Here is a 72,089-nt window from a genome sequence, read left to right as displayed (position 1 = left end):
AGAGTGATCGTGTGGATCAGAATACTCTAGGAAGTCTTAGAGGTTATCTAAGCAGGTTGTAACTAGAGTGATCGTGTGGATCAGAATACTCTAGAAAGTCTTAGAGGGTATCTAAGCAGTTGTTCCTGGAGTGATCAGTGTGTGATCAGAAGACTCTGGAAGACTTAGTTGCTGACTAAGTGGAGAACCATTGTAATCCGTGCGATTAGTGGATTAAATCCTCAGTTGAGGTAAATCATCTCTGCGGGGGTGGACTGGAGTAGTTTAGTTAACAACGAACCAGGATAAAAATAACTGTGCAATTTATTTTTATCGGTCAAGTTTTTAAAGCTACACTTATTCAAACCCCCCCTTTCTAAGTGTTTTTCTATCCTTCAAACCTAACTCATAAAAGAGCTCATCTATAGTAGGGATAGGGAATCGGTCTCGGATTGTTATGGCATTTAAAGCGCGATAGTCAACACAAAACCGCCATGGGCCATCTTTTTTCCGAACTAGGAGTACCATGAGGAGAAAGGACTAGTGCTAGGTTTGATGATACCTTCTGATAGCATTTCGTGGATTAGGGTAGTCATGGCTTCTTTTTGGGAGTGAGGGTAGCGGTAAGGTTTCACATTGATTGGGGTAGTGTTGGGATTTAGAGGGATGTGATGATCATGTGGTCGAGTAGGGGGAAGGCCATGAGGCGGTTGGAAAACTATTGGGTAAGATTTGATAAGAGCATCAATCTCTGGTGGGGTGGGTTTGGGTTTGATCAAGTTTGGTTGGGCTGGGCTGTTTAGACTTGGGTCGTTCGTAGGTTGATAAATTAAGAGATGCATGGAAGCAATTGAGTCTGTGTGTAAAAGATGACGTAGTTGAGTAAAAGTTGAAGGGGTTGGGGTCTGGTTAGTATCACCTTTAATTGTAAGATTTTTATCTTCATAGGTGAAAGAAATCTCAGGAATAGAAAAATCAGCAACTATTGGGCCAAGGGTGCGCAACCATTCCATTCCCAATACAACGTCAGCTCCCTCAATTGGAATTAAGTAAAAGGGAATAATGAATAAGTGATCCTGGAGTATGATTGGGACTTGAGAACACAACCCAGAACATTGTAATTTAGAGCCGTTTCCCACCATGACCGAAAAATTAGGAATGGGAGTGTTGGGAATCTTGAGGTGATTTGCAATCCTTGGTTGAGGAATGTTATGAGTGCTCCCCGTGTCAATTAGGACTGTCACGACTAGCCCATCAAGCAATCCTTTGAATTTTAATGTTTTTGGGGAAAATTGACCACTTGCAGCTTGTGGTGAAAGCTGAAAATAAGTTTCTTCAAGTGCTGACACATCAGATGCATCCTCTATGGGTGGAGGAATTTCCAAATTATCCTCGTTGACAGCAACAGAATATTCATCATCAAGCATAAGTAACAGAAATTTTCCATTTTGGCATTTATGACCCGGAATAAACTTCTCGTCGCAATTAAAACAAAGCCCCTGGGCTCGCCGTTCGGCCTGCTGTGCTGGGGTGATTCGACGTATAGGAAAACGGGAGTTGTTTGTTGTAGGTTGGGAGGCAACAATAGGTTTTGAAGCTGCTGGTGCAGGGGTTTTGGGATTTGAAGTTTGGGGAAATGAATGATAGGCTGGGCTTTTGAACTTGGGTTTGGAGTCTTTAATCTTTGCCTCAATGAGTTTTGCTAATCCCACCGCATGGGTGATAGAAATAGGTCGCTGCACAGCTAGTTCATTGCGTATTTCTGGAATTAAACCGGAAATAAAACAATTCAAAATTGCGTCGGGTGGCAACCCAATCACACGGTTCCCTAATTTCTCAAAGTTGGCTTGGTATTCAGCAACTGAACCATGCTGTCTGAGTTTAAATAATTGAGCTTGATGATTTTCATAAGTTGAGGGTCCGAAACGTAACTCCAATGCTCTTGAGAACGCTTCCCAAGTGGAAAGTTCGTTGCTTTGAAACATCCATTTATACCAACCAAGAGCATCTCCTTTCATATAAAAAGCTGCCATAGGTAAACGATTTTCAATGGGAATACTATAAAATGCAAAAAATTGTTCAGCTTGGAAAATCCATTCCAACACATTGGTACCGTCAAAGTTGTTAAGCTCAATTTTAGGATGTCTAAAACCAGAATTTTGTTGTGGGGGGTTAGGGTATGGGTTGTATGGGGGTGGAATATTGGTATATGGGTAAGAAGTGTAGAGGGGTGTTGTCGTGCTGGGTTGTGGTAAAGAATTGTAAAGAAGGGTTTGTGGTTGGGTTAGGAAATGTGGCGGCTGTGTATAGGTTGCTGGGAATGGGTGTGTAAAACCTGTTGTATAAGGTTCAAAAGCGGAGGTGGAAGAAAATATTGTAGGTGAGGGCCGAGTGAAAGAGGGTGGTGGGGGTGGTGGGGGAGAGTAAAGTTGTGTGGAAGCAAGGGTGGAGTGGATTTGGGTAGAGGGAGACGTGAAATGCATGTGAGGAGTAGGTCTGGTTGTTGAAAAGGGAGTAGATCTAGGGGTGGATGTAGGGATAGGTGTGGACAAAGGGACAGATCTGGGTATTGATGTGGGTGTTGGTGTAGTGTTAGATCTGGAAGTTGATGTGGGTGTTGGTGTTGGGGTAGATCTGGTGGTGGCAGCAGCAGCACTCATTGCTGCAAATTGTTGAGTCATGAGGGCTGTAAGAGCAGCAAAGTTGTTGTTCATGGCTGTCTCTAGATTGGTATGGTTGCTGGTGATTTTGCCTAGCTGTAATGCTACAGCTTGATTATTAGCTTCCATGGAAAATTCAAGGTTTTCATGGGTGGTAATAAGATTCTCAATCCGATGATTTGTGGCTTGGAGGGTGTCCTCTATGTCTTTGGGTGTTGGATTTGTTACTTTGGGAGGCATGGAGAGGGGAAATGAAAGCACCAATTGATAGGTTAGGTTTTGCTACTACCATAAACTAGGGTTTTACTCAAAGAGATGAAGATGAAATTTAAGAAAGTAAAAACATATTTTAATTCAGCATGCTGAGAATAGAGGCAGCAGCACCTTAAATACAAAGTCTAGAATATGGGCTTTAGATAACAATCTGGCTGAGCCCATTTGGAGGAATTAAAAACAAAGTTCTAACTTAGAAATTAAAATTTAATTCATAATGTAATCCTGCTGCCATGTGGGCTTCTTCATAATTCTTTTGGGCCTATCAATCTTCGACAATCATGTTGGTGTTGAATAATTATATATGTTAATGAAATCTTGCATCGTCCGTAAAAAATATTTTAAATTTATATTTGATATATATTTTTTATATTATTGTGTTAGAGTGTTGTGAGATATAGTTATATGTTGAATTTAAAGAATAAGTGTATTGTGGCTGTTGAAGTGTTTAAGAGTAACTTATGTATTGTTACAATTTTCAGTGTTATTTTCTTATTGATATTTAACAACTACTATGATTTTTTCCTCTTATTTTAGTTTTTACATCATAACTTTGTGATGTGATTGCATTCGCAAGGTGAATTATCTCATTTTCTAGGCCAAATATAAATTTCAAATAGATTTTTCTATGGATAATCTAGAGATTCCAAAATAGGAAAACTCTTAGGGAACATGCTAAGAGTTAGTGTTTTTGGAAAGAGATTCTCTAAGTTGCGAAACACCTTACAAACATCTTTGTTAGTGGTATTTTATTAGAGGAATCATCTAAGCCTTCTTCTCTTGTTTTCTCTTAGAATTTTCTCGTGGGTTGATTAAAAAAAAGAAAGGGGGTGGAAATTAAGGGTTGTTATTGAAGAACTAATCTCTTATAACAACTTATTGACACTCTATTCTTTTATTTTTGGACCGAAATAGATTTGTGTGTTCATCTTTTTCCTTGATGTTATGCTTTATTTTATTGTGTGATTGTATTCTATACAGGATTATTATTGTTTGAAGTTGTTTAGTGGTTGGTTGTGATTGTTATTTTCTCTGTACTATTGTTTTTCTGGTTTGAACAAGCTTTTCGAATCTTCAACAATTAACGTTTATTAAATATGACAATTGTTGACCAAATAATTTCAAATATAAGAGGGTGTAAATTGTAATATAAAAATATTTTTTAAAATTTAAAAGAAATAAAAATATTTATAAGTTATTTTAAAAGAAGAGGATAAATATAGATAAAAAAAATAAAACCAAGAGATATGATATAAGGTAGGAACACGCCAAATTTATTTTGGTTCGGTCCAAAACTATGAGCCTCATGTCTAGTTCTCATAGATATCATCTCGAGATTCTCTACAATCAAGGAGCTTTTTAACTAAAGTTCATCTCACAACCTTTACACCAAACTTATGGCGGAATTTAACTTGCAATTTTTATATTTTATAAGTTTAAGAGAACAACTATTTTGATTTTACAATATATATATATATATATATATATATATATATATATATATATATATATATATATATATATATATATATATATATATATATATATATATATATATATATATATATATATAAAAGTTAGGAAAATAGAGTGAAAGTACAAGAGAATGTATTGTTTTAGATTTCTTGTATGTTTTTAAATTACCACAAGACTTTCTTTTATAGTATAAAATTATGCATAAAACAAAACTTTGGAAAAGGTTAAACCCAGTTCATAATCTATTACAATAAGACTACAGTCCATTAAGCATGTAATTTAGGAAAGTTTTGCCTCTTATCGTACCATAATCGATTAGGCCTAAACCATAATTGATTACTAAGGAAAACACGTATCATAATCGAGTATGCTTTAGAAAAAAATAGTTTTTTTTTCTCTTTCAAAAGAGTTTTCTAGAAGCGTTTTGAAAGAAATGAAGTTTGATTTTTTTTTCAACGAGTGTGTATATTTTTAGTATTTAAAGAACAACACGCTATATTTATAAATTTGATCATAAAAAAAATATTGAACCCTTGAGCTTCATACCAGAGGCGTGCTTTAACAATCATGTTCATTTTTGATGATGTTCATAGTTTGACTAAGACATTAAAGATTTTATTCACATAGAACCACAACATCGAGAAGTTTTTTAGAGACAACAATTTTGATTGTGGAAGGTGAAGATGCGATCAATTCTTAATTAAAAAAAGTGTGCAAATGGATTGATGTGTGAGACATTAATGTCGATAAGCCTAGAAGAATTAGAGAAAATTGAGATGAATGATAGAGAAAGTAATACCATTATTATAAATCTTGTAGATAAAGTGTTGGGGTAAGTTTCAAAGGAGAATACAACGACAAAATATGAACGTAGTTCAAATAATAGTATAGGACTAACTCATTGGCTCATACGTTATATTTTAATCGACAACTCTACCCATTTAGGATGGTAGAGTCAAGGTTCATCGTGGAGCAATTAATGTATTTTAATAAATTTATTGATGACTTGCAAAATATTAAGATGAAGCTCGATGATAAGGACAAAGCTCTACTCTTGTCGAGTTAATTACTTAAATTTTTGAGCATTTTAAGGGTGCTCTTGTTTATGGTAAAGAAGACACTATCATTTTGGTTGAGGTCCAATCGATTATTAGAACCAGTGAATTGACCAAAATAAAGGAAATGAAGGTTGGTGATAGTATTTAAGGCTTGGATTTTTCAAGAGGAAGAAATAAAAGTAGAAGAAACCATAGGGGAAATAAATCCAAGTTAAGGTCCAAGTCGAGTCATGATAACAAGTCAAAGTATAAGTGTTTATATTTTCACAAGACAAATCACTTCAAGAATAATTGTCCATGCAAGAATGATAATGATATTTATATTTATATTATGGTTGTCTCAAACGAGGATTATGAAATTATGAGTGTGCTAGTTGTGATTAGTTAGGAAACTGAAAAGGAGTTGGGTCATGGAATTTAAATGCTCTTATCACATGTCTTTTAGGAATGAGTACTTTGAGATCTTGATCCTAAAGAAGGTGTAATCGTTTACCTCATAAATGATAAAGCTTGCAAGGTCCAAGTCATGAGTTTTGTTTGTCTAAAAATGTTTGATAATCGTGAGTTACTTCTACAAGACATGACATATGTCCCTGAACTTAAGAAAACTTTTTATCTATAAGCATATTTCACAGATTAGGTTATTATACTAGAATTTAACGTGGCGAGTTAAAAATTTCACATTGTGAATTTATTATTGCTATGAGGTCTAAAATGTTTAGATTATATATTTTAGATGGTTCCATTGTCATAAGCAATACATCATTAGTTAGTCAAGACTTTTACGATATAACCGAACATTGGAATTTTACGTTAAGACACATTTGTGAGGGATATTTAGTCGAGTTAGTTAAACAAGGTTTTCTAGAAGGTTTTAAAATAGAGAAACTAAAATTTTGTGATAATTGCACATCAAGAAAACAACATAAGGAAGATTTTTGGAGTGATATACATAATTCTAGTAGATCTTCTGAGTACATTCACTCAAATCTTTGGGGCCTAACAAGAGTAAATACTCATGAGAAATATTCTTATTTTTCTAACTATGGTATGATTCCTCTACGAGGATGGATTCACATTTTGAAAAATAAAAGTGTCACGTTCGAAAAGTTTAATGAAATAAATACTCATGTAAGAAATCAAATATGAACTAAAGTGAAAGTTGTAAGGACTAACAATGGCCTAAAGTTTGTTTCGTAATAATTTAATGATTTAGAAACAGGGTATAAAAAGGCAAAGATCGAGACTCGCACATCATAACAACAACTGTGGTTATATATGCATAGAAGTTTTGATTTTTTTTAATAAGTAATTTGTACCTAGCGGGTTTTGAACCTGAGCCCTTGAGAGGAGCACACTCTCAGGACCCAAGCGTTTCACCGCTAGATCACACACGCACACATAATTAATCTGGATCAAAAAGTGTGAAAGAAACTATGATGATTGACTCAATAAAGATCAAACTCTGTGAATATCATCAAGAAACGGACCTGACATTTAAATCACGCTAATGATCTAAAGCAAGTGTTCAATATTTTTTTAGGATCAAATTGTAATAATAATATTTTGTTTCCTAAGTATTAAAAATATACACACACTCATAAAATATGTTTTTCAAACTTCACTTCTTTCAAAAGATTTCTAAAAAACTCTTCGAAAAAAATCTAAACCATTTTTACTAGAAAATTTCTTTGCCAACCTCCCTACCTTCTAGTCCACCTCTGGTGAAAACCCCATACTACCCCTGATTTCGGAAATGCATTTCCGAAAATGCAAGAAAAAGGTGTTTTCGGAGATGCATCTCCGAAAACGCCTTTTTTCTTGAAAAAATTGTCTTATTTCGGAAGTTCATTTCCGAAAACAGCATTTCGGAAGTTCATTTCTGAAATGCTGTGCGTTATGCAGATTTATCAAAACACTCCCCCTCCCCCATTCATTTACCCTAACTCAAATAAAAAACAAGCAAAGGCGAAAATTTGTGCAAACACACTTCCAAGGCTGCATCAAGGCTCCAATCACATTGCTATACAACATTCAAAAGCCCACAAATCACTCAATTTGTAAGTTTTAAATTTGTTAGATTCATTATTCAAATGCATGTTATTTAGGGTTTCAATTGCATAAATGATATATGGACTGGTTGTTAGTAGTATTAAGGTTGTTTAGAAGCTTTTTGAATTGGTTTTATGTTTGATTTTGGGGTCTGCCATGGAAGTTGCAGAAAACTCCATCGCAGGGGTGTTTCGGAAGTTCATTTCCGAAAACACCTCCATCCCAGTTTTCGGAAATGAACTTCCGAATTGTATCAGAAGTTCAAATTTTTTAGTTTTTTATTTTGTCTCGCATATTAATCGATTTCAATTGTTTACAGGAACATGTCAGACAACCAACCAGCAGGCATCAGACAGGGTAGGGAGACCCAGACTGCGTCGGCTAGAGAGGGTAGGGAGTGTCTGTTTTAATTTGCAAGTACTTTATTTTTAACGCCTTTGTTTATTGTGCCTGTTTCTTTGAAGTTTGTGTGCATGCGTTCTGACTTCTTTGACGGCGTGTCGCTGGTTTCCAACGTCTTTGTTCTTTAATGACTTATCTGTTTCCCAAACGTTTTTGTCCCCTTTCTTCTTTTATAAAAGGAGGTCTCATGGACCTTTCTTTCTTCATTTTTACGCAGGAATGGGTGGCGCTAAGGGAAGAAAGGGTTCTTCAACCTCGTGCTCTCGCGGAGTGAAGGAGGTGAAGGAGAAGAAGAAGGTTTTGACTGGTTCTGCTTCTCGTCCCCTGGGGGTCCATGGCTCGGACGTGCAGGCTCAGTCTTCAGGCGTGAGAGTCATGATCAACGCTGATGATTCTGAGACTGAGTGGGATGAGGATTGGTATAATTATCTTCATTCGGAGGAGTTCGCTCGTCGGGCAGAATAACGTGTTTTTGTTTTGTTTGATGTGTATTTTGTAACGCTCGTCGGGCAGAATAACGTGTTTTTGTTTTGTTTGACGTGTTTTGTTTTGTTTTGTTTTGATTTCGGATTGTATCTTTCGCACAGTGTTTTTGGATTGGATTTATCATCTTAGTATTTTCAGTTTATCTGTTGCTTATTTTTATTTGGCGTTTGCGTTTAATTAAAATGCGAGACAGTTTAAGAAAAAACATAAAAAAAAAACACAGTTTCTCCATAATTCGGAAGTTCATTTCCGAATTCACCCCCATGAGGTGTTTTCGGAAGTTCGTCTCCGAAGACACCCCCATGAGGTGTTTTCGGAGATGCACTTCCGAATTATGGAAATTTTAAAAAAAAAAAAAGCGCTTCGGAAGTTCATTTCCGAAGCAGGGGTATTTTGGGATTTTCGCTGGGGGTGACCCCCATAGGGAGGTGGCTAAAGAAATTTTCTTTTACTAAAGGATAATCGCTTATGGCTAACAAATAATCAATTATGAAACATTAGTCATTCTCTAGTAGATTATGATGTTCATGTGTCTCGATTAATAATCGACTATGGTTTGCTTCTAATTGATTATGGTATTAGTTGAGCCATAGCATTCCTAAATTACATGTGCATACTAGATTATAGTCTTGCCATAATTGATTATGAACCAGTTTGAGTCTTGTCATTTAAAAAAATAACGAGACATCTTATTGTCAGTTTGTCTTTTATTTATGAGTGAATAGTATTAGAAAATTTCTCACCCCACCCCATAGCATTTAGGCGCACCACCAAATTGACAAATTTACCCTCTCTTTCGTAGATGAATCTTCGGAAGCACCATTTTTTTTGTTTACGTTTACTTTGTTCCGTAGATGCACCTACGGAAGCATTCCGTGGATCCATCCACAGAAGCAGACAAGAACATAAGCATTTTAAACCATAAAAGACCCATGCATTGATTCATTGATTAATCGATATTACAACAAAATTTCAAACATAAAATTAAGAAATCTAATAGATCTAAGAAATTACAACGGTTAAAACCATGTCATCTAATCCATGCATCATTTGAATGCAATCCATGTCGAATTTCACTTCAACCCACCAACGTTACATTTTTCCGGTCTCAAATGAGGTCCTTGTTCTAAGCCTCTGGATCCTTTTGATTTCTTCTCCGGGTTTGTACTCCCCTCTAAAAAAAGACATGATAGTCCTCTTGAGTTGGTCGAAGGAATGAATATTCCAAAACTTCACCGGCACAGGGGGTTTGACGGGAGAGAAAATGACATGCCCATCCCTTATGCGGTATTCCGGTTCAGGATCGGGACGCTTCATTGATGTTCAGTGACATCCATCCAGCCTAATGCGAGACATTTTTGTGTTTGTGTTTAGGATTTGTGTTTGTGTGTAATGCAAACCTAGAAACCCCAAATTTATAGAAACCTTTGGAGATTATGGACCACACAAACTCTGTCACATAAAGTTTCGTAGATATATCCACGGAAGGGTTTTATAATTCCCCTTTCCGTAGATGCATCTACGGAAGTTTCCCTGTTTGTTTTTTCAACAGAAGCAATGCAGTGAGAAAAAGGAAAAATGCATAAACACATAAACACATAAAGTAAGACTTGACAAAAAAGGATTATATTGCAATGTTATAGAGTGTATACATTACACTTTGAAACTACATAAATACATCAAAAGAGCTATCGCCGGCTAAATCTATTGGAAGTTCTAATCTTGACTTTTCGGCATTTGATTCCTTCTCGGTGTTGTTCAACCTTTCGAAATCGTGCATCCTATCCAGAAAACAGTCCGGCCACGTATCGGCAACTTCGGTGTGATAAAGAGCCCATTCTGGTGAAGTAGGTGGTGTGGGGCATCTCGGTTTCAAGTAAACTTGTACAAAATGACGCGATTTGGCGAGCCATCCAACACATATAATACGATCAATTGGATTTGTAGGAGGTGCCGTGTGGAGCGGAAAAAAGGTTTCTGAAAAACCGTAACGCGTCAAGTCAATGCATACGATGTCATATGCGGAAGCGCCACCCCAAAGAACAAGAGCCTCGTTTACCGATTCAAATTTGGTTTCGTCTCCAAATACCCGCGTGTACGAGTCTTTATGGTTTACCAATTCTTTGATAAGATCATGACGGACAAGCTCATGGGCATTCTCTCCCTTACCAAGCAAAGCCGATACGGCCCGGAATCCGCAATTACCGTCCCCCACCACATTGATGATCCGATTGATGTATTTATGCATAAAAATCGGCATCTCGTCAATGAATGGAATTTTTGGAGCAATTTGTACCTCTTTGATTGATGGGGGCAATAGGTGTTGGAATCAGCGTCGAAACTTGCAGAACTTGCGGTGGAATAGTCGTCGGAGGCGGTTTGCTTATGCGAGCTCCCTTGTTTGAACTCTTTTTAGATTTTTGCGATTTCGGAGTAGGTGAGTCCGGAAAGCGTTTGTCGACGTGCTCAAAATATGAAGGAGACCGTGTTGTCGAGTTGTCATTTGGTGAAGGCTTCACTTTCTTGGGAGCACCCTTTGTCTTAATAGGTTGAGACGGCGATTTCATGTCGGTTGTTTCGGGAAATCCAATCCTCCGCAATTGTTCTTTGATGATTAATTTCATGTTGTCACCGGCCTTTGAAAATCTCTCTTGTATCGCCTCTAATTCGAAAATAATAGAGATATTCAAATCTTCTTCGATACAACCATCATCATCAAAACTAAGTCTCTTCCAATGAGGAATGACTTCATCCATTCTTATTGGTTCACGTAATCTCACCTTTTTGGAAAGAACACAAGAACACAGAAGACCATACATGCTAGTGATAGTGCAACCATACTTTGCGGTATCGCCACCAAAAGTTTCACCTCGTTTCGCCTCGTCAAAGATATAATTCAATTCGGACCGAGACATATTGCCAATCAATTGAGAGTAAAGGATGTTGTCCTTAAACCGATGCTCCAAAACCGTAATGCTCCGACCGAACGAGGTTTATATTTCGTTGTGTTGGTTCAAAATCATGTGATGTATCGTGTCCCATGCTTTACACAAATCACCCTTGCTATCGCACAACCAATTTTTCAAAGTAGCATGAGCCGACTCAACTCTATTGGTGGTTGTATTTCCAATGTGTCGAATCTTATTTGTCCACGCACAAACAAACTTCTCATCCACCTTGTCAAGAATGGTGCTTTCAACGTATTTCAATAAATCGGGATTTTTTCACATATTTTCCGAAATTGAAATATGGTATCGGCGTACGATTCTTTTGTCGACGAATTTGCAATACGAGCCCATGCATCCATTATTTGGTCAACAATTACTCCGGGCTTCACCGCTTTCCCACCTTCGATCGCTACTTATTTCGTCCCCACGGCGACTTTAACCTTACTTCTCACATTACATGATATGTGATATCGAAAAAGTAATGCATCAGAAGAAGGAAATACCGTTGCGACCGCATTCATCAAAGCGGAGTCGCGGTCCGTAACAATCATCTTAGGCATCTCGACTTGTTTCTTCAAAAGTGACCGACACACCTCTAATCCCTACCTAAAATTATCTTCTTTTTCACACTCCAAAAAAGCAAACCTAACGATAAAAGTCTTCTCGGTAGATGTTACACCGACCATCTCAAATAATGGAAGTCGATATTTGTTGGTCTTGTACGTAGAATCAAGAAGGAGCACCGTCGAGAAAGTGTTGAACAACTTCATCGAATCCGGATGAGTCCAAAAAATATCTCGGACCGTAACCTCATCATCGCAATTTCTGTACTGCGACACATATTTGTTATCATCCAACATTTTCAACAATGGTTACATCTCGTTCTTATCACCCCTACTCGCCTTATTATTGCGGTACCGCTGATTATACACTTGCCTTATGTTTGATATGTTGTCGAGTTCCTTCCTTTTTAATGTGGAAGTATATTTTTCGATTGGACAAAATTCAAGGACATGTCTTTAATAGATGCCTTCTCAACAGGATTGAGCCGACATGCCATAGGGTGGCCTTGTAATTTTGCGCATAATTCATGGTTACGCAAACCACAAATAACATAGCTTCTCCACTTCTTGCTAGCCAACATATAACAACAGATTTTAAAAAGACACTCGCATTTTCTAGTACCCGTGTTGTCTTTTTTAAACTTCTTTAGAGGAGGATTGTATTTCCCGCTTCTTTCGCACAACATTGTAACAAACGGGTTTCTTCTTGCGGTACCATTATATGATCTTTCGATTACCACACCAAATCCAAGGTTAACTGCTTTCCGACGAATCCATGTTAGCATGCTTTCACGATCATCAAAGTCGTGCTTGCTAATAAAGTCACCTCCGACATCTACCACATTTGCGACCACCTCATCGATACTCGCACTAACATCGACTAAAGAAGCTAATTTACTTGAAATATTATCTGGGTGCACCATACCTATTTTGCCAAAAATCACACAGAATTAAAAAATGCTGGAAAAAAAACTATAGGGACTATTCCAAAGATCCATCTACGGAAGTGTTCTTCCTCAACACGTTCCGTAGATCCATCTACGGAAGCCACGTTACATTTCTGCAGAGAAAATGATTAATAATGTGAACAATGTAGTGGTTGGAAGTGATTATTTACCTGAAATTCAGACTCTTCTAGCTCCCTTTGATTTGTTGCACCAAAAAGTTTGAGTCTTGGAGTGATATAAGGTATTGATAAAGTAGGGTTTTTAGAGTGTGGAGTATGTGGTGTTTGGAGAAATGAAACAATGGAGGGAGTGATCATGCTGATTCAAACTATATCAGACACTTCCGTAGATGCATCTACGAAAGAATGTGGCGCTAAGAGCATTCCGTAGATGCATCTACGGAATAATCCCTGAACTAATTTTATGTGTATTTTCTCCCAATATATACTAGTATATTACGCTTCCGTAGATACATCTACGGAAGGAATCAAATTTTTTCAAAATATGGGGTGTTTCCGGAAATCTATCTACGAAAATTGGGGGTAAAAATAGAAATTCCTGTGGTGTGTAAGAGATCCATAAGATTGGTTGAGAAATTTTCTAATATTATTAGGAAAAAAAATTAAAGTTTATAAAACATTTTACAAAACTAATTATAAATTGTATATAATAAATCACTTGCATTACATTGTCGGCACAAGCACACAATTAAATGTTCATGCAAAAAGAAGTACTTACATACAATGGTTGTAAATAAACTTCCCCTATTAAAATTAAGAGTTGAATATATATTTTCTCGTTACAAAATATTATAGTTTTAGTTTCTCTAAAAAAAAATTGACTTTTTGCATCAACACTGTTTTCTGCTGCCAAACTTTATAAGTCCACTTTATGTACTATGATAGATGTCTATTCTAAAAAAATAGCTTAAATTTAATTTTTTTGTTTTTTTATTATTTAATGAATTTAGAAATTTATATTTAACTCATCATTTTTGTTATTTTAAATATGTGTGCAAGAAATTATTAATCCGAAGGTAACATAAATTGACTTAACAAAAGAAATTAAAATTATTGTTGAAAAATATTTTAAAACTAAAAGTCAAATAAATTTTAAAATTTAATAGACAAAAGTATATTAAATTTCTAAAATTAAATAAAATTTTTTATTTCATTTCATTAGCATGAAAAATGTTGAAAATCTGGTACAAAAATTAATTGTCACGAGTCACGTCCATGAAGGTGTAGGGTGGACGGTGGACGGGTGGCCGGTAGGAATGGAGCTGCATCGATATCTAGCAAGTTAGGAATTAAGATTATGATGGGTACTCTACAACTTCACTTGGGAATAGCTTAATTTAATTTAATTTTTTTATTATTACTTAAATGAATAATAAAACATTAGTCTCTCCCTATTAATTTTTAAGTTAAAAAAAAATCATTTTTCTTATTTTAAATTGTGAAAACTAAAATAACTTTATTCTATTTAAATAATCATAATTATTTTTAAAACCATAATATCCTCCTCCATCTTTATTATACAATCTTTCCATATAATAACTTATGAATATTAAAAAAATAGTAATGCTAAATATAATATTTCTGGAGATATTTTTTAAACTAATTTAAATAATAATATAATTTGAATTTATGTGGGCGAAAATGATTAGCACCACTATAAAAGATGAAGAAAAAAAAAAACCCCAATGAGTGAGAGTTAGGGAAAAATAAAAATAAAAATAAAAATAAAAATAAAAAAGCGTGATTGGGTTTTGATTTGGTGTGGTGTTGTTGTATTGATTCGATTCGAAGCGTGCGTGCGTGCGTATGTATTCGAAGAAGAGAAGAGAAAGAGAACGAGAAAGAGTGAAATAATGGGAGAATCGCGAGAAGACAAGATTGAAGAATCAGTGGCTTCCGTTTTGGAAGAAGCTAAAGAGCTTCAAGACTCCGTCGCCGGCCACATCTCTAAATCGTTGAGCGACGAACATCCTCTCCGCCAACGTGCTCTTGCTCTCGACTCCAAAATCCTTTCACTTCGTTCTTCTCTCGATTCTCTCCTCCACAATAAACTCATTAACCACTCCCTAGCCGATAAGGTAAACTGTACACTCTTCTTGTTGTTGATTTCGAATTTCGGTTTTGAATTTCTGTTTTATTTTGATGGATCTGTTTTTGTTTGTTGCAGTTAGATGAAGATTTGCAGAGAGCCAGATGTATTGTTGTTGATGGTGATGCTTCTTCGCTTCTTCCAGGACATGCTCACGGTTAGTTTCGTAATTACTTTGTTAATTGGTTAATTACTTTTACTAATTTGGTTTATTGATTGGTTAATTTTGGTGTGTGAGGGTTTTAGGGAAGTTTCTGAGAATGTTTTTGGGGCCTATTAATGTTCGTGCATCTCGTAAAGATGTGCAGCTTAAGGTCAAAGAGGAATACAACAGTTATAGGGTAAAGTTCTTCTTTCCTTTGGTTGCTTGTTTGAGTTGTGTTATAATAATGCTTTCAAATTAAGTTATACTTTATTTATTGAGTTGTTTTCCGTTGCATGTAAATGTTTTTCTTTTTTATCCTTTTTTTGTTGTTGTGATTTTTAAAATGTTTGTTTGGAAATTGTACAGTGTTTTCGGTTGCAAATAATGTAACTGCGTCTTTTGTGAAATTCTACTCCGTTGTAATCCAATGCTCTAGGGGTTACTGGACTCTTTACCAATGACGTATTAGTCAATTAAAACTGCACAATATTAAAGACTCATTCGTAGTTATATTATAGTTATTAAGCAATTGAAGATGTTACAAACTCTAGATTGTAGATCTAACACATAGTTAACAACTAACAAGTCAGTAACAACTAGAGGATTTGGCATAGGAATAAAAAAACATGGCTGAATTCGCAGCTATGATTGTGATGCCTCGCTGCTGGCGCAATGGCTGCTATATAAAAAATGACGTGATGCTCTGTGAATCACAGCAAAGATACATGGCCTCATGTTGATACAATAGGCAATAGCACCACTAAATCCCATAATTTACTACTTTAGTCTTCACATGCATACATGACACGGGATGTTTATGAAACTTTTAGGAAAATGACAGTATGACACATCTTTTGTTCAGGATAGAACTGCTCTTCTGTTTCTGATTTTCCCAGCGGCACTTCTCATTCTAAGATCATGGATTTGGGATGGATGCTTGCCAGCTTTTCCCGTACAGATTTACCAGGTATTTCTGATGAACTCATCTTGTTCGATGTCATATTAGCATTGGCTTGCTTTTGTGAAATATTTATCTGCGACCTGTTATTGAGTATGATCCTTTGTCAGGCCTGGCTGCTATTTCTTTATACTGGTTTGGCATTGCGAGAGAACATATTGAGAGTAAATGGAAGTGATATCCGTCCATGGTACAGTCTTCTAACCCTTTTTAATTAAGGCTTTCTGATAGTTTATATTAATTATAGTGATCCTTATGAAACAACAATGGACAGCAGTTACTTAATGGGTAATAGATCCTTGATTCTGTGCTCCATGCTTTGTTTTTAAAAATATTTCCCCTGCTTCTATCATCTGGTTACCTTGCATATGATTTATTATTTTTTCCCCTACGCAAGATAACCATATCCTAGAGTTTCCACCTGTTTTTCTACATTGCTGACTTGGAAAACTATGATTATCCATCTTCGTTGGCATTCCCCTTCCTTCTATTATTTTAGATCTTATGACTTCAAAATCTTTTAACCTTCTTTTTTATTTGATAGTTTTCTTATCTTGAACCTTCTTCCCACATTTCCTGATGTTACAGTTTCATAAGCATGGCTGAGCAATGACTAAGTTGATGCCTTTGTTTGAAACTGTTTTTGAGGTTTTGATGATGACTGTGATGAGGATAATTTGGTGTTTCATAAATTTTTTCTTCATTGGTGTTTGGTTTAGGGTGATAGTCTCAAATGCAAGGTTTCTCGTGGTTTATTCCTTATATTCTGTAGGACAGGCTTGTTTCCTAACTTATTTTTGAGTGGATTCCCTCTTTCGTGCTCATGCTCTTCTTCTGATGTTTTATTAGAGAGGAAATTGTTTCTAATCTTAAAAGAGAACTATAATCGACACCCTTTGGTCCCTTATTAGATTGAGTATAAGGAAATGGAGGGGATTTATATTAATTCATTTGGCCTACTAAAATTATCATCCATGTAAAGCATGCTGGGGGTGGGGAGAGCTGAGATTGATTTGTCATTCCTTGGTTTACATGGAAAAAAAGTGTTCAGAAAATAACCATACTATGCTGTTACAGGTGGATATATCATCATTATTGTGCCATGATAATGGCCGTTGTGAGTCTCACTTGGGAAATAAAAGGACAACCAGACTGCGCAAATAAGCAGGTTAGTGTTCTTTCCCTGAGCACTATTAGCTTTTCCTTGTTGATGGCGTCTTGCATCTATCTTATATGTCTCAATAATGCATGCAGAGAGGTGTACAGCTGTTCCTACAGTGGGCTATGATGCAAGGAGTTGCAATGCTTTTGCAAAATAGATATCAACGACAGAGGCTTTATACTCGTATTGCGTTGGGAAAGGTGCCACTGTTAAATAGTATATTTTACTTGCTTTATTTTTATTTTTTCATTGTATTTACTTTTTTCCACCATCATGCTATTTTGTTATATTTTAGTGCAGTTACGACTCTGCAGTTTTTTCTGTAAATGTGATTAAAATTTTATTTTTCCCTATGGCATTAATTTTATAGTTAACTCTCTCCAAGCATATTGATTGGAAATAGGTATGTGGTTTTGATTCTCGTTTTTCTCTGAGTTATAGGCTAAGAGGATGGATGTTGTATGGGGTGAAACAGCTGGTGTGGATGGCCAACTGTGGTTGCTATGTCCCATACTTTTCATATTACAGGTAACTAACTGCATGGCTACTTACAACATATGTTAGTTACTCAAGTTTTTGGCAAATTACTCTTTTGGTTATAATTGTTTGAGCTATGTGTGATTTGGTTCCTCTATTTTTTTGAGCAATTTTAATTAATCCATCTCTATTTTAAAAATTAATCAAATATGGTTCTACCATCAATTATTTTTTTCACCAAACCCCTTAAGGCTCATTTTTATTTGTTAAGTATTTGGAAATCCCTACTGGATTTGAGTTATATAAAGTAATATCAAAAGTCTGAAAAGATTTGATAAAATTTGAAGAGTTCTGTACAATGCAAGATTAGAGTTTAAAAGAAGAAAATTTGGGATTTTTATATTTTAATTGGCAAGTTAAAATCTTAAGAAAAATATTGTCAAGTTAAGTGGAATAATGTTTAAAACAATAATTTCTCATATAGATTATGATAATTTGAGGAGGAATTTAATTGTAACAATTAAAAACGAGGGACTAAAACCATTTGAAAAAAACTAGAGAAACCAAAACGTAGGCTACTTTTTTTTGGTGTTAGTACGAGGCATTTTTGTGTGCAATATTCATGTTCCTTTAATATTGTTGATTTGTCTTTCATAACTTCAAATATTTTGCATCTTTTATTGTGAGTGACGGTTAATTAGTTGAGAAGCATAGGTCGTGTGATTTGCTGGCAAAAGTGTGACCAGTCCATACATATACTGTGATACACATGCTTTCAAATTTATTGTTCTAGCATTGTATATTATTAAGTTTTAATTATTTTTCACGATTTGGTAATTTCCTGAACATGGAAAAGCTTGGACATTCATGATCTGTATTTGTGATCCTATCAGGGATTTGAGGCTTATGTTGGACTATTGTTGCTCAACACTGCATTTGGTGGGGAGATTTATGAATGGCAGGTATGCTCCTGCTAACTTTTTAACTTCATTTTATATACCAAAATATTTCGAGGAACACATGAAAATGAACCCGGTTCCGGTGATATTGTTTATTGCAAATGTTAGCCTTATATTGACAGTAACTCTTCGGACAGGTAATATTTTGCGGACTTCTGTTGGTGGTAATGGCCATTGGGAACTTTCAAAATACAGTACAAACTCTGTTGGTAAAGTCAAGATTTAAGGCAAAGATGAGAAGAACCAAAAGCAAGCAGAGACTGAATTAGCAAGTTGCGACTTCTTAAGCTTTTGGTAGGATCAGGATTTTTTTGCAGTCTTTTTAAGTTTTGACCACTGTGCATGTCTAGTCATAATTTTGACTTTGTTGTAGCATCATACATGTAACGCGACTAAAGCGTAAGTTTGGATTTTATATCTACAAGTACATTGTTTTACAACTTCAATTGGACACTATTTTGGGTTGCCATACTTATTCTTGACGTGGTAGGTTGATGATTTTCTTTTCTTCCACTTTTAGATTATTCGAAGTTTAGATTATTCGAAATGATTTGCTGACTTGAATGTAGAGGGAAGTCATTGATCTAAATATTGAGAAACGGATGATTTAAAACTATAGATGTCAAGATTTCTTTTTACACACGTCATCTAGGGTGCTAATGTTTAACCAGCAGGAAAATTGGCTATGTATATTTCAATTTAGTTGGTTGAGCGTGACAATAGTAAGAGGCATTTGGTTTCAAGTTAGTTTTTTTTATTTTATTTTAAATAATTGCAAATAGATTTAAATAAAAAGCAGAGTACAATATTTTGGGGGACAAAAATCAAAACCCAGTAAAAAGATACAACCAAAAGGTACTACAAAACAACATTAACACGTACTACAAGTACAAACCAGAGAACTCGTGCATGAGCCAAAACCGAAATGCAAACACTTACTACATGTACAATCCAGAGAAATTGTGTGAATTGATAAACACAATCCATATCTTCAAGAATAGCAAATGAATTTCACCACCAAAACGGAAACAAATTCTCACCCTAACAACCCATTATATCAACATACCATGGAAATCCTACGATAAAAACAGTAAGTAAAACGGCTCTTTCGAGCCAAACATTCAAACATCAAAAAATGATATAGATATCCACTCAATTTGATATCGACCGCGATAACTAATACAAATATAAAGTTGGTACCGATGCAAAGGAGACAAACCTTAAAAATCAAAATCTGCAGATCTCAACATATCTGAAAAATAATCAGAAGATCAAAAGACAAGGACACTAAACTTGCACCAGAAAACAAACCTGCGACTGTGGCAAAGCCATAGTCGTTAAAAGGTCCACCGAAGAAGACGATGGAAATGCCAATGTCGGAGAACTAAAAGCAATCACGAAAACACCGACGAATAAAAAACCACTGTCAAGATCCGGATCTGACCCACATTGGAGCTATCAATTCTAGATTGGCCCAACCCAAACGTGAATCACAACCACAGATCTTGAGCACATCTAAAACAGAAGACGATGATCTCAAACGCAAACGAAGGAGATGGAAGCATCAGCCACTACGACGATGCCAACGGTGAACAAACGTCCTTGGTCGGGTAAATGACCCATCAAGCGTTTAGAGATGGTGTGACCGAGAACGACTAGTGCACCACCAACACCAGATGTGTACGTCTTGATTGTAGTGCTTATCAGTTTCAAGTTAGTTGGTTAAGTGTGTAATTCACGATGAAGTGAAATCACTAAAATTATTGATTCCTTATCTTTTCATATCTCGAATTCTTACAAAAATACTTTGAATGTTCATGGCCATCTTTAAAAGTGCAATTGTTCTATCAAATTGGTGTTACAAAACCATGTTTGATTGTTGAGCTCAAGTCATATTAAATGTTAGCTGGTCAACCTTTTACAGAGAGATCAACGTCACACACATAGAGAGAATTGACATTCTCTCACAACTCATAATATCAAATTTCTAGAGATCATATGTCATGATATCCTATTAGACGTCACATAACCAACAAACATAGCTGAGAAAAGTTAACCTTAGCACACAAGCACTATGCTCCACCTGTTAGAGTACTCTCCATGTCATATGAAATAAAAAATCCTTCTCAAGGAAACATCCAAATAATCATAAATTGTCCAAGTTTACACATATCAGCAATAGCAGGAGAAACAATTCCACAAAGTACAACACAAATCAAACATGACAGACAATCATGCTCAAATCCAAAATAGGTTGCATACATAACAAGCAACAATAAATACTACTCTTTCTAAGCAGTAATACAATCCTATCATTCATCAAAATGTCAAGACTTTTGACATGACAACACTCTTTACTCCTAAAAACTAAACAAAACACTAACACTTTACGCCCCCTTTTTAGTCAAAAAGGACAAAAATATAGTAAATGTACAAATAAAATTGGAAACACAAATTATCAGATGGAAACACATGATCATCTTCAAGTGATCTTCCACCTTTTATCTCTGTCGAAAATCATTCTGCACTTCTTGATGTTGTCACATGTTTTAGAAATGTTGACACTGAACTCCCTTGCCACCACCTTAGAACATGTCTTCTTCAAATCAGCCCTTTTATCTTGCAGAGCTCTTTTGTTCCATCTTGTAATAACATCAACTTGCTTAGGCTCATCATGTATCAAAAAATAGAGAAAGAACAATATATTTGTTGCAATCCTCCATACATGTAATTGCTATAACTCTTAAATAGTGCAAATTCCTAGCACACTGCTCATGTTCTCAAATTTATTTGCATATGAAACTTTAGTAAACATAATAGTCAATTGTTCCTTAGTGTCTACATGCTCCAAAATAACAACCTTGAGTTCAACAATATTCCTGATGAGTTGATTACGACTTTCAAGATTCTTGTTCCAACCATGTTGAATGAGACATCTATTAGAATTCAAATCTTCACCCTTTAATGTCATACCATCCTGCTTGACATCACGTTCCTTCACCATATGATTCATCCACACTAGTTGAGAGAAACTTCTTCTTGTCTCACCATATTCAGCTTTAGCAGTACACCAATAAGCACATATTTGCTTCTTATTGAACTAAAAATCAGACTATTTTTAGATTTAATTAGTCTTGTCTGCAAGACGTCCTAAATCAATTCCGTATACTGGAAAAAGGGTTGATAGTCCAAATAAATATTTATATTGTAAGAGACTACTTTGGACTAGTTTTTAAGGGGATCGAGAATTTATTGTACTTTTTTGAAAATGTCTATATATGGCATATCATATGAAAATGTCTTTTTTATATGAGAATTTGAGAATGAATCTGAACCATTGGATTTTAAAATAAATGGTGGAGATTATGGTGAATCTTTTTTTCTCTCTCCTACATTATATATATATATATATATATATATATATATATATATATATATATATATATATATATATATATATATATATATATATATATATATATATATATATATATATATATATATAGGAGCATATCAAGTGAGAGCATTTTTAAATGAGAGATAAGAGGAAGAAATATCAACTATTGGATTCATCAAGAGAGAGAATGTTACTACATTAATGAGGCTATTAATTTCTCTCTCTTGATAAATCTAATGGTTGATATTTCTTCCTCTCATCTCTCATTTAAAAATGCTCTCACTTGATATGCTCCCATATATATATATATATATATATATATATATATATATATATATATATATATATATATATATATATATATATATATATATATATATATCTTATTAATAAGATTAAAAATATTTATTTTTACTAAAATAGGTAAAAGTTACTTATATACTATCTTTTAAAGATCCATATTACTTTTATCAAAATTTAAATAAATGTATAAGAGATTTAAATTAAGATTTTGTCAAAAAGATTAGTCTAAACATAGACTCGTCTCGTTTTTAGTAAAAAAAGAATTTTTTAAGAGTTTTTCTAATTTTAGTTCAAAGTAATTTTTTAATTTTATACATGCATTTCTAGTTTCACATTTGGCATATATCCTTATTTAACATTTTATTTAATGAATTACTAATTTACTTTAAAAATTAAACTTTTAAATGAGATTATATATATCGTAAATTAAAATTTGGATTAAATAGAATAAGAAAAAAATATGTTATATTATTTTTGACATGAAAATTTTATGATTATAAGTCTTAAGACAAATATACAATATTTATAATAGGTGCGAGGGAGAAACGAATAGAAAAGTCATAATTTTTTTTTTTAAATCAGAAGGAATTCAAATAAAATTTCACATTTTAAAAGGGTTTCGATTCTTGTTTTTACTTATTTCTTATGATTGTTGCCTCTATTTGTTTTCAACACATATTAGGGCTCTTGCACAAATTTTTGTTTTAAATATTTTTAATCATATAATTTTTGTGAACCTTGTCTTTTTATTTTGTTTATGGTTTTTCTATACAATGTCAAAATTTAATAACATGCATGCACAATGACAAACTAAATTTACCCGTTGTCTTTTGAAGCAGTCATCTTTCTTACTTTGTTAAGAAACAAAGTAACAATAAAATCATTTTTACTTTAAAATCAAATTGGACAAAAATGATTTATAAGTTTCTCTATGATTGGTCAAAGAATAATTATTGCTTTCCATATTTATTGATGAAAATTGTGTTTAATATCTCAAATACATGAACATATACATTTGATTATTTATCAGGGAATAGTTTATTTTAACAATATTGGAATATTGGAGTAAGATAAAATATTAAATTAAAAAAGGTATGGGAGAGTGGGAATATGGTAGTTGAAGGTGGAGTAATTTGGGTGTTACCGCTACTAATAATTCTTTCATTTGGAATCGGCTTCAAGAGTTAAAGGTGTTGTTCGTTGGTAGCTCGCCGGAGTGTGGGAGGGAGGATGATACTTGGTGGACTCTGAACGGAGATGAGAATTTTTCGGTAAGGTCTTGTTATGATTATCTTTCGGTAAATATTCTTTGTTCTATTTTTATTCCGGAAAGAGAGAAGGCGTTGAAGTTGGGTTGGAAAGCTTTAATTCCTTTTAGATTTAAAACTTTTGCTTGGAGGGTTTTGATTGATAGACTCCCATCTAAAAATCTCCTTTTTGTTAGAGGTATTTTCTCCTCTCCTTCCGATCTTTTTTGTGTATTTTGTAAAGATAGTGAGGAAAGTATAGCGCACCTTCTCTTTTCTTGTGTTTTAGCTAAGAAAGTGTGGAGTTTCATCTTGGAGTGGTTAGAGATGGATTTGGAATTGCTTCCGTTGGTTTGGGAGAACTTTCTTTTAGCCTTCGAGGGCTTTAGGAGGAAGAAAGTGAAGAAGGGAACAGAGAGCTTGGTTTGGATAACGGTGTGTTGGGGGTGTGGAGAATGAGGAACAAAGTCATTTTCGGGAATGATAGTTGGAGTGTCACAGACATTGTTTGGAGTATAAAAGTGTTGATATGGAAATGGTCTTTCCACGGCGAAATTACTTACGACAATTGTAATTTTTATGATTTTTGCAAAGATCCTTTGCATTTCTTAAGCTAGATTTCAATTGGTATGTAATTTCGAATGTCTCTTCGAATTATTCCGATTTTTGTAAGAGGGATTGAGTACCCCTAGTACTCCTCTTATTTTATTCCTTGATTAAAAAAAAAAGGTATTTTAAATATTTCAGTAAATTTAATTTTCTAGACTAAGATTAAATTAATGATGTAGCTAATGCAAGGAACAAATAATTGAGCTCTATACATTGATGGAGGTGTGACAGACCCTCAAACATCAATATATAAGCGACCCCCCCCAAAGTAAATACTATCTCATATCTGTTAATTTGACTTCCATTCCATCGATGAATTTCGAAAATAAATCCTCTTCTCCTCTTCTTCCACCTCCCCCACCTCCTGAATCTCCCAATACAAATATTGATAGGATGATGAAATGGTTGCATACCCATGATCAATTCCCAAGGAATTACACATACTCTTTATTCGAATATGACTCTTCATCTTCAAGTGCTACCAACAATATCAGTAGCCATGCTCCAGGAATTAGGAGAGCAATGCAGATGCTCGAAGCCCAATTTGGAAGTTCACATGCATCATCGAATAACAATAATATTGGCGATGCCACCAACATAAAAAACGTGATGATCAATGCTTCCATGACTACCTATCATCCTGATATCCGTGGTTCATCACCACAATAACACATGCCGTTATGTCAGACACTTAAATTTGATCTTGCTGATGGAGATGATGACAACGTTGGTAACAAGAACAACATGAAAAGGAAGAAGAAAGATTAGAACATTGATGATGGTAGAATCCACAGTCTACCATTCAAAAAATATGGACCATACACATGTCCAAAGTGCTTCAAAGTATTTAGTACATCTCAGAAATTTGCTAATCATGTGGCTTTAATTCACTATAAGTTCGAAAGTGAAGAAGAGCGAAAGAAGAGATACATCTCTTGTATCTCTAAGACCCGAAAGAGATAGAAACTCCGCATTAAAAAGGTCAATGATGGAACCACCAATTTAGTTCCTGTTTCTACGTATATGAATCAAAATATAATGACATGCATGCACAATGACAAACTAAATTTATCGTGTATTTTTATTTCATTTATGGTTTTTCTATACAATGACAAAATATAATGACATGCATGCACAATGACAAACTAAATTTATCCGTTTCCTTTTTAAGCAGTCTTTTTTCTTACTTTGTGAATAAAAAAGGAAAAAAGAAAAAAAGAAAATCATTTTTACTTTAAAATCAAATTTGACGTAAATGATTTATAAGTTTCTCTAAGGTTGGTCAAAGAATAACTAATGCGTTCCATATTTACTGATGAAAATTATGTTTAATATATCTAAAATACATGAACTTATACATTTGATTATTTATCAGGGAAAATTTATAATAATATTGAAATATTATAGTAAGATAAAATATTAACTTAAGAAAAGGTATTCTAAATATTTTAGTAAATTGAATTTTTTAGATTAACATTAAATTAATGATGTAGATGATGCAAAGAACAAATAATAAATAATTGAGCTCTATACATTGAGGGAGGTGTGGCAGACCCACAGACATCAATATATAAACGAACCCCCTCCAAAGTAAATACTATCTCATATCTATTAATTGGACTTCCATTCCATCGATGGATTTCAAAAATAAATCATCTTCTCCTCTTCTTCCATCTTCCACGCCTCCCGAATCTCCCAAAGCAGATATTGATAGGATGATGAAATGGCTACATGGTGTAACACCCCATATTTTTCCTTATTTAATTTGATTAAAATTTAAATTATTTACTGGGATTACTTGGCATTTTATTGGATTAAGTGGAGAAGAGTGAGAAATAATGTTATTGGGCTTAGTGCCGTGTTTAGTGAAAAGGGGGTGCTAAGTGTTAGGCCCTTACTAAAGCTATTTTTATTTTTCATAAAATAAGGAAAAGAGGAGAATTGGTAATTAGAAGCAAAAGAGCAAAGAAGAAAAGGAGAAGAGAAGCACGTGAAAGTGCGAAGAACAGAGAAAGAGGAAGAACCCAAGAACTAAGCTAAGGTAAGGGGGACTCTTCCGATTATCATCTTTTATTGGTTTGTAGATGATATGATTGAAATGAGTATATTGTTTGTGTCAATTGTGATATATGTTAGGTTTTGGGTTTGAAGTTTAGGGCTCAAATTCATAGGTTGTACGCAATTGAATGTTTGTGGATGATTGGTGATGTGAAATAGACTTATTGCTTAATAACTTTATGTGAAACCTTTGAAATTAGATTTGTAATTGTGTTATAATCGAACTGGTATAGATTGGATTGAGTAGAGGGGCTGAAATGCTGTCAAAAAGTGAAATTGCAGTTGCAGACGGGTCGTAATCGGTTAAGTAACCGGTTACACTGAGTGTTATATTCCAAAATTTAATTCTTTCGAGTTCGTAACCGGTTACGCTATTCCTATAACCGGTTACAGCCTGTTTAGGGTAATAGCGAATAGAGTTACGTCAAGCGTAACCGGTTACACTATTCTTGTAACCGGTTACACTGAAGGTTTTTCTGAAAAAAGTAACAGTTTCGTGGACGTAACCGGTTACGCTGTAGCTTTTTGGAAAAATATTTGATTTTTTAAAATTCATAACTTTCAAACCGTTGATCTGTTTTTAGTGCCGTTTCGAGCACGGTGAAGCTCATGATATATTCTACGTGTTGGGGTGATGAAACGGGCAGAGGCTCGATGTTATTTTAAAAATCAGGATTTTATGACTTTGGTGAATTATATATTGTTGGCATGTATAATTGTGTTTATGACGTGATATGTGGTGATTGTGAAGGATAGAAAAACACTTAGAAAGGGGGGTTTGAATAAGCGTGACTTTAAAAACTCTTAAGATAAAAACAATTGCACAATGATTTTTATCCTTGTTCGTATTTAACGAAACTACTCCAGTCCACCCCCTTAGAGTGATTTACCTCACCCGAGGATTTAATCCACTAATCACACTTGATTACAATGGTTTTCCACTTAGATACCCTCTAAGTCTTCTAGAGTATTCTGATCACAACCTGATCACTCTAGGAACACAATGCTTAGATACCCTCTAAGACTTTATAAAGAATCTGATCACAACTTGATCTCCTCTAGTTCTTTACAAATGAATGTAAACAAATTCTTACAAGAGTTATACAATGCTTCTTAAAAAGCTATAATCACAACTGTGATATTTCTCTTAAAGTTTAAGCTTAATCTCACTAAGATATTACAACAGTAATGAAGTGAGGTTGAAGATGAAGTTTGAGAGCTTTTGAGTTTGACAGCATTTCTGTATGTTTGCGCAAGGTGTTGTGTTCAGCTTCTCATCAGAACTTCTATTTATAGGCGTTTGAGAAGATGACCGTTGGGAGCATTTAATGCGTTGCATGATCCGTACAACATTGCATTTAATGTTTCACACTTTTGTCAACTACCTCGAGCCTTGCTTTTCCTGCTTTTACTGACTTTGCCTTTAATAGCTTCTAACGTTCCTTTTGTTAGTCAGCGTAGCCTGCCATCTTGTACTTGCTTCTGATCTGATCTTTGTAGATACAATGTTTGAATATATCAGAGTCAAACAGCTTGGTGCATAGCATCTTCTTGTCTTCTGACCTTGAAGATCTTTTTAGCGTGATACCATAAGAACTTCAGTGCTTCTGCTTCTGATCTCAAGTTCTTCTGATGCTTCAGTAGACCATATTCTGATTCTGCTTGACCATCTTCTGATGTCTTGCGAGAGCATGTTCTGATGTTGCATACTTGAACCTTTTGAGTCAATGCTTCTTGCGCTGATTTGTGCATACTCTATATATATTTCCTGAAATGGAAAATGCATAGGATTAGAGTACCACATTGTCTTATAAAAAATTTATACAAATTGTTATCATCAAAACTAAGAATATTGATCAGAACAAATCTTGTTCTAACAATCTCCTCCTTTTTGATGATGACAAAAACATATATAATTGATATGAATTTGCAATCAGAATATCAGATGACTAAAGACAATTTACACAGTTATAGCATAAGCATATAAACATAGTGTGAATATGTCTCCCCCTGAGATTAACAATCTCCCCTGAAATAAATACTAGAAGAATTTTAAATAAAAGACTTCCCTGAGTATTTTCCATTTTAGTCGAGACTTTCACATTTGTTTAAATCTTCAGAACATTCAGAGCTTCTGCTTCTTGCTTCCATAGGACAGCTTCAGAGCTTTGAATTTCTTCTTGAATCATTGCATGCTAGATTGTATCAGAACATTGTTGAATGTACCAGAGCATCATCAGAGCATCTCTACATCCTGAAATGTTTCAGAACAAACTAAACGACAAAAGTCAGAGCATGAATGAATCATAAACATTCTTTTAAGAAGGAACAAATATCAGAGCAAAATCCTGGTTAGTTCTTAAACAAAATGTATATCAGAACAATATGAGGGATAAGAATGTGTTAGAGCATATTCTGCCACGAGAATATCAAAACATTTTTCCTTCTTGCTTCTGATCTTTGAAGTTTCATAGCACTAAGCTTGCTTCAATTTCCAAGAACATGCTTCTATCTTGAAATCGCATATTCTTCATGTGTTTGCTTCTCAGGCCAATCACATGTTCTTCATGTATTTGCTTCTTATGACAAAAAGATATTCTTATGCCAATCCTGCAAAGATATTCTCAAAGACATAGAACTTGCAAATATTGTTAGAAATGTTGAGACTTAATCCCAGCAACTGATAATATAAATCAAATCAATTATCACGTTTTCTCCCCCTTTTTGTCATAACACCAAAAAGCATATAAAAGATTCAGATGAAAAACAAACAATATAGAGAGAAGATAAATTTCATTGATCCAACAAAAATTATCAGAAGATACAGAAGATGCAAGAAAACAGATGCAAGAACAAAAGAAAACAACTAAGACCAAAGGACTACGACTAGCCTAGCTTAGAAACTAATCTGGCCAGAAGGTCTTGAATCTCAGAGGTGCTTTCAGACTGCTTCTTCATGAAGGTTCTGAATTCCTCATGTGCTTCATCATGCTTATCCAAGCGAGAAGCTAGAACATCTTGGTTCTGTTGAAGAGCCTTGATAGCGTTCGCCAGAACTGAAGGTTCATAAGAGGAAGCTCCACAGCTATCATTCAGAGGGATAGTATTTCCAACAGGAACATCCAAAATGAGAACATCTTCTTGATTTTCCTGAACATGACTTTTCTCAGAAGAATGATTCTCAGCATCTTCCTTCTCAACATTAGCCTCTGACACAGAAGCATCTTCAACATATTTTGGATCAGGGATCTCAGAATATTCATTCCCCAGAGCCTTAAGAATCTCAGCCAGATTCTTTGGCGGAATGGGAGCAGCAACTTCTGAAGGGTAGACAACTTCAGGAATGACCATATTTGGTGCTTCCTTAGAAGCATTCTCCCTTAGCCAGTTGAATAGCCATTGAAAATCTCCAGTCAGAACAGGATATTTTGGCTTCCAAACGACCATAGTCAGACATGGTTCTTCTTCCAACTCATCCACAAACTTCTTCTCCTCAAGAGATCTCCAATTTCTGATTGGATGATAGTACTTGCCATCATCAAGATCCAAGCAGTAACTAGAAGATCCCGATGCTTCAGCGACACATCTCTTCTGGATGTTAAGTGCATCATTCTGAAAATCCTTTCTGAAGCGATTCCATAAGCCCTGAGTAGCAACATGATCTAGCTTGGAGTCACGAGCAACTCTCAAAATTTCCATCCTCTTGCTGAACTTTATATTGAACAAAGCAAGGTCAATAGGAATGGTGGGTTCAGGAGGGTTAAAAGTGAAGCAATAGTTAGGGTAAAGAAGGGAGTAAGGGTTGGATTTTCTGGTTGGTAAAGAAGGGGTTAATGAAGGTGGAGACTCTGTGGCGAGGTTAGATGAAGATGGAATATCAGAAGGTGTTGGGGGACAAACATTTAGTGGTTGGGGATTTAAGATTAGGGTAGAAGGAGGTGGTTGGGAACTGTTTGGGATAGAGAAAGTGTTATGGGGTTCAGAAGGAGGAGGCTTACTTTGAGAGGAACAAGCAGCATTCAAAGCACGGAAAGATTCCCTGACGCTCTTCTCCTGAAATTCTTTGGAATTTACTTTGAGAGGATCATAAGTGATCTTATGCTTCTTAGCTTGCTTAGCTTCTTTTTCTGAAGCTTTTCTTTTCAATCTCTTTTCTTTCTTCTTCTGTTCCTTCTTCTGCAACTCAGCCAGAGATGGAAGAACTCTTCCTCGAATCCATGCAGGATCAACAGAAGATTGAGCTTTGACAGAAGACTTCAAATAACGCTTAACAGCCTTGTCAAGCTCTTCTTTGAACAACTGAGAAAAACCTTCAACAGGAACTCTTCTAGTCAGAATATCTGGAAATATTCTGGGAACAGAAGTTACCTTCTCAATCAAACACATGCTTTGTAGATCAAAAGCATTCAGAGTGTGCCCTTGAATGACACAAAAGAACTTGGGCGTCCCAACAGTTTTCAGAAGTTCCAACATGCCACTTTCTATCAGAATGTCTGAAATCATTCTGGCAAGAGGGATGACGTTCTTCTTGAAATCTGGATACTTCTTGCGTTCTTCATCTCGTGATTCTTCAATATTTGTTTTCAAATGTTGAAATAGAATGTTTGAGATATTAACTTCAGTCCCTTTTCCAATGCAGAAAAGAGAAAACTTCTGATCCTGATTGATGTACGTAGAGGTAAAGGATGGCTTTCTATGATAGAGAGATCCTAGAATAATCTCAGCCCAAACTCTGTAGAACGGCTTCAACGAACCAGTTTGATGAGATGCAACACCAGAAGCAGTAGATATTTCTTTATCAACTGTTTCCCAATCAACTCTACCAGGAAGAGCACCCGTGCTTCCTTCTTCATCCTCTAGATGGTACAACTTTCTGATCAATTTCTCAGTTACCACAACCTCATGCCCTAACACGAAGGAGATGATAACTGTTGGAGTAACCGTTGCATGAACCCATAAATCCTTTACTAAATCAGGATATACTGGTCCAACCATTCTTTCAAGGTAGTTTGACCAACCTTGTTCCATCGTTTCAGCATTTGTATTGAAACCATGTATCCTTAGGTTTTCAAAATCTACCGAAGATTCACAAAGAACTTCCAGTTCAGTTGACAGAATAGAACACATCTTCAACGGAGCGTAACCGTATTTGCGTTGAACAAGATGAGCAGATGACATTTTTCTTCTTTGAGTACTTGATGAAGAAAGCATGAAGATTCTCTGAGATTCGGTTTAGAACTAGGGTTTATGCAAACAATGAAAGAGAGAGAGCGAGATGAATGAAGAGAGATAATGTAAAACGATGAAATGAATGTGAAGATGAGTATATAAAGGGACAAATTTGAAGTGAAATGCAATACGTGTTTGAATGAATATGATTATAGATAACATGGAATCAATTGCATTTAATGAGAGATGATGTTAGGAGAGATAATGTGAAATTTGAAATGATTTGCACTGTTACCTAGGGCGGCGTCTCCTTAACTGCACGCATACTTGTCCAACTAGTGACAACTGTTTTACTTTAAAAAAGATTCTGAATCAACTTAGATAATGAAACGTTAGTAATAACGGAATCAGAACTTCTAAATGATCACAATCAGAACTTCTTATAAGAAGATAATCCAAACACATTTCAGAACTTATCCACACGTCAGAACTTCTCATCTTCTCATTCTGGGCATAAATCCATACTGATATTCTTCAGAATGAACTTAAACCTATCTTCATCAAGGGGTTTTGTAAAGATATCAGCCTATTGATGGTCTGTATCAACAAAGTTTAAAGAAATAACACCCTTCTGAACATAGTCCCTAATGAAATGATGTTTAATATCAATATGTTTAGCTTTGGAATGTAAGATTGGATTCTTAGATAAACATATAGCAGAGGTATTATCACAGAAGATAGGAATGTTACTCTCATATATCTGATAATCTTCTAACTGACTCTTCATCCAGAGAATCTGTGTGCTACAACCAGCAGCAGCAACATATTCTGCTTCTGTTGTTGAGAGGGCAATGGTAGCTTGCTTCTTGCTGTACCAGGAGATCAGGTGACTTCCAAGAAATTGACAACTTCCAGAAGTACTTTTCCTTTCAACTCTATCTCCAGCATAGTCAGCATCACAGTATCCTACTAGGTTGTAATCTTCAGATCTTCTGTAGACTAAACCAACATTAGTAGTACCTTTCAGATACCTCAGAATTCTCTTAACAGCTGTTAAGTAAGATTCTCTAGGATCTGATTGGAATCTTGCACACAAACAAACACTGAATAGTATGTCAGGTCTAGAAGCAGTAAGATATAGAAGAGATCCAATCATACCTCTGTAAAGCTTATGATCTACCTTCTTACTTACCTCATCCTTACCTAAGATACACGTAGGATGCATAGGAGTTTTGGCTTCTTTGCTTTCAGAAAGTTTAAACTTCTTCAGAAGTTCTTTCACATACTTCGTTTGATGAACATATGTTCCATCAGAAGTTTGATTGATTTGAATCCCAAGAAAATACTTGAGTTCTCCCATGATGCTCACCTCGAACTCAGCCTGCATAGACTTAGCAAACTCCTTCCAAAGTGTAGCATTAGAGGTTCCAAAGATAATATCATCAACATAAATTTGACAAATTAAAATATCTTTCTTAAATGTTTTATAGAAGAGAGTCGTATCCACTTGTCCTCTAGTGAAACCATTGTTCAGAAGGAAAGAACTTAATCTTTCATACCAAGCTCTAGGAGCTTGCTTCAATCCATACAATGATTTCATTAGTTTGAAAACATGTTCTGGAGACTTAGAGTCTTCAAAATCGGGAGGTTGGTGGAAATAGACTTCCTCATCTATATAACCATTTAAGAAGGCACTCTTAACATCCATCTGATATAGAGTGATGTTATGTTGAGTGGCAAAAGAAATCAATAAGCCCATAGATTCTAACCTGGCCACTGGTGCAAAGGTTTCTGTATAGTCAATCCCTTCTTGCTGACTATAGCCCTGAGCAATCAGTCTGGCTTTGTTTCTTACAACTTCTCCTTTTTCGCTTAACTTGTTTTTGAAGACCCACTTGATTCCAATGATGTTGAATCCTTTTGGTCTAGGAACCATATCCGATACATCATTCCTTGTAAACTGATTTAGTTCTTCTTGCATGGCAATTATCCAGTCTGGATCTTCTAGAGCTTGATCAACAGAAGTTGGATCGATCAAAGAAACAAGACCTAATTGACATTCTGTATTGTTCTTAAGGAATGCTCTTGTTCTGATAGGATCATCTTTCTTTCCAAGGATCACATCTTCTGAGTGAGAAGAAGTGAGTCTTGAAGATCTTCTGATAGTTGGCTCTTCAGAAATTTTGAGATTCTCTAAAGACGCAGCAACTTGATCTTCTGATCCTTTGCTTCTGAGATCTTCAGCTTCTGATACTTTGCTTCTTGGTTCTTCAGCTTCTGAGATTGAGATATCTATATCTGCAAAATTCTCAAACTGCTTTGGCTTTTCAAGACCAAGCTTGTAATCAAATCTGATATTGATTGATTCTTTTACAACCAATGTTTCAGTATTGTATACTCTGTAGCCTTTAGAGCGTTCAGAATATCCAAGAAGGAAACACTTCTGTGCCTTAGAATCAAACTTACCAAGATGATCTTTAGTATTCAGAATGAAACAAACACATCCAAAAGGATGAAAATATGAAATGTTGGGCTTTCTGTTCTTCCACAATTCATAAGGAGTCTTAGTTAGAATAGGTCTTATAGAGATTCTATTCTGAATATAACATGCAGTATTTATTGCTTCTGCCCAGAAATGCTTAGCAATATTGGTTTCGTTGATCATGGTTCTGGCCATTTCTTGTAGAGTCATATTCTTTCGCTCTACAACTCCATTTTGCTGTGGAGTTCTAGGGCAAGAGAAATCATGGACAATACCATTTGTTAGAACAAGATTTGTTCTTATCAATTATCTTAGTTTTGATGATAACAATAATATGAATTTTGCTTAAGATAATATGGTACTCTAATCCAATGCAATTTCCCTTTCAGGAAATATATAAAGAGTACGCATAATTCAGCGCTCAGAAGTTGTGTCTCAAATGGTTCAGCATGCAACATCAGAACATGGTCTGGCAAGACATCAGAAGATGGTCGAAGCAGAATCAGAACATGGGTCTATGGAAGCATCAGAAGAACAAGAGATCAGAAGCACTGAAGATCAGAAGATGGTATCACGCAACAGAAGCACTTCAAGATCAGAAGATCAGAAGATGCTATGCACCAAGCTGTTTGACTCTGATGATATTCAAACGTCGTATTCACAAACATCAGATCAGAAGGAAGTACACGTGGCAGACTACGCTGACTGACAAAAGGAACGTTAAAGCTACTAAAGGCAACGTCAGTAGACACAGCGTGAACAAGGCTCGAGGTAGTTGACAAAAGCGTATAACATTAAATGCAATGCTGTACGGAACACGCAAAGCATTAAATGCACTCAACGGTCATCTTCTCAACGCCTATAAATATGAAGTTCTGATGAGAAGCAAGGTTAACGATTCTGCACCAAAACAACTTATATCAAACTTGCTGAAACGCTGTTCAAATCAAAACTCAGAATCTTCATCTTCATCAAAGCTCACTACATTGCTGTTGTAATATTTTAGTGAGAATAAGCTTAAACGTTAAGAGAAATATCACAGTTGTGATTATCGCTTTTAAGAAGCATTTGTAATACTCTTAGAATTACATTAAGTTGTAAGAAACTAGAGTGATCAGTGTGATCAGTATACTCTAGGAAGTCTTGGCAGTTGGCTGAGCAGTTTGTAACTAGAGTGATCAGGTTGATCAGTATACTCTAGAAAAGTCTTAGGAGTGAACTAAGCAGTTGTTCCTGGAGTGATCAAGTTGTGATCTGTATACTCTAGAAGACTTAGTCGTGGACTAAGTGGAAAACCATTGTAATCCGTGCGATTAGTGGATTAAATCCTCAGGTTGAGGTAAATCATCTCTGCGGGGGTGGACTGGAGTAGCTTCGTTAACAGCGAACCAGGATAAAAATAATTGTGCAATTTATTTTTATCGTCCAAGATTTTAAGTCACACTTATTCAATCCCCCCCTTTCTAAGTGTTTTTCTATCCTTCAATTGGCATCAGAGCGCCGGTTCTAAGGTGCAAGCACTTAACCGTGTTTAGAAAAAGATTCAGGAAGAGAAAAACGCTTCATTTAAAAGATGGCTGGTGAAACTCCGACAAATCCACCTGCATCTACATCTGGCTCTGCTGAGCAATACAACGGTAACAATGGTTATACAAGACCGCCGGTATTTGAGGGTGAAAACTTTGAATACTGGAAAGATAAACTGGAAAGTTACTTTCTTGGTCTAGATGGTGATCTATGGGATCTTCTGATGGATGGTTACAAACATCCAGTAAATGCCAGTGGCGCAAAGCTGTCAAGGCAAGAAATGAATGATGATCAAAAGAAGCATTTCAGGAATCATCATAAATGCAGAACTGTTTTGCTGAATGCTATTTCTCATGTTGAGTATGAGAAAATATCAAACAGGGAAACAGCCTATGATATATATGAGTCCTTGAAAATGACTCATGAAGGAAATGCTCAAGTCAAGGAGACTAAAGCTCTAGCCTTAATCCAGAAGTATGAAGCCTTCAAGATGGAGGATGATGAAGACATTGAAAAGATGTTTTCGAGATTTCAAACTCTGACTGCTGGATTGAGAGTTCTTGACAAAGGATACACCAAGGCTGATCACGTAAAGAAGATCATCAGAAGCTTACCCAGAAGATGGGGTCCTATGGTGACTGCATTCAAGATTGCAAAGAATCTGAATGAAGTTTCTCTGGAAGAGCTTATCAGCGCCTTGAGAAGCCATGAGATTGAGCTGGATGCAAATGAGCCTCAAAAGAAAGGTAAATCTATTGCATTAAAATCTAATATCAAGAAATGCACTAACGCTTTTCAGGCCAAAGAAGAAGATCCTGAAGAATCAGAATCTGAAGAAGAAGATGAACTGTCCATGATTTCCAGAAGGGTAAATCAACTCTGGAAGACCAAGCAAAGGAAGTTCAGAGGCTTCAGAAGTTCAAGGAAATTTGAACGTGGAGAATCTTCTGATGAAAGAAGATTTGACAAGAAGAAGGTCATGTGCTATGAATGCAATGAGCCTGGACACTACAAGAATGAATGTCCAAATCTTCAGAAGGAAAGTCCCATGAAAAAGTTTCATAAGAAGAAAGGTCTTATGGCAACCTGGGATGAGTCAGAAGATGATTCAGAAGACGAGCAGGCCAACTGTGCGCTGATGGCGACAGAAGATGACGGATCAGAATCTACATCAGAATCAGATTCTAAAGAGGTATTTTCTGAACTTACTAGAGATGAGTTAGTTTCTGGATTAACTGAACTTCTGGAATCCAAGTCTCAGATTTGTATTAAATACAAAAAGCTGAAAAAGCTATTTGAATTTGAAACAAAGAGGCTTGAATTGGAAAATTCTGAATTGAAAGATAAACTTTTAAAATTATCCAATGATGTTGGATCTCCTTCTAATTCAGAAAAATCCACTCCTAGTCTAAACCATATTCTGAAGGAATATGATTTAAGTTTCAGGAAGTTCTTATCTAGAAGTATTGGCAGAAGTCAGCTAGCTTCTATGATATATGCTGTGTCTGGAAACAAAAGAGTTGGCATTGGTTATGAGGGTGAAACCCCATACAAACTTGAACCTGTTGATGAAATGAAACTCACATACAAGCCATTGTATGATCAGTTCAAGTATGGCCACTCTCATGATATTAGGCACACTTCACATGCACAAAGTTTTCACATAACTCACACCAAGAAGCATGTGACACAACCTAGGAAATATCATGAAACTCATATTAAAAATTATCATGCTGTTCCTCTTATTGCTTATAATGTCAAACCCAAGTTCAATCAGAACTTGAGGAGAACTAACAAGAAAGGACCCAAGAAGATGTGGGTACCAAAGAAAAAGATTATTTCTTTTGCAGATTCTCTTGACAACAAAGAAGACAACATTCAACATGACATGACACCTGGACTCAAGTTGCTCTCAACACTTGAAGGGAAGAAAGATTGTCTTCCAAGTTCTGGTTCTTAAATCTGTTGAAGAAACTATGTTTGTAGGAATTCAGAGAAGAAGCTTATTAGTCTTGGAACCATCTATGATGTTTGCCTCTAAGGCTTTGATGTTTTGATGATAAACTTGTTTTTGATAAAACAAAGAGCTTAAGAATTTCTGCAGATACAGTTTTGTCTTATCAGAAGCTGCAGAACAAAGAAGTGAACCTCCAGAAGCTGTGTACATCAGAAGTAATGAATCAGAAGATCATTCAGATTTATATCAGCACACTTCAGAAGGAATGTTCCCAGAAGAGAAAGTAGATCAGATCAGAAGCAGTGATCTAAATCTGAAGGCGTAAAATCTCTCTGATATTTACAGCTGTCATCTATTATCTGATGATGAACACGTGTCTGTACGGTTTGTACAAAGCGTGCAGTTGAAAAGACGCCGACCTAGGTAACTGTTCTAAATCATTTCATTTACCACGTTCTCTCTCCTTACTTCTCTCATCATTTAATAAAATTGATTTCTCTTGATTCTGAAACTGTTCAGTTTAATTTTTTTTATTCTTTTCAAATCCGTTCCTATATATTCATTTCAAATCATCTCATATATTTTTTTTCGCTCCCTTGTCCCACTTTCTTCCTGCATACATTCTGTCTGAAAGCCTCTTAGTATTTCTGAAACCCTAACCGAAAACCCAATATTTGTTCTTCTCTTTTGATCGTTCTGGTTCAATGGCTGCTTCTTCATCTCATTTTGCTGGTTCATCTACTCTTCTTCATATGCACGATGAAACACACCAGGAACTCACCCCTGTTGTTGCATGCTCCATCCCCAAAGATAAATTGGAAGTTTTGTGTGAACTCATGGTCGACTTTGACAACCTTGAAGAAAATCAATTTCATCTTAAAGAAGACATCATCTTTCAAGGATGGACCTCGTTGTTTGCTGAGTTCGTTGGCCCTGTTTATCCGGATCTTGTCAAAGAGTTCTGGGTACATGCTGTGGTTGCACCAAAAGCTATTCTCTCTTTCGTCCATGGAAAGTCTGTTGTTGTTACTGAAAACATCCTAAGAGTGATGTTTGATCTGAAAAATCCTGAAGGGGTTTTTGAGTCTGATCAAAGAGAAGATGTGGAAGATATTCTATCCACTCTTTATTCAAATGTCAAGAAAACTACACATGTTAAGAATTTGAAAGATATCTACAGAATCTGGACAAAGATCCTTCTCGGGTGCTTCTACCATAGGAAATCAACTCATGCCTCGGATTTCATCAGTAATGATCAAAGGTATATTCTTTATTGCATTGCCACTCAAAAGAAGGTTGATGCGATTTACATTATCTTCAACCATATGTGGAAAGCAGTAAAGGATTCCAGGAATGCTTTCAGAAAGGAAAATGCTGGAACAACCATTCCTTTTGGTAGGATTATTACAAACCTTCTGGTACATTCCAAGATTGTTGAAAGTCTGGAGTCTGAAGGTATCATCAAAGATCTTGCTGTCACCACTGGAGCCTGTCTGAATGCCTTCTCTTTAAAGAAGATGAAAATAATTGACACTTTTCTCAAAGTTCCTGAACCTCTAGCTGGAACAAGAACCATAAGAGAAACAGTTCTGGCTGACTTTGAAACCTTCTTCAATAGTGAGGTACCTGAAGTCAGAACTGATTATCTGAAATCTCTTGAAGAGAATAAGAGTTTTAAAGATCAAGACAAAGGTGCCCCTTTCAAAGTAAATCGCAAGAGGGAAGAAAGGACTAAAAGAAAGCATGATTATCCTTCTGCTGTTTCTAAGAAACAAGAGGTTTCTAAAAAGGTGATCGCTAATGTTGTTAAGGCCATATCTGATGACTTTGAGAAAGAGAAAAAGAAGAAGAAGTCAAACAAAAATGATGAGACTGTTGAGGTTGTTGAAAAGAAGATAACCAAGAAGAGGAAGATGATTATTCAAAGCTCTGATGAAGACAATATCCCTCAAGAAGCTGAAAACCAACAAGAAGTTCAGGCTTATGTCAGAAGGAAAGAAATCTCTAGAGGCAAAGCAAAGATTATTGAAGAGCCGAAGAGTAAAAAGCTGAAGAAAACGGAGGATGTGACCAAAGCGCTTCTGAAAGGTTCCAAAGGTATATGCATTTCTGAACCTATTTCTGTTCCTGTTGTTCGTTCAGAAGTTACACCAATAGAGGTTGTACCTACCCCTGAACCAGAAAAAGCCTCATCAGAATCACCCGTTGTTGTCCATATTCTTACACCACCATCTTCCCCTATAACCATTCCTTCTTCACATACAAACAAATCCAATTCTCTTCCTCCCTCACCATTTCCCTTCACAAAAACTCCACCATCTCCTCAATCCATTCCGTCTCCTTCATCCTCCACTAATCTTGTCTCTGACCAAGCTGTTGACAATCTTGTTCTGAACATACCACCCATTCAAACTCTCTTTCCACCACAAACAAATATCTCCATCTCTCAACCACCTCCACATGCCAACTATAATCCTGTCCCTTCCACCTCCCAAAATAACCTTAGTGACTCTATTCTTCCAACTTCTGCATCACATGAGCGGTTGCTCCGTGATTGCAACTACACTCCCAGGTCTCGACCTGACACTGAAGTGGTAGTGTTAGATTCTGATACTGAAGCAGAATCCTCTTATAAGTTGAATAGAGATCCTCAACCGTACTTCTTTCCCAACCCTATCTTTTCAAGGTACCCTATTGGTGAATTTTTTGAAAAAGCAAAGAGGAATCTCAGAAGCATATTTGATACTCTCAGAATTGCTGAAAGTTCTGAATTGAGTGATGTTGCTATGCGGAACCTCTGGAGGATCTTTCGCAAAGAATCAGATGCTCTGCTTCTAGAACTTCAGGAAGTCTGTGCAGCTGCTGCCCCACGTCCTCGTGGAATTCTGAGAAACTATGAAGACTTCTGGTTTGCTCGTCTCAAAGGTAGATATCTGTTGGAAGAGAAGCCCTTTGTGGATGAGATGGAACAGTTGAGACTGGCTGCTGCAATGGAAGCAAACCCATGCAGGGATATGGTTATCTGGATTCCTAAGTATCCTGTTCTGCTTGGAGATTTCAAGACTCTCTTTGACTATCTGAGGGAAAACCCGTCTGAGAAAGATCCAAACTTGGTCATTCCAGAAGTTGTTGACCCACCAGTAGTTGAAGGTCCTTCTGCTCCCAGGAATCTAGCTGCCATTCTTCAGGCACTTGAGAATGGAGACTCTGAAATTCCTGCTGCAGAGTATGGAGATGCTTCTATGCAAGAAGCAGATGCTGAAGATCATGTTGCTGAATCAGACCCTGTTGAGGATATCCCAGCAAATGATATTTCTATGGAAGCTGCAGATCAACATGCCATTCCTGTGGTTGAAAGCGGTGAAGCTTCTTCTGATGAACCTTCTCGTCTTGCAAGGACTCTAGAAGCGATTCAGAGGAGACAGGATGAGCAAAGCTCACTCAATGACAAGTATGATGCTTTCATTGAAAGGCAAGAAGGACACAACAACGATGTTAAAGAGATGCTGGCCAAGATCTTGTCAAGACTAGGGCCATCTTAGATTGAGTCTGTGTTGTTTCTTTCTTTTCTTTGCATCTGTTTTGTTTCTGTGCATCTGATCTTTTCATCCTGTACTTTTGTACCCATTGGTTGAACCTTAATGAAATCATCTTCTTCCTCCATGTGTTCTGTTTTATTCATCTGAATCTTTTCTATTTTTTGATGATATGACAAAAAGGGGGAGAAATACTGTGATAAATGATTTGATTTAATCAGTTGCATTCACTAACAAGAACTGCAAGTTCTATATGGTTTAAGTATTTTGCAGGTACAGAAGTGAAGTGAATCTTCAGAAGCAAACACTAGAAGCAAAACCATAAGAAGCATTATTCTGTAAAAGGAATAAGCTCTTGGAAACTGAAGCAAGCTGAGTGCTGTCAAGCTTCAGAGATCAGAAGCAAGAAAGAAGAATCAGAAGCACTGATAATAGAATTTGAATATCATTGTCTATCCTGTTCTGACAAAATTCTATTTGCTCTGATACATATAATGTTATGGCTTTGATACATTATTTGCTCTGATACATTATTTCAGCCTATATGGCTCTGATTCATATAATGTGTTCAAACATACATTTTATGTTCTAACTCGTTCATGCTGACTTTTGTCGTTTAGTTTTTGTTCTGTAACATTTCAGGATGTAGAGATGCTCTGATGATGCTCTGGTACATTCAACAATGTTCTGATACAAATCTAGCATGAAGTGATGATTGGTAGACATTCAAAGTTCTGAAGCTATCCGAGGGAAGCAGAAATCAGAAGATGTGAATGTTCTAAAAGATCCAGAAAACTCAAGTTCTGAAGCTGTCCTGAATGGAAGCAGAAATCAGAAGCTGTGAATGTTCTGAAGATCAAAGAAATTCAAGTTCTGAAGCTGTCCACGATGGAAGCAGGAATCAGAAGCTGTGAGTGTTCTAAGGATCTAAAGAAATTCAAGTTCTGAAGCTGTCCAATGGAAGCAGAAGTCAGAAGCTATGAATTCTCTGAAGGCAGAAGCTTATATGATCGTCTCTACCGAAATAATCAGGGAAGTCTTTTATCAAAGTTCTTCGAGCATTTATTTCAGGGGGAGATTATTTATCTCAGGGGGAGATTGTTAATCTCAGGGGGAGACACATTCATATGCTTATGCTATAGCTGTGTAATTTGTCTTTTGCCGTCTACTCTTTCTGATCGCAAATTCATATCATTTATATATGTTTTTGTCATCATCAAAAAGGGGGAGATTGTTAGAACAAGATTTGTTCTTATCAATTATCTTAGTTTTGATGATAACAATAATATGAATTTTGCTTAAGATAATATGGTACTCTAATCCAATGCAATTTCCCTTTCAGGAAATATATAAAGAGTACGCATAATTCAGCGCTCAGAAGTTGTGTCTCAAATGGTTCAGCATGCAACATCAGAACATGGTCTGGCAAGACATCAGAAGATGGTCGAAGCAGAATCAGAACATGGGTCTATGGAAGCATCAGAAGAACAAGAGATCAGAAGCACTGAAGATCAGAAGATGGTATCACGCAACAGAAGCACTTCAAGATCAGAAGATCAGAAGATGCTATGCACCAAGCTGTTTGACTCTGATGATATTCAAACGTCGTATTCACAAACATCAGATCAGAAGGAAGTACACGTGGCAGACTACGCTGACTGACAAAAGGAACGTTAAAGCTACTAAAGGCAACGTCAGTAGACACAGCGTGAACAAGGCTCGAGGTAGTTGACAAAAGCGTATAACATTAAATGCAATGCTGTACGGAACACGCAAAGCATTAAATGCACTCAACGGTCATCTTCTCAACGCCTATAAATATGAAGTTCTGATGAGAAGCAAGGTTAACGATTCTGCACCAAAACAACTTATATCAAACTTGCTGAAACGCTGTTCAAATCAAAACTCAGAATCTTCATCTTCATCAAAGCTCACTACATTGCTGTTGTAATATTTTAGTGAGAATAAGCTTAAACGTTAAGAGAAATATCACAGTTGTGATTATCGCTTTTAAGAAGCATTTGTAATACTCTTAGAATTACATTAAGTTGTAAGAAACTAGAGTGATCAGTGTGATCAGTATACTCTAGGAAGTCTTGGCAGTTGGCTGAGCAGTTTGTAACTAGAGTGATCAGGTTGATCAGTATACTCTAGAAAAGTCTTAGGAGTGAACTAAGCAGTTGTTCCTGGAGTGATCAAGTTGTGATCTGTATACTCTAGAAGACTTAGTCGTGGACTAAGTGGAAAACCATTGTAATCCGTGCGATTAGTGGATTAAATCCTCAGGTTGAGGTAAATCATCTCTGCGGGGGTGGACTGGAGTAGCTTCGTTAACAGCGAACCAGGATAAAAATAATTGTGCAATTTATTTTTATCGTCCAAGATTTTAAGTCACACTTATTCAATCCCCCCCTTTCTAAGTGTTTTTCTATCCTTCACCATTTTCTTTGAAGAACTCCTCAAAGAATCTGTTCTCAAATTCGCCACCATGATCACTTCTGACCTTTATGATTTTGCACTCCTTCTCAGATTGAATCTGAGTGCAGAATTCAAAGAACACTGAATGAGACTCATCCTTGTGTTTTAAGAACTTTACCCATGTCCAGCGGCTATAATCATCTATGATGACTAATCCATATTTCTTCCCTCTGACAGATACTGTTTTGACTGGGATAAACAGATCAATGTGAAGAAGTTCTAGCGGCCTAGAGGAAGAGACAACATTCTTAGATTTGAATGCAGGTTTGGAGAACTTGCCCTTCTTACATGCTTCGCAAAGAGCATCTGATTTGTATTTCAGATTTGAGAGCTCTCTGACCAGATTTAGTTTGTTAATCTGAGAAATCTTTCTCAAACTAGCATGGCTTAATATTCTGTGCCAGGCCCATTGCTCTTCACTAACAGACATAAGGCAAGTCACCTTCTGCTTCTTAAGATCAGAAAGATCAATCTTATAAATGTTGTTCTTTCTCTTGCCTGTAAATAGGATTGAGCCATCCTTCTGACTTACATCCTTGCAAGACTTTTGGTTGAAGATTATGTCATAACCATTGTCACTTAATTGAGTTATGGACAATAAGTTATGAGTTAATCCTTCTACAAGAAGTACATTAGATATAGAAAGGAGAGTTACCAGTACTTATGGTTCTAGAGCCAATTATCTTGCCCTTCTGATCTCCTCCAAACTTGACTTCTCCAGCGGACTTAAGCACCAGGTCTTAGAACATAGACCTTTTTTCCGTCATGTGCCGCGAGCACCCAGAGTCCAGGTACCATGACATGCTTTGCTTTGTCTTCTTTGCTGCCAAGGATATCTGCAACAAAAATTATCTTGTCCTTAGGTACCCACAATTTCTTGGGTCCTTTCTTGTTAGTTCTCCTCAAGTTCTGATTGAACTTGGGTTTAGCATGTTAAACAACAGGAGGAACACCATGATAATTCTTAGGTTGAGCTGCATGATATTTTCTAGGTTGTGTCACATGCTTCTTAGTGTGTGCTATGTGAAAGCTTTTGGCATGTGATGTGATCCTAATATCATGAGAGTGGCCATACTTGAACTGATCATACAATGACTTGTATGTAATTTTCATATCATCCACAGGTTCAAGTTTGAATGGGGTTTCACCCTCATAGCCAATGCCAACTCTTTTGTTTCCAGAGACAACATATATCATAGAAGCAAGATGACTTCTGCAATTACTTCTAGATAAGAACTTTCTAAAGCTCAAGTCATATTCTTTTAGAATATGGTTCAGGCTAGGAATGAACTTTTCTGAGTCAGAAGGAGATCCAATATCTTTGTATAATTTTAAAACTTTTTCGTTCAGTTCAGAATTTTCCACTTCCAGCTTCTTAGTTTCAGAATCAAATAGCTTTTTCAGCTTTTTGTATTTGATACTAAGATGAGCCTTGAGTTCCAGAAGTTCTGTTAAACTGGAAACTAAATCTTCTCTAGACAGTTCAGAAAATACCTCTTCAGAATCTGATTCTGATCCATGTTGAAGCGGTAAAGCGGCAAGCAACAAAAGTTTTGGAAGTATTTATCTGAGAATTTATCGTGTCCACAGAGATTGGTGAGAAGAACTGTCGTTCAACTATCTCGCGTTCTAAGTTTCATGATTTGGGTGCGGAAAGGTAAATAAAAGCAAATAAACATTCTTAATAGTCTCAGAGAAATATTTTTGGAAATGCATCTCGTTCTACCCGTCGAATACTTAAATTGGACGATCTTATCGCAACACACTCACAATACGCATCAAAATCACCGGGCATCAATCGAGACGCCAAATCAGTGTCCATGTCTGAAACACCGACGAAAGCTCAACCGCACTATTCACATCAACAATGTCTCAACCGACACAAACAACACGGAGGCATTAAATTCGATACCATTATGGTCTGAAATTCTGGACTCAGACACGCGATGTCTTACAGGATGTCACGACATCACTATCTGAATGTTTTTAAACAAATGAACAAAGAGTAAACAGAAAACAACACAGGAAAATTGTTAACCCAGTTCGGTGCAAACACACCTACATCTGGGGGCTACCAAGCCAGGGAGGAAGTCCACTATAAGTAATATTAATTCAAGGTAATACAGCTCAATATTACGCCTTTCACTTAATATCTACCCAATGCAACTTCAATCTAAACCGCTAGACCAGAGCTCCTACTCACTCCCCCTCAATCACAGCAGTGATGAAGAACTAACAGATGAAAAACAAAAGAAGACACTCTTCAAAACACAACTTGATCTTGCTTAAAAGCTTTGATCAAGTACAATGGTACTCTTGCTTAAAAGCTTTGAGTACCTTTTACAACTCAAAACAAAACACCTAGACCAAGACAATCATCATCATGATTGTTTGGCTTACAAGAAAAACTACCACACAAACGAAAAACACAACCAACTTCTTGACGGCATACCCTAAAAAAAAAACAGCAGCTTCTTCAAATGTTATAAATAACCTTGCAGCAGCTGGGCCTTGGATCCAATATTAGTTTTAAACCTAATTTAAAACCATTTCCATAAATCAAAGATCCTATGAATAAACATCGCATAACGTTGTTCTGAAGCGAATCAATATCCAAAGTTTCCAAAAGAGGCGCGCAAAGTCTTAACAGATCAAACAACCATGCTGAGAACAATATAAAACACAGCAGCTTCGGATGTCATGACATCGGTCTTGACATCAGGTAAAAGCCTGCACAAGAAAAAACTTCAAAACAATGCATGTCATGACACCAGGTTTGACATGATAAAGACACTATTTGTTTTACCAAAAAATACAGCCAATCAATAACATCTACATGGTCATTATCCCTATATCCATTTCTGAAACCTAGAAACTAAGAGTTATCATTCCTAATCAAGATCTACGATGTCCATTTCTGAGACAACACAAATCCAGAGCATTTAAGCAAAAAGATCAAGAACAACAACAATGATGATTTATAAAGCGAACATATAAACGATCCCAAGATCGACAAATATACATACAAGAAGAGTAGACATATACACACAAATCCACCATTGAAATGAAACATAGGGAAGAAAGAAGATGAACCAGAAAAATCTCACCGTCACAATGAAACCGATACGAATCCATGATCAATCCACATGATGTAGCATCCAATGGTGTTTCCTAAACCTCTAAACTACCAAAAATGGATCAGAGCCACTCCAAGGGGGAAATGGGTGATAAAAACTCTAGAAAATCTGTTCTGAAATATATATACGAAAACAGAAAATGCAGAGCGCGCGCCGCGAGATATCTCACTCAAAACACTAAACCGCCCTAGCACGCGACACAAGCTGCATAGCGCGCGACGCGAGCAATCTTCTGCCTGGATTTATTTCTTTTTAAACTTCAGCGCGCGACGCGGCCTCCAGCGCGCGACGCGAGCTACACCAGAACAATAACTTTTATTTCTTCAAAAATGCGTCCGCATCCGTGTCTTCGACACTTTATTCCTCGCGGCTCCGAAACGCCAAAAATACCTACAAAAAGACAACAAAACTATTAAAAGATATATATTTACACGAAAACGTAATAAAACTCGAAGTATACGAATTTACACAAAAATGGGGAATAATTCAAACGGTATTAACAAGAAGTATCGATAAGTGCCACTATTTACATACACAAAATAACTATATTTTGGCACTTATCAAACTCTCTCCCAAATAGAATTTGTTTGTCCTCAAACAGGGCCAAACACTCAAATCGCAAAAGTAAAAATCCAAAGAATCAAGAATCAACAAGATTTGGAAAAAAGAAAGAATTGTACGATTCAAACAAAAACGTACGAACAAAGTAAAAACTTACCACAATCCTACAACGACAACATGAAAATGAAACGAATCCTAAGTACAAAAATCATACAAAACATTCTAAAACATAACAAGCTCAATCACGAATCATGCCTAGCAAAAATTCATCGGTAGATGAAAAACACCGAAAGGTGAGGACTTTGACACACACCCGACAAACTTGCAAACAAAAGACAAAATTATGCATTCATCCAAAAATAGTATAAAAATGCAAGGCACGAATCACAAGGGATTTCAAGGTTGTAATGTGGCTCGGTTATCAAACAAGTGATAAGTCCTAAAGCTAATCGAAACAACAACTTGCCTAAACCTAAGGGAGTAATTACTTCCACAAAGTTTCAAACAATGAAATTTCAATCAAACTTCTTCTTCATCACATGTTTCACACCAAACACAATACTTATTAGTACACTCTTATTCCAAACTCTTTTTGTTCTTTTCTTTTTCAAACTTTTTCTCTTTTTCTTTCTTTTTCTTTTCTTTTCTTTCTTTCTCACATTTTTTTCTTTTTCCTTTTCTTTTTCTTTTCATAACCTCATATCAACCACAACAAAAGCAAGCAAACATCCTCTCCCCAACTTGAATTCAATCATAATATCAAGTGAATACTCCCTACTTTCTAAGGCAAGGTAAAAATCCAACCAAACATCATAGGTGAAGGTCAAGAAAAACGATAATCAAAATCCATCAAAAAGGTGAACTATGTCTCAAGTTCAAAAGCAAAATGGACGATGACAAAAAGGCTCAAAGGGGTTACGAATGGTCACACACTCACAAGGTAGACTGACATTTGGCTAAGGTAGTTGTGCTCAAAATCAAACAAGTGCCTTGATCACTTTCGTGCATTCACAAAATCAATACAAACAAAAGATTAAACATAATAATATCTAGTTAAAACAAGAAATGTCGGTCACTCGCATATATACACAATGGAAAGCCACCTCACATTTATGGTAAAAAGGGAAAACTAATTGTGATTCAAGTCATGAGCAAGTTATGCAAAAAGAATGAGTAATATGAAATTTGTACAAATGAAAAGTCTCCTAAACATTCTATTCTATAGAAAGCGATAAACGGGTACCTTGCTATGTACAAATTCCATCAATCATTACCGCACAACCGGCATGTTGAATCAATCAAAATCGGAGAATTACCAAATACGACCACAAGCGAACGGGCCAAAGTTTGAATCTAAACACAAACAAAACAGTTAACAAATAAAACTATAAATACTATACCAGAAAGCCTTGGTGTAAGTGGGAAAAAGGCGAGCCGAGTGACCCGTTAAAAAGAAGGTCATTGGCCAAAAGCAACTAAGCGCGCGACGCGAGCAGGATAGCGCGTGACATGCGCTACACCAGAAAATGAAAATCCAGTCCAGAGACTGCATTTCTAGTTTAACCTCCACTTAACACCTACAATTCTCATTTACAGAAAAAGAGAAAAATAAAATCGTTGGGGTGCCTCCCAACAAGCGCTTGTTTTACGTTGTTAGCTCGACACCTTTTATTGTCTCGCGAATGGTAAGAAACTTCCCCACGGTACGCCAATGCTTTCGCCTCAAACGCAACCTAAAGGAAACGTCCTGCCCAAACACTTAACAAACGAATCAAAAGCAAAAGTATATACAAGTATGTGTAAAAACACCAATTTACAACGGAATGGTGAAATTGACTAAACAAGTTGAAAAGTGAAGATATGTAATTTAAGAGCTAATCCGAGTTCAACTTGTTTAGTCAGTTTACCAAACAAAATGAAACAAGTATAACTATACAAAAATATACAAGTATGCGTCTATACACAAAATATACGATATTCACATATTTACGAAACTTAAAACGTGAAACCATCGCAATGCGATTAATCTCAACCAATCCCCGGCAAAGGCGTCATTTTGTTGAAGCGGTAAAGCGGCAAGCAACAAAAGTTTTGGAAGTATTTATCCGGGAGTTTATCATGTCCACAGAGATTGGTGAGAAGAACTGCCGTCCGACTATCTCGCGTTCTAAGTTTCATGATTTGGGTGCGGAAAGGTAAATAAAAGCAAATAAACATTCTTAATAGTCTCAGAGAAATAGTTGTGGACATGCATCTCGTTCTACCCGTCGAATACTTAAATTGGACGATCTTATCGCAACACACTCATAATACGCATCAAAATCACCGGGCATCAATCGAGACGCCACATCAGTGTCCATGTTTGAAACACCGACGAAAGCTCAACTGCACTATTCACATCAGCGATGTCTCAACCGACACAAACAACACGGAGGCATTAAATTCGATACCCATTATGGTCATTAGCCCTAAATCCATTTCTGAAACCTAGAAACTAACAATTATCATTCCTAATCAAGATCTATGGTGTCCATTTCTTAGACAACACAAATCCAGAGCATGTAAGCAAAAAGGTCAAGAACAACAACAATGATGATTTATAAAGCGAGTATATAAACGACCCCAAGATCGACAAATATACATACAAGAAGAGTAGACATATACACACAAGCCCACCATTGAAATGAAACATAGGGAAGAAAGAAGATGAACCGGAAAAATCTCACCGTCACAATGAAATCGATACGAATCCATGATCAATCCACATGATGTAGCATCCAATGGTGTTTCCTAAACCTCTAAACTACCAAAAATGGATCAGAGCCACTCCAAGGGGGAAATGGGTGATAAAAACCCTAGAAAATCTGTTCTGAAATATATATACAAAAACAGAAAACGCAGAGCGCGCGACGCGAGCTAGAGCGCGCGCTGCGAGCTCTCTCACTCAAAGCACTAAACCGCCCTAGAGCGCGACGCGAGCAATCTTCTGCCTGGATTTATTTCTTTTTAACCTTCAACGCGCGACGCGGCCTCCAGCGCGCGACGCGAGCTACACCAGAACAACAACTTTTATTTCTTCAAAAATGCGTCCGTAGCCGTGTCTTCGACACTTTATTCCTCGCGGCTCCGAAACGCCAAAAATACCTACAAAAACACAACAAAACTATTAAACAGTATATATTTACACGAAAACGTAATAAAACTCGAAGTATACGAATTTACACAAAAACTGGGAATTATTCAAACGGTATTAACAAGAAGTATCGATAAGTGCCACTATTTACATACACAAAATAACTACATTTTGGCACTTATCAAACTCTCACCAAATAGAATCTGTTTGTCCTCAAACAGGGCCAAACACTCAAATCGCAAAAGTAAAAATCCAAAGAATCAAGAATCAATAAGATTTGGAAAAACGGAAGAATTGTACGGTTCAAACAAAAACGTACGAACAAAGTAAAAACTTACCACAATCCTACAACGACAACATGAAATTTGTATAAATGAAAAGTCTCCTAAACATGCTATTCTATAGAAAGCGATAAACTGTGGCCATCAGTGCAATGTTTGCTTGTTCGCCTTCAGAGTCTGATTCTGATTCTGATGAATCTGAATCATCCCACGTTGCCATAAGACCTTTCTTCTTATGAAACTTCTTCTTGGGATTCTCCTTCTGAAGTTTTGGACACTCATTCTTGTAGTGACCAGGCTCATTGCATTCATAGCATGTGACCTTCTTCTTGTTAGATCTTCTGCTTCTAGAAGATTCTCCTATTGCAGGCTTCTTTGAACTTCTGAAGTTCTTGAACTTCCTTTGTTTGCTTTTCCAGAGTTGGTTTACCTTTCTGGAGATCATGAACAGTTCATCTTCTTCTTTTGATTCTGATTCTTCAGAATATTCTTCTTCATCCTAAAAAGCGTTAGTGCATTTTTTATAATTAGATAATAATGCAATAGACTTACCTTTCTTCTGAGGTTCATTTGCATCCAACTCTATCTCATGGCTTCTTAAAACGCTGATCAACTCTTCCAAAGAGACTTCATTCAGATCCTTTGCTATCTTGAATGCAATCACCATTGGGCCCATCTTCTGGGCAAGCTTCTGATGATCTTCTTGACATGATCAACCTAGGTGTATCCCTTGTCAAGAACTCTTAATCCAGCAGTTAACGTTTGAAATCTTGAGAACATTTTCTCAATGTTTTCATCATCCTCCATCTTGAAGGCTTCATATTTCTGGATCAAGCCAAGAGCTTTGGTCTCGTTGACTTGGGAATTTCCTTCATGAGTCATTTTCAGTGACTCATATATGTCATAGGTGGTTTCCCTGTTAGATATCTTCTTATATTCAGCATGAGAGATATCATTCAGCAAAACAATCCTACACTTGTGATGATTTTTGAATTGCTTCTTTTGTTCATCACTCATCTCTTGTCTTGGGAGCTTTACACCACTAGCTTTCACTCGATGTTTGTAACCATCTACTAGAATATCCCATAAGTCACCATCTAAACCAAGAAAGTAACTTTCCAGTTTATCTTTCCAATATTCAAAGTTTCCACCATCGAATACTTGTGGTCTAGTGTAGCCATTGTTTCCATTGTTATGCTCAGCAGAGCCAGATGTAGATGCAGCAGGTGTTAGAGTCTCACCAGCCATCTTGATTTAAGCGTTTTTCTCTTCCTGAATCTTTTCTAAACACGGTTAAGTGCTTGCACCTTAGAACCGGTGCTCTGATACCAATTGAAGGATAGAAAAACACTTAGAAAGGGGGGTTTGAATTAGTGTGACTTTAAAAACTCTTAAGATAAAAACAATTGCACAATGATTTTTATCCTAGTTCGTTGTTAACGAAACTACTCCAGTCCACCCCCTTAGAGTGATTTACCTCACCTGAGGATTTAATCCACTAATCACACTTGATTACAATGGTTTTCCACTTAGATACCCTCTAAGTCTTATAGAGTATTCTGATCATAACTTGATCACTCTAGGAACACAATGCTTAGATACCCTCTAAGACTTTTTAGAGAATCCGATCACAACTTGATCTCCTCTAGTTATTTACAAATGAATGTAAACAAATTCTTACAAGAGTTATACAATGCTTCTTAAAAAGCTATAATCACAACTGTGATATTTCTCTTAAAGTTTAAGCTTAGTCTCACTAAGATATTACAACAGTAATGAAGTGAGGTTGAAGATGAAGTTTGAGAGCTTTTGAGTTTGACAGCGTTTCTGTATGTTTGCGCAAGGTGTTGTGTTCAGCTTCTCATCAGAACTTCTATTTATAGGCGTTTGAGAAGATGACCGTTGGGAGCATTTAATGCGTTGCATGATCCGTACAACATTGCATTTAATTTTTCACACTTTTGTCAACTACCTCGAGCCTTGCTTTTCCTGCTTTTACTGACTTTGCCTTTAATAGCTTCTAACGTTCCTTTTTTCAGTTAGTGTAGCCTGCCATCTTGTAATTGCTTCTGATCTGATCTTTGTAGATACAACGTTTGAATATATCAGAGTCAAACAGCTTGGTGCAGAGCATCTTCTTGTCTTCTGACCTTGAAGAGCTTCTTAGCGTGATACCATAAGAACTTCAGTGCTTCTGCTTCTGATCTCAAGTTCTTTTGATGCTTCAGTAGATCATGTTTTGATTCTGCTTGACCATCTTCTGATGTCTTGCGAGAGCATGTTCTGATGTCGCATACTTGAACCTTCTGAGTCAGTGCTTCTTGCGCTGATTTGTGCATACTCTATATATATTTCCTGAAATGGAAAATGCATAGGATTAAAGTACCACATTGTCTTATATAAAATTCATATACATTATTATCATCAAAACTAAGAATATTGATCAGAACAAATCTTGTTCTAACAGATTGTTGTGATTATTATGGTGATGAATGATTTGTTTTGAATGATGCGGAGACATTTACATACTTTATTGGTGATGATAATGGTGAGTTATGGTGAGACGATGTAGTTCATCGGATCAGTGATGTTGTAAGTATGTTATATGTGTGCATTCATTCATAAATCATTTTGGTGGCTGAATCCAGGTGATGTTTTGGATCAGTGGAAGGCATAATTCCCAATGTGTGGAATTTGTGCTGGCAGGACCGTATCTTGGTGATATTTGGATCGGTTAGAGGGGTTAATCCCATGTTTGGTACCACATGCATAGTGTCAGTACATTGCATATGCATATTGTTATAATATGATTGGATAGTTTCTAATGTTATATTTTGTTGATGTTGTTGATGAATACTTATCTGAAAATCTGAATATATTTATAATTGGGTGAATAATAAACTTATGATTTTTTATTGTTTATGAACTAATAACATTTGTTAATTGTGAATGAGACTCACCCTTGCTGTTGACATTTTTCATATTGAGGAGTAACGACTCTTGATTTGGTGAGGATAGTGTAATATGGTGGGAGAACTAACTTTTTTGTTTTGTATTTTGCAAAACAATGTTGCGGTAAGCAAGAGTCGCCACCGAATTTTATTTTATCCAATTAGTAAAGGCAAAAAGAATAGGAAATACCTTTTTAAAAGAGATTGAGTTCGGGGGGTAGGTTATACAAAGGGAAGGTGTTAGCACCCTTTGTATCCATGGTTATCCATGGGCTCTTAATTGCTTAGCTAACTTGTTTGTTTGAAATGTTTGAAAGTGTAGTGTGTAAGTGTCTATGAAATAGTCCAATAGCGTCAAATGTAGTACCTCACAATAAACAGGAAAGTGTTAGTAAGGATGATAAAATATTAACAATTATTGATTAAAAGAAAAACCTATAAATAACTATATTAAATTCCAAAAAAAGAAATATTACAATTAAAATAAATGTTTTATAGTATTTTTAACACTAGCATCTTCCAAAGCAGAGTTGGCAGTATCCTTGTGTCCAGGAATCAGAGTTCCAATCTTCCCTCACAAAAGAGTCAACCTCAGTTGTCATAATAAATTGCATTACATTGACCATTCATATATCATGCATAGAAATAGAATTCATGCTCATGTGCATTCTTTCGAGGTCCCGCTTCTATCAACTTTATATCTTGAAGTCTAAGTCTAACTTGGCATTTACCAAAACAGTTTTGACTTACATTCCTCAGTACACTAGCTGATAATGTCTGATTTATGTTACATTCATTAGTACATTAGCCGATGTTGTTTATCCTTCATTGCTATTATCAGTACCTTAACTCACAGTATGCACTTCTATTTCCCCTCATTGGTACATTAGCTGATGCAGACCTTCATTTGCGTCCCTTTATCACTATATTAGTTGATATCAGTTGTCTCTTGATATCTTTCATCAATACACTAGCCAATGATTGGTCATTGTTATTTTCTCCTTATTAGTACATTAGCTCGTATAAGATTTCTCTTTATCAGTGTATTAACTGATGCTAGTCTTCTTCCGTGTTCCTTATCAATACATTAATTAATATAGGATTTCATCTCGTCAGTACATTAACTGATGACAGTTTCTTCTTGTTTCCTTGGTTAATATATTAACTGATGCAGGTCGATTTGTTTCACATCTTCAGTACATTAACTGATGATATCATCCTTATGTCACCTCCATCAGTACATTAGCTGGTGTCATGAATCCTTTTTGTCTTTTGTCAGTACATTAGCGGATTATATATATATATATATAGATATCCTTTTCTTCAATATTACATTAGCTGATGTTGATGTTTTCCTTTGCCTTCATTAGTACATTAGCCGATATGGGTCGTTGTTTTCGCTCAATGCTATTCTTGGATGTCATGATTCTTATTTCCTTTCACAAAGCCTATAATTGGATGTCATATTCCTTAGTATAGTGTTTTTCACCTCACTCGATGTCACTCTTGAATCACGTTGGTTTCTGTTTTATCCAAAGCTACTATAGGATTGTCCCGATGTTTTCCAGAGTTCGTTCAATGTCCATTCTAAATGTCTCTAATAATTGGTGTCGTCTAATGCCACTCTTAGACGCTCATACTATCTTTCTCAGGGTTTTACCCCCCTCTTTACAAGTATTACTGGATATTCCTTGTCACCTTGATAGATAACCAGAAACATCTTATCTCTCTAACTGTTTCATTCGTATGAGTCTATGACCTTTCATTACGTTTTCCCCTGCGGAGTTCACGATGCTTTTCTAAGTTTCTTCAATAGTAGTTTGTCTCTTGTGGCTCCATATTTCTCATAGAGTTTAGAGTCTGCCACATATTTCATTAAAAAAAAAGAGTCCATGTCATTAAAAATAGTAAAAGTTTAATTTGGACTACTTCCTAAGAATGCGTTTAATATGGATTTAATATTTCATATTTCCTTAAATACTCATTTGAATATTAGTTGTTGTCCGTTGGGACACATTTAGTTTCTAAGTATTCTATTACTTTTCAGTTGTTATTAGTTGAGGCTAATAGAGTAATTAATGAACTCACAAGAAATCAATCTTTATTAAAAGAAACATACATTTATTAATTAATGCTTGAAGAAGAATTTTAGTAACATTAATAATGAGTCAATTAGACTAGTAGTTAGAAATATCTAACATTTTAGTAATATATATATATATATATATATATATATATATATATATATATATATATATATATATATATATAGAGGGCATATCATATGAGAATGACTTTTTTATATGAGGATGTGAGAATGAATCTGAACCATTGGATTTTAAAATAAATGGTCGAGATTATGTGTGAATCTTTTTTTCTCTCTCCTCCATCATTAATATAGGAGATTGAAGAGAGATAAAAAAAAGATTCACACATAATCTCGACCATTTATTTTAAAATCCAATGGTTCAGATTCATTCTCACATTCTCATATAAAAAAGGCATTCTCATATGATATGCCCTATATATGAGGGCATATCATATGAGAATGCCTTTTTTATATGAGAATGTGAGAATGAATCTGAACCATTGGATTTTAAAATAAATGGTCGAGATTATGTGTGAATCTTTTTTTCTCTCTCCTCCATCATTAATATAGGAGATTGAAGAGAGATAAAAAAAAGATTCACACATAATCTCGACCATTTATTTTAAAATCCAATGGTTCAGATTCATTCTCACATTCTCATATAAAAAAGGCATTCTCATATGATATGCCCTATATATGAGGGCATATCATATGAGAATGCCTTTTTTATATGAGAATGTGAGAATGAATCTGAACCATTGGATTTTAAAATAAATGGTCGAGATTATGTGTGAATCTTTTTTTCTCTCTCCTCCATCATTAATATAGGAGATTGAAGAGAGATAAAAAAAAGATTCACACATAATCTCGACCATTTATTTTAAAATCCAATGGTTCAGATTCATTCTCACATTCTCATATAAAAAAGGCATTCTCATATGATATGCCCTATATATATATATATATATATGTGTGTGTGTGTGTGTGTGTGTGTGTGTGTGTGTGTGTGTGTGTGTGTGTGTGTGTGTGTGTGTGTGTGTGTGTGTAGGGGGGGGGGGTGTTGGTAAGAAAAATCAGTGACAAGAAGAAAAGAGAAAAACAAAAAAGAAAGAAAGAAGAGAAAGAAGGGAAAAGAGAAAGGAAGAAAGAAATGGATAAGAAGAAGAAGGAAGCCATGGACAAGCACAATCATCATCATCATCTTCATCTCATTTTCATTAATAATCATTATCATCTTCTTGAACAAGGAGAGTTCCTACTTAGACTAGATAAAGTGAGAGAAATTCATGACTGGGGAAGTTTGGGTTTTGTGTGTGAAATCCATAATTGATATGTTATTGATGAAAAATCTTCCCATGATTGGTGTTGTTGTGCTAAGCTATGCTACTATGTTGTGTTGGTATTGATTGTTATATTATGACCTTGATTCTTGAAGTTATGGATGTCATTCATGTAAACTTATGTTGGTATGTGTCTTGGTATGGATTAGAATGGTTAAATATGGAGTAGGATGAGCTTAATTTTTGAAGGAAAAAATGGTGATCTAATCGATTGGTTTTGGGCCTATCTGTCAAACAATCAATTATTTCATGTTATTGTGAATAAAAAGCTGAATTTTGATGATGACAATGGATTGGTTACAGGGCTCAATCGATTGGTCTTTTCCTGCAATCGATTGGTCCAACTGTTTTCACTATAAAATGAGTTTAGTAACTCCTTTTGACACACAGTCGGATGCGTTGGAAAGCTAGTCCAATGCTCTTTTGCATGGTGAAATGCAATCATGCTTATATTTCGAATATCACTTGGTTTATGTTATTATACTGCCATGTATGTTTATGATTTGTGAACTGAGTGTGCTAAAATAAATGGTTCTTATTTCAACCATAACTCAACAACCATGAATCTGATTGATACGAGACTTGAAACATTAGTAAAAGATCAAATAGGGTATTTCATGGTGAACTAATTATGTTTGATTTGTTAATGATATCAATGATTATAAGTGTTAGGTGAACTACTTATGTTTGATTTATGTTTGACTCAGATTTTGAATTATTGATTGTATTGATTACTTGATAACATGACTGAAACTTATGAGTGAGGCAAACCTAGGAGAATAATAGGTAAATAACTTATAAAGATAACTTAGGTCATGAAATGCTTTAGATAGTGATGCTTGGACGTAATCGTACCGCGGTGTGTACAACAGACAAGTAGTCACACGAATGATACATGAATGAACAAGCTTTGTATGAAACATGTGTGATTTACGTATCATAATGAACCGTGTTATGATGCCATGAGAATTGATATGATATCATGAGAATTGGTGACGAGGATCACCTAGTGATTGATGAGAACAATCACGAGATATGAGAATTAATCACGTATTCTGATAATTACCCTTGTTTGTAAACATACCATTTGAGAGGCTTATGTAAAGTAGAAAATGGGGATGTGGCACCAATGATTCGTGCCTTAATTGAGTTTGAATCCCAACCATGACAGACATGGGAAAAGGTAGACGCCTAAGTGGGTTCGAGTCTCATATGGTGAAAGATACTCAAGTGAGTTCGAGTCCCATACGAGTGACGATTTTTGAAGTGCGTTCGAGTCCCATGAGAAACCCGATATCTGCACGAAAGTGGAATCATATAAGCATGCGTGAACCAAGCTTGACCTAGAGGTAGGCCCGGGGTGGGATCATTGTTTCGTGAATTCGAATAGTGATTTATTGAGTGATGAGAACTCAAGTGATATGTTTTCATACATTGCGAATATTTCTTAGTTGCCCAAGTCCTAGTTACATTGTGTGAGTGATGCACAAGTAACACGAGGTGAATACTTGTGTTAGAAATCATATACATATAAAGCCGAGTGGATCACCTATAGGATACGGGGACTCATTTAGATTATTATCTCACCCCATTTATGTTTCAGGTAATTTACAGGTTATGTGAAGGGGAGCCTCTTGATGTTGTTTTAATATCTATGATGTTGTGATCTTCCACTGTGTAATTTGTAAAATGACAAATACTATACTTAGTTCTTAGACTTTATTTGGACACTATTGTATGACATGTGCCATATATAAGTAGATCTTAGTTATAGACATGTACGTATAAGATAATGCCAATAGACACTTATGTTGTATCATTACCAAAAGTTAACACTGGTACGATATTATTTATGATATATATTATAGAGGGTGTTACAATGAAGTATGTCCAATGATGTATTCTAGTATTTTTTAAATTTTAAAAATAAACTATTAAATATTTTCTATATATTAATTATTAGAAATTTTTTTCAAATATGGATATCTAAAAAGGGACCCTTTTCTTTTTTTTTTTTTGGTAAAATTGAATTTATAAAGAGTTTTTAATTTTCAGTTAAAAGGAAGATTTAAATTTTATATAGTTATTCCTATTCCATCTTTTCCATATACACACACACACACACACATATATATATATATATATATATATATATATATATATATATATATATATATATATATATATATATATATATATATATATATATATATATATATATATATATATATATATATATATATATATATATATATATATATATATATATATATATATAATACGACAATTTATATCAAATGTAAAGTCTGACCCTTCTCGTTTTTTGGAAAAAATGAATTTATAAAGAGCTTTTAATTTTTAGTTAAAAGGAAAGTGTAAATTTTATACAGTAATCCCTAATTCCACCTTTGCCATATATTATTATTTAACTTCTTAAGACAATATATATTGAAAATTTCACACTTAATAAGACAATATATATTTTCCCGTCTTTCCTTTTTTTTTTTTATATAATTATAATTATAGTATATATTGTTTTATTATATTTGAAAACTTATAGTATATTTGTCTTAATAAGTGTGTAATTTGTATATATCAAATAAGTATATAAGTTATAATATTAATACTTATAGTAATATCGATTCATTGAAGTATAGTATTAAATTATATTATTAATACTATAAAAAATATACTAAATATTTTACTAAATATAATTTTCAAATTTAAGAATGAATTAAATGTGCATAATATGGAAAAAACTTAAAAATTGAATAATTAAACCCTATAAATTGAGGGAGGGAGAACACGTATTTTGACATCAATACTCCCTTTCGCTCTCTTGTGTGTTATATTTTTTACTTTCATTTAATCAAAGATATTAAAAAAAACATTTTGTCCTTTTCTCTTCATCTTCTGAATTTACCGATATGAATACCAAAATATATAATGAATGGATGTGTGCTCATAATCCAAACCATTCGTTAGACAATTTTGATTTTTCATCGTCACCTGCTACCAAGAATTTTGACAATCATGCGAATCAGGAAAGCGATGCAAATGCTTGAAATTCAATTTGGGCGCTCTGAAACTTCATCGATTTATAAAATTTGTGTTAATGATGTCTTCTACAACAAAAAAGCGATGATGAAAAATGCTTCTACAGATTCTTATCATTCTGATCTCAATGCAGGTTCATCATCACAACCACAAGGATCTTCATCTCAGAAGATTAATGTTGTCGTTGCTGATGGTGATGATGTTGGGGTGGGAAGCAAGAATAATAAGAAGAGGAAGAAGGACCATATTGAGGATGGTAGAATCCACAGTCTACCATCTAAGAAATACGGACCGTACACTTGTCCTAAATGCTATGAAGTGTTGAATACATCCCAAAAATTTGCTAGTCATGTGGCGTCCGTTCACTATAAGTTTGAAAGTGAAGAAGAAAGGAAAAAAAAGATATATGTCAAGAAATCGAAATAGATCCAATCTTAGGACTAAAAGTTTAATAATGAGACTATTACTTTTGTCCCCATATATATATATATATATATATATATATATATATATATATATATATATATATATATATATATATATATATATATATATATATATATATATATATATATATATATATATATATATATATATATATATATATATATATATATATATATATATATGATTATATTCACCTCACAATACGCGATTTGCTCTGGGAAAACTTAACATAGTTGGATCGTTATCAACCTCCAAATATTTTGAATTAAAATATAAATCATTAAAAGCATATATTGATTGATAAATTTTACCATATTTTATTAGTTTTTTAATTAAATTTTATCAATTTAATATAAAATGAACATTATTTTAACTAAAATTAATTTCGCATAATATATTATCAATTTAAAAAGTATTAAATAAAATTACATTAATTTAATAAAACTTTTTGTATTATAAAATCTATAAGTACTGAAATTTAGATAAGAAATAATCATTTTATAAAAATAATATTTTTTCTCTTTAACTCAACATGTTTTGAACTAATCTACTTAATATAAATCCAAGGTTGTCATGATGACAACCCTAGCCACATGTCACCTTGGTAGAAACTCTAAGCATAAACCCTAATTGTGTATTTACTAATTTATCCCTACATTTTAAATAAATAATAATAATAATAATAATAATAATAGTAAACAAAATAATAATAATATTTATAATATAATTAATAGTGTAATATTAATGAAAAAAATTAAGTATTTTTTATTGATTATATATATATATATATATATATATATATATATATATATATATATATATATATATATATATATATATATATATATATATATATATATATATATATATATATATATGTAACAATAATAATAAACAATATTTATAATATAATTAATAGTATAATATTAATGAAAAAAATTAAGTATTTTTTATTGATTATATATATATATATATATATATATATATATATATATATATATATATATATATATATATATATAACAATAATAATAAACAAAATAATAATATTTATAATATAATTAAAAGTAAAATATTAATGAAATTTTTTTTTAATGGATAATTTCTTTATAAATTTTTAATAAATCACTCAACCATAATTTTTTGAGTTACAAATCTAAAAATTAAATATATAATTTCTAATATCATTAAATTTTTAAAATTATAATGAAAAACTAAAATTTTTACTTATTTCATTTATTAATTAATTAATTTTATAAAAATATCATTGTCATAAATGATTAAAAATATTTTATTTAAATTAAAAAATAATAACTGTAAGTAATAATAATTGGGCGGAATAAAATCTCACAAAAAAGAACGGTGGAATATAAGATGCTATAATTATGAATTTTGTTAAACATAATTTAAGCATCATTAATCAACTCACCTCATATTTTGTTGAATTGGTAGAGTATTATCTCACCCAAAAAAAAAAACGGTGTATTTCATTAATCACATTAATATAATATATAATTCATATTAATTAATATTTTATAACCCAAATATTAATTCATATTTATACTAAAAAAACGTTGTATTTCATTAATCACATTAATATAATATATAATTCATATTAATTAATATTTTATAACTCCCAAATATATATTAATTCATATTTATACTAACATTTTTTTCTTTTTTTATAAATACCTCTTCCTTTATCTCTATTTTGCTATCTCATCATACACATATCTACATTTAGTCATCTCTATTTTTCTTTTTTTAAACGATTACATTATTTGAATTAGTCAAGATGATAACAATAGTTACATTATTTGTATTTTTATTTTACATGATAAATTTTTTTCTTTATTGTTGTTTTTTTGTTTGTAGGTATCTTTTCATGACAACTCCAGAATGAAAATTTGGGTGGCAAGCTTGAATTAACATGCATAAAGTGAATGAAATAGATGCACTGACAAACTGGCAAACTAATGACATATGCTACAAAATTTTATCGGATGGAACATGCTACCACATTTTATGGAGAGAATTTTCTCAAGAGCCGTTTGGACCTCTCCAATTTAGATTTTTATTTATAAATTCTCTTTTTAACTTTTATTTGTTTTCTTTTATTTTTTTTCTTTTATTTTATTTTTATTTGTTGATATACTGGAATATGAGTTGTCATTCCACTATTGTAATTTTTTTTGTTAATTAAGATTATAATTTTAATAAAAAATTTTTAATAAGATGGGATTGATTTTATTATTAATTTAAATATAATTAATATTGATATGGTATAAATCAATTTAAAGTTATTTATATTATATTAATTTAATACTTTTAATTTACTTTTTAAGTTGATTGTATTGAAGAGAATTATATTAATATTTAGGGTTAAATAAGTTTTTGATCCCTATAAATATTCCAGTTTTCATTTTTAGTCCCTCCCTGCCTTTAGGCAACGGTTTTTACAAGAAAACCGTTGCCAAAACCAGCTAAAACCGTTGCCTAAAGGTAGGGAGGGACTAAAAATGAAACTGCAATATTTATAGGGACCAAAAACTTATTTAACCCTAATATTTATCTATTTTTTCTATATTATGAATCAACTATACAGTGTAGGAGATTAAGATGTTTGTTTGTTGTTTTGTAGTTTTTTTTTGTTTTTTTTATTTTGGGTCTTGACCCTACCTTACTAAAATAAAAGAAGAAAGATATTTTTTTATAATGTTCAATATTATTATAATAAATTTTTGGCATTAAACATATTTATATTATATTTAAAATTTTATATATTTTTAAGTTGATTGTATTGAACATGTTTATATTTTTAACCTAATTATATTTTGTGTTTGCTTTGTTAAGAACTTGGATTAAAATACTTTTTACTATAAAATATTTTATTGTATAAAATTAAAAAAATTATTTAAAAGAAATATTCTATAATTTTTACTATAAAATACTTTCTATATTTTTTTTCTGCTTGAATTGAAAAATTTCATTGTATTAAAAGTGATAAGTTACATTTTTTATTATTCATATTCTAAATACACTTTTATGTAATTTAGACAAATTCTTGATTTCCCATTCAATAGTAAATAATAATAAATAAATTATCTGATATTCTTATATATATCACTTCGTCCTTCATCATATTTCGTCTCAATTGTATTATATGTTGTAATAAGTATTTTATATTTTTTTTATGAATTATTCAATTTTAAATACTATGTAAAGAGAATGGTAGACCACAAAATATGAAATATGTAAGATAAAAATATATTGTATAAAATAAAAATAAAAAAGCTGTGAGTTGAGGAAATAAGTGTATTTTTAAAGTGGAGGTAATTTGAAAACATGTTAGACTTATTTAATGAGATTTTAATAAAATGATATTATTTTTCATGTTGTAACTTCTTTGATTTATAAAATTCCACCGAAAACACAGCAAAGTATAAATTCATAATATTAATTATAATTATTATGAGTATAAATTATATGTAATTATATTTACTAAAATATATATTTTTTATTTAATATAATATTTGAGGTAAAGATAAATGAATCCCGTGCAACGCACGGGCCACATATCTAATTCTAGTATTAATGGATAACTTTATCTTCAATTTCATGTCTTGGAGCTTTCTTTACATGTCTTTAAACGCTTTAACATTATCACATTGAAAGGAAAAAGAATCAAATAATTTATGAATAATATCCAAAACATAGTGAAAGAAAATTAAAGAGACTCATAAAATTACGCATTAAAATCGCATGTATATATTCAAAGAAAATTAGATTTGGTGAAGATTTTGTTGCAATAATATATTAAGTTTATCTCAATATTAAGTTTACACACAAATATGAAAAGTGAGTAAACCCTTTTCTCATACACCGGTGCCCAAGAACTCAGTGATGGAAGCCATAACTAGTTATGCAGCAGTGGTTCATAATGGTAGACAACCACCCATGGCCTGAAAATCTTGCTTGGAATTTGATTTCGATGCTGCTTCAACTCTACAGCGATTCTCTAAAGCCTTTGTTGGTAAGGTGATATGACTTACAATATTCAAGACTTATTTGACATGGAGGGATTCTTTGGTGTGAAGGTTTCGGCGCTAGGGGCCAACCTTTGTTTATTGGAAGATAGAGAGGAAGGGGCGGTAGAGAATCTGATTTCAAATGAACAACAATGGTTGGATAAGTGGTTTTCTTTGGTGAAGCCGTGAGACTTAGAAACTTTTGATAGCGAAAGAGTTACGTGGGTGAGACTGTATGGTCTTCCAGCTCAGTTTTGGAATGTGAATGTCTTCGAATTCATCTCCAAAACGGTGGGGAGTTATCTTCGTTCTGATGAAGTTATAGACAAACAAGAACGAATGGACGTCGCTAGATTTTTGGTTCGATCTCAATGTGAGGCTGGAATTGAGGAAAAGCTTTGTATTAAGATCAATGGCATGTTGGTCAGGTTGAAATTGTTAGAAGATTTTCAAGGGCCTTTGCGGATTCTGTCTTCTACTTCAGAGGAGTCCCTTTTTTACTGATTCAGAATTTGCAGTTGAAGATGACGAAGAGAGTGGTGGAGGATCGGAGAAAGGTTGTGAAGATGAAGCGCCAGTGGCTTGTACGGAAGTTGCAGGTGTATTAAATGAAGAAGGAGACTTGTTGGTGGGTGGTTTAAAAGTTGATGTGACTACTTGCATGGATTTAGAAGCTGATAGCTGCCCTCATGAAAGTCAAAAGGCCAAAGCTTCTTGTTTCAGTAACGACAAAATTAACGCTTCAAAAGTGGGTTTGAACAAGTCAGCTTTCAAGGTGTTTAAGGAATCTTCAGTGGGACCCAAGGGGATTCTTCAGCATGCAAGTGAATCGAATGGGTTTGTTGTGGATAAATGGGCCGGCGGCCCAATTCGCCGGGCCAAATCTGTGGATGTGGGCCGGTTTGACTCAGTAGTTTGGGAATTGGGTTATGCCAATATCCAGAACCGAGGAGGGTTTTGTCAACCCGAGTCATAATCTGGAAAAGCTGAAATCCCTAATTTCAGTAGGAATTCTTTTCTTTCTGAAAACTCAGTCTCAGGACAAAACGGAAAAGGAGGCTTTCAACCAGTTTCTTTAGCGCTGCCGGATTTTTCTGCCATGGAGGAATGCTCTAACGCGAAAAGACTGACAATTTGAAGAAAACAAATTTGATATCCTCGCATCACATTTCCGAGTCGCCTTGCACGATTGAGGTTAGTAATCCTTTTTTACCTCTAAGACGCTCTTTACCTTCCAAACGCTTCGTCTATTCTTCTGCTGGATTATATATTGCCAAGGAAACTCAGAACATTCATAAGTCTATGAGGGGTGGAGACAGTAGGGTCGACTCGGGGGGTAATACGATTTTGTCGGCTGATTCTGTTTGCGGTGATATTTCTGATGCGGGATTGGAACAAGGCAACAAGAGATTCTAGGCTAAGGAGAGGGAAGAGGTAGCTTCAAAACTGTGGGATCGGGCAGTGGCTTTCGGAGTGGAGGGTGGGGCAGCGAACCAGACAATGGTGGCGACCATTGATGGTTTAGAAAACAGAGATAGTGATTGCAGGAACAAAAAGGTTGGAAAAAAAAGGAATGATCTATGAATTTGCTATCCTACAATGTTAGAGGGTTGGGGAGTTTTCTCAAAAGGAAGCAAATTAATTCTCTTTTGTGGAAAGAAAGATTCGATCTATGCCTTTTATAACACCCTTCTAATACCCCGCGACAATTTAAATAAATATATCAGAGTAAAAACATAAACACAAGGGTGCCACAATTATTTAAAACAAATAAACCAACCATGGTCAAAGTCATGCTTCATTAGGAAACGATTTACCAAAACACAATCATGTTTATCACATCAGAATAAGAAACATCGTCAAATACAACCAAATGGAAATACAACTCATCACCAAATAAAATAGAGTAATCTAATAAAACTCTAAATCTATCGTTCCCCAATGTTACAAGATCAAAGCATGACCGACACGACCCAACATAAATGGATAAACTCTACGAGTCATCCTCACCGAGCACTAATGTCGCTACTCCTCAATCTAAAAATGATAACATGTAAGGGTGAGTCTCATTCTCAATTAGTAAATATTATGCAATTCATAAGCAACAAGCATCATAATATATCGTTCACCCAATCATACATATTCAGATTCACAATTATTATTCATTAATTCATTCAATAATAGATTACACCGCATAACACAAAAATCCATTCAATCACGAAATAACAGGATGCATATGACACAACTAACACTATGCATGTGGTACCAATAAACCGTGGAATCAATCCACCCGACCGATCTACGCCTCATCAAGATACAGCCCACCGACACAATTTCCGCACAATGGGAAATATGTCCACCATCAATCCAAACATCACCGGGATCCATCATCGAAGGCATATGAATGAATGGACACACATATCATACTTAAAAACATCACCGATCACGATGAATAACTCATCTCAACACCACATCACCAAATAAGTATGTACATGTTTCCAACATCATCCAAATAGTCATGCATTCATCACAATCATAATAATAATCACAGCCAATTCATCACCACATCAATTACATTGTCACACAATGTTCAATTATCATCAAGTAATTAAATCGAGTTTTAAAGAAATAAAGTCGTCCAATGCTCAAATTCATCATTCATCATATAAAACATTTAATTACTTGCACAACGCCCAAAACGGCACTAAGAAAAGATTCACGAATCAAAAGATACGCCATTTTAAAGTTTTAAAAAAATTCCCGCACAACAAGGTTCGCTCTGCGACGCGAGGCAGAAGCGAATTCTCTCAGACCTCCGCTCAGCGGACCTCTAACGATGTTATAAAGAAGCTAACCAGGTCGGGTCCTCCGCTCAGCGGACCCCCCTCCGCTTAGCGGACCTGCGATTTTACCAAATATCAGGTCTGCGACAGACCCTGCGATTCCACCTATTTCCAGTCCAAAATCGACTCCAGACATCATATACAAGCATACGATACATTCAATCATACACCACCAAACATCATTTAAACTCATTATTAACCAATAGAACATGAAATTTTCATTAATTCAATTCAAATTATAACACCCTAACCTAACAATCCCAATATCTAATTGAACCAAACCATACATCAATCTACCTATCACTTAAGACAACATAAGAGATACTAAAAGGAAGAGTCCCCTTACCTCGATGAATTTCTTGAATGCTCTTCTTCCTCTTCGCACTTTCGCTCCTCTCCCGTTTTACGTTCTTGCTTCTTTCTCTTGTTTTGCCCTTTTTGCTTTCTATTTTCTTATTCTCACAATTTTCCCTTATTAAAACAAATAGAAAATATTTCAATAGGGCCTCACACTTAGCACCCCCTCATTAATAATACCACATCAAGCCCAATTATTTTCTTCACAATTTCTCAATAATTCAATATTCTTTTCTTATTCATTTACTCCATTATTTTCAAAAATATTCATAAACTAAATTTCAATTAAATAATTAACTAAAATTCAATTTATCTAATAATTTAAAAATACGGGTGTTACAACTCTCCCCCACTAAAAGAGTTTTCGTCCTCGAAAACATACCTTAGACGAAAAGTTTCGGGTAAGAGTCCTTCATCTGGCTCTCTAACTCCCATGTAACATTTCCACCGGCTGTTCCTCCCCAAACCACTTTCACCGTTGCTATCTCTTTATCTCGCAACTGCTTCACTTTATGATCCCCAATCCTCATAGGTAATGTCTCTACAATCATATTATCTCGCACCTGTATATCATCTACCTGAATCTCATGAGACGGATCTGCAATGTATTTCCTCAACTGGGATACATGGAATACATTGTGCAAATTAGTGAGTGCAGGCGGTAAAGCAATCTGATAAGCAACCTTCCCAATCTTCTTAGTAATCTGAAATGGACCAATGAAACATGGAGTTAACTTTTTCGACTTCAAGGCTCTCCCAATGCCAGTCATCGGAGTATCTCGCATGAATACATGATCTCCTTCCTTAAATTCAATATCCTTCCTTCTTTGGTCGTGGTAAATTTTCTGACGACTCTGAGAAGCTCTCATCTTCTTCTGAATCATCTTGATCTTTTCCGTAGTTTGTTGCACAATTTCCGGTCCAACCACCACATTTTCTCCAGATTCGTACTAACACAACGGTGTTCTACATCTCCTACCATACAATGCCTCAAACCGAGCCATACCAATACTCGAATGATAGCTATTGTTGTAGGTAAACTCAATCAAAGGTAAATAACTATCCCAAGAACCACCTTTCTCCAATACACAAGCCCGCAACAAATCCTTTAACAATTGAATCGTTCTCTCCGTCTGACCATCTGTCTGCGGATGATAAGAAGAACTCAACCTCAACTTAGTACCTAAGGCTTCTTGTAATCCTGTCCAAAACTTAGAAGTAAAACTCGGGTCTCTATCCGACACAATACTAGCCGGAACACCATGCAAACTCACTATCTTCTCAACATACAACTGAGCCAACTTCTCCATCGGATAATCCATTCTTATTGGTATAAAGTGAGCAGATTTTGTCAACCTATCCATAATAACCAAGATTGAATCACAATTATTGATCGTTCTAGGTAAACCAGATACAAAGTCCTTAGAAATTCCATCCCACTTCCATTCCGGAACAAATAACGGTTCCATCAATCCAAACGGTTTCTGATGCTCAATTTTCGACTTCTGACAAATTAAGCAAGCATAAACAAACTCGAAAATTTCCTTCTTCATTCAAGGCCACCAAAACAACTTCTTCAAATCATGATACATCTTGGTAGCACCAGGATGAATGCTCAATCCACTTCGGTGTCCTTCTTCTAGAATACTCTTTCTGATCTCAGCAACATCGTGTACACACACTCGGTCTCCAAACCTCATAATGCCATTCTCGTCAATTCGGAATTCGTCTCCTTGACCTTGGTTAATCAATGTCAACTTATATACAAAGTTAACGTCTGATTTCTGTCCATTTATAATTTCCTCAAGAATACTGTTTGTCAACTTCAACATCCCCAACTTAACACTATTTGAAGTACTTTCGCATACCAAACTCAAATTTCGGAATTGTTCAATTAAATTCAATTCTCGCACCATTAGCATAGACATATGCAATGACTCCCTACTCAATGAATCAACAACAACATTTGCTTTACCAGGATGGTAATTCAAACCGAAATCATAGTCCTTCATAAATTCTAACTATCTTCTCTGCCTCATATTAAGTTCCTTCTGATCGAAGAGATACTTCAGACTCTTATGATCGCTGAATACCTCAAATCAAGAATCATAAGGATAATGTCTCCACAACTTCAACACAAATACAACAGCCGCCAATTCCAAATCATGAGTCGGATAATTCCTTTCATGAATTTTCAACTGTCTTGAAGCATAAGCCACTACATGTTTATCTTGCATCAAAACACCACCTAGACCCATCAGTGAAGCATCACAATACACATTGAAAGACTTTGCTGGATTAGAAAAAATTAAGATCGGAGCACTTGCCAATCTCTTCTTCAATTCTTGAAAACCTTTTTCACATTCTGAATCCTATACAAATACCTATCCTTTCCTCGTTAGCTTAGTCATTGGTAGTGCCAACTTCGAAAACCCCTCAATGAACTTTCTATAGTAACCTGCCAGACCAAGAAAACTACGAATCTCTAAAGCATTCTTCGGCGTCTCCCACTGAGATACTGCTTCTACCTTCATAGGATCCACCGCGATACCATTCTTCGAAATTACATGGCCAAGAAAACTTACTTCCTTCAACCAGAATTCACATTTAGAAATTTTCGCATACAACTTCTTCTCCTTCAATAGCTCCAGTACCACTCTTAAATGCTCTACATGTTCTTCACAACTCTTCGAGTAAATTAGAATGTCATCAATAAACACTACCACGAACTTGTCAAGATACAAGTGAAATATCCTGTTCATATACTCCATGAAAACACCAGGTGCATTAGTAACACCAAATGGCATAACAGAATATTCATAATGTCCATACCTTATGCGGAATGCCATTTTCTGAATATCCTCTGCCTTCATACAAATTTGGTGATATCCAGACCTCAGATCAATCTTGCTAAACACACAAGCTCCAACCAGCTGATCCATCAAATCATCAATCCTTAACAAGGGGTATCGATTCTTGATTGTCACCTTGTTCAACTGTCTATAATCAACACATAGCCTCATTGAACCTTCTTTCTTCAGTTAGAATAAATTTCTTTTCCAACAATAAATTTCTTCAGTTCAGACAATTCCGATGCCGATATGCGATACGGTGCCATCGACACAGGACTAGTTCCAGGAATCAATTCAATAGCAAATTCCACTTCTCTTTTAGGTGGCAACTCACTAACATCTTCTGGAAATACTTCCGGATACTCATTCAGTACTCATGGCTCACCAGTTTTAGCTTCCCTCTTGTAATATGGTGAACTGACTTTATTGAAATGTACGGTTAGCATGAGTCGCTATTGACTTTTATTTTATCCAAATTAATCAGAAAGGCTAAAAGAACAGAAAAAAACCTTTAAAAGAAATTTTGAGTTCAGGGGGTAATTTATGCAAAGGGAAGGTGTAAGGCACCCTTTGCATCCATGGTTTTCCATGGGCTCTTAATTGCTTTGCTCTTTGAAGAAATGTAGAAGAAGAAGAAAACAAGGACTTTAGCTCGTAAATGAGCGTAGCCTTGAGAGTGTTTAAGAAAATGGAGTAGAAAAAGATTTTAGCCAGAGCAAGGTGTCGCTACCGCGAAAATTAACAGAGTCGCCACTAACATATTTATCCTGAAAAGGAAGGGAATGCCAGCAAACCACAAAACAAAACAACGGTCTCACGACCAGAGAAAAAGGGTAAGGGAGTCAGTTACGCGAGGGGAAGGTGCTAGCACCCCTCGCACCCATCGTACTCGATGGTATCCACGCATGTGTCTAAACTTATGGGTGTGTAACAAATCTACGCTAATCTGGACTAAAAAGAATGCAGAATGTAGGGAAAAGAAAGGATTGTGCTCGCACGGGCCCTACCCCGCTGCCTACGTATCTGTTTTGCATAATCAGAGCTACCGTAGCTCGGCTAACTAATTTCTATTTTTTTTTTTATGTTTTTTAGGTGAAAGAGTTACATTCACACTCCGCTGCTCGACCTTTGGAGACTTATGTTGGGAATGGAGCGGAAATAACAAGCTCTTAAGAAAAGAAAATCAAAGAGTGTGGTTTTTGTTTTAAAGAATGCATGAGGAAGACCTAAGCTAAGGGGGAAAGCTTGCTACCTAATGTTATCATACAAAGGGTACATGTCTAAGCTAAGCTATCAACCTACGAGGGAAAAGGGAAGCAAACAATGAGCACACAAACGAGCATCCGCTCGTAAAGCAAACAAACCAACGGTACTGACCGAATGGTAGAAAAGCGGTCTCGCCATAGCCAAGGGGAGCAACTCAACCCAAGTCAACCAAGCATTAGACCTTGCAAAAATGATCGGGCCATAGACAAGAGGGCGTACCCCTCTCAGCAACCAAGCCGTCACGGATCGTAAAGGAAAACGGTGCGTGCGTACACCGAGCATCAACGTCGAGCGACGCAAGCTATAGGAAAGGCGGGGGTCCGGCTACAT

General features: G+C 35.1%; 1 protein-coding gene across 1 annotated transcript; it reads left to right on the top strand.

Annotated features, from left to right (window-relative positions):
- Positions 1 to 14,563: 14,563 nt before the first annotated feature.
- On the top strand, positions 14,564 to 19,100 carry LOC131648773 (uncharacterized). The gene is made up of 10 exons (XM_058918500.1): positions 14,564 to 14,942; positions 15,032 to 15,110; positions 15,200 to 15,294; positions 15,961 to 16,065; positions 16,167 to 16,246; positions 17,134 to 17,224; positions 17,311 to 17,418; positions 17,660 to 17,746; positions 18,589 to 18,657; positions 18,792 to 19,100. The coding sequence occupies exons 1-10, from the start codon at positions 14,718 to 14,720 to the stop codon at positions 18,921 to 18,923; spliced, it is 1,071 nt and encodes a 356-aa protein (XP_058774483.1). The 5' UTR covers positions 14,564 to 14,717; the 3' UTR covers positions 18,924 to 19,100.
- The last annotated feature ends 52,989 nt before the right edge of the window (positions 19,101 to 72,089 follow it).

The sequence above is a fragment of the Vicia villosa genome, linkage group LG2 (genome assembly GCF_029867415.1).
Source record: "Vicia villosa cultivar HV-30 ecotype Madison, WI linkage group LG2, Vvil1.0, whole genome shotgun sequence".
In the NCBI taxonomy this organism is placed as follows: domain Eukaryota; kingdom Viridiplantae; phylum Streptophyta; class Magnoliopsida; order Fabales; family Fabaceae; genus Vicia; species Vicia villosa.
Note: the sequence above shows the minus strand (reverse complement) of the source record. Positions and strands in the feature narration are given on the sequence as shown.

Bases quoted from the DNA above. Each gene is read 5' to 3' on its own strand.
- LOC131648773 (XM_058918500.1), top strand. From the start codon at position 14,718: ATGGGAGAATCGCGAGAAGACAAGATTGAAGAATCAGTGGCTTCCGTT. The intron at 14,943-15,031 runs GTAAACTGTACA...TGTTTGTTGCAG, and splicing joins ACCACTCCCTAGCCGATAAG to TTAGATGAAGATTTGCAGAG. The intron at 16,066-16,166 runs GTATTTCTGATG...ATCCTTTGTCAG, and splicing joins TTCCCGTACAGATTTACCAG to GCCTGGCTGCTATTTCTTTA.